We start from the raw sequence: 72,089 nt of genomic DNA on the forward strand, positions 1-72,089 counted from the left end.
GGAAGACTAAGCAATGAGTGAAAAGTTAGTAAGGGAAATAGAGAGCTTTAGGAAGTGGGCTGTCAGGTCACAACAGCCATTCACACAAGTTGCCCACTTTCATGTGATTAAAGGATGTACGTGACATTCCATCATGTTCTGGAGGCAGTCCTTAGTCTCAAGTGAGAACTTGCAAAGATGAAACACCATCAGACCTTCGACCTATGACCAACACGCAGAAATGTGATTTTATTCCCACCGGAGAAGTCACACTAGGTGCAGAGCTTTCCCTTTGCCTGTGGAAGAACTGGGCATGCCCTGTGCACATACTTGGTTCCCTAAGCAGCTGTCTTTGAAATTCACTGCCATCTGCTGGGCACCAGTGACCTCTGCCAAACCTCCTTCCTGAAAAGGAGGCTGCAACTGCACAAGTAGGACACAGTACTGCAGGATTCAGTAAATCAGATAAAGATACATTATAATAAGTTTATCTCCTACTCAATCCTTGCCATGTATTTTCCTTTCTGACATTTCAGGTAGTACATTTTTCTGATTTGAGAAATCAGGTATTATAATTTATTTGAAGATTTCTGCTGCCAGTTTTTTCTGAATTGATGCACTTGTATCTATTTCAGAAAGCATCACACCTAATAAAAATAATAAAAGTGCAGTCCTTCGAAATACAATATTTATAGTCACAAGAAAGCCTATAGTTGAAATCTGTTTCCGTAAAAAATAATTAATTTTTAAAATTTCAAAAATATCTGGAGAAAGACGAGAACTGAAACAAGTCCTAGCTTTGCAATATATGGGTTGCCTGGATAATAAGGGTTTATGTTTGCTATTAAAATCTCAAGCAACAGAATAATTTCACCAGAAACATAAAACAACAGATTGACTTCCAACACACACTCCAATGGCTCCAGAACTGACCTAACCAGCTCACTTGAATAGATAATTATTACCTTTGCAGTAATGCAAAATTTAGACAATTCCTGGCTTAAAGGCATAATCAAGTGAGATTCATAGACAACAGTGCTGTCATAAGAGAAGTTCCTTTATCATGAATTTTAAAAAATTAATCTTTGTTGCTGCCCTTTATTAGAAAACGTCTTGATATATCAAGTGTATGAAATTGTGTATAAACAGTGAAGTGTACCAGAAATATTTTATTTCCATCAGTAAAAGGAATATGTTTGTCTTACAGTAAGCAAAGGACAAAGTTTGTTCAAAAACTTTTATTTACTATAAAGACAAAAAACACCAAAATACGTACAAATTATACTATATAAAATTGGTTCAATGGGGTAAAAACTTTTAATTAAAATATCTTGATATATTTAAAATAACAAAGGATACAATGAAGCCAAATTTCTTAACCCAGAGATTTCTGTAAAATTTGCTTGCACAGTAAGGTGCTAATAGAAGTTAGCCCTTAAGCCCTGGAAGTCTTAGGAATCAGTCACATAGCAAATATAATTTCATTGTGAAAGTGAACTTTGGTAGAAGAAAACTCTATAGGACACCTGAGGTAGTAGAAACTGGAATAAACAGCAGTAGACGTTATTTACAACTTAAGTACCAAATAACATTAAGAACACAAAAATAATTACACAATACAATTTTCAGTCCAGCTTTGATCCAAAGAAAATAAGAATATTACATCACATCTCCATTTTAAAAACACCACAATTACCAGCAAGCCGAGAGAAATGCAAACTCAAACAAATGCATTTGGACTCCTAAGAGGCAGTTTGAGTTTGAAATGTGGTAGGCATGGTGATCTACATAGTAATACTGATTAGCTGAGGTTCATCAGTTTATACAGTTTACATTTCTGCCAGAAACAGTATTAATCTGAAAACTGATCTTCCAGTACATGAATTGGCAAGAGTGCATCCTTTAAAGCTTGCACATAGGAAAGACTTGGAAACAATCTTATTAGAATGAGAAATTCTAAAGTGGTCAAAAAAAAGTCAAGTACAAAACAGAGCTACCAAACTTCACATTTCGGTATTATCTTTTTAACTCTTCAAAGTCTGCCAATCTTCAAAAACAAAGGAATGTAAAATTTCCAAAAGAAACACATTCACAACTAATGACATGGTTTGTTTTTTTTTATTAGTATGTGCACTATCATTCATGTAAACTTATCTTTAAGATGTCTTGCTTCCAATTTGTATTACACACTTTTAAGGTACTATAGCTTATTTAGTTTGTCCTGAGTCTTTGAAAATAACCAATTCTATTTGAGTCCAACAATCCAACTGGCTTCTGAAGAGTTATAACATGAACAGTATTTTTTTTCAAAATGGATTAAACACAATCATTATTAGATTAAAAAAGATCCCCATTTTTAAAAAAGCAAAAGAAAAAGCTGCCATTTTCCTTCAGAATTACATGCATCAGAATCTAAAAACCTGCCTTTAAAATAATTTTTAAAAAACTGTTTAAAAAAAAACCCCACATCTCCTAAAAACCAACAAGTTTTGCACTACAGGTGAAGCTTTACTTCACATTTTACTTTATCTTGATCTTCAAGTCCAAGTTTGTTTCTTGTTAAAATAAATACCTTTCTTATGGTAATATTTTTAACATTTTCAAATTAAATTACCACTAATGGCTACAGTAAATAGATGATGTACGGCAGAAGGAAAACAGCAGGTAAAACTTGTTATCAGTAGAGAATGTAACCTCAGTTTCTTTACACAAAGAATGAGATTTGCTCATTTGGCACCTGCTCACACTGAAGTACATGCCAAAGTCTCCCATAAAAACTTTAATGGAAGCTGGGTTTGGGGGGCCCTTGACATGAAACTTCTCTACACAATTTGCCAGAAGAAACTGCTATATGAAAAAAAGGCTCAACAACTTCTAGCATGGTTCAGACTAAGTTGCTTTATACAGAACAATCTTGTTTATTAAATAACCTATACTATCAGAGCCTTCAACATATCCTTGTTGAAGGTGGCATTTTATCCCAGATTTCCAGCAAATCTGGTTTTAAAACTCTTGCGTCAGGAAAATATTCCATGACACAGCTTGCATCTTTTTTTTCTAAAGACTATTTTAAAATATCCCCTTTTCATGAAAGTTAAAAATACAAAGAAAAACTTTGATTTCAAAAGAAATTACATGGCCAGCAGTAAATGCACAGTGAACCATGAGTGCCTGCTCTTACTTTATAGGAAGGCAAATGCTTTTTTTAAAGTTTCCATCAATATTTGGATTTGTTACTCAGAGAGCATCAGGTAATTAAAAGGGACAGATACAGAATGTCCTTTTAACCAGTATTGAAAACTTACTAATTGCAGAGCATCTACATGTGAAATTGAACAGTGATTGCAATATTAAAATAGATCTTGAGCCCCTCAGCTTCTAATAGTGCTGAAAAAGTGCTCTAAATAAAATAAAAATCACTTACCTGCTAAATAATCATGCAGATTTAAGGAAAAATGCTTTTATGTTAACTAGAGCCAGATGTTTGAAAAGGCACAGTTTACAAATCTCTGCATGAATTGTCAAATGTTGCATACTGAGCTTAGGTAAAGATCTTGATTTGTCAATCACATACTTAGGTAGGGTCCTCCACTGGCCTTATGCTCTTGATGTATCTATCATTAAGGCCAGCAGAATAATATAATTTGCTGCACGTAACTGCACTGCAAGACAGTTACTGTATATTCAGTAGCATTTTCTTCAGTATTTTAGCCTTACAAATAAGTAGCTACCATGTAGTACGGAAGACTGGGTGTTTCAGCAGCTCCCTTGAAGGTGGTCTGTCCTGAGGTTGAAGTTCTAAACACCGAAGAGTCACATCTTTCAAGCCCGGAGACAGATGTGTAGGGATTGATGGAGCAGTAGTTGCACTAGCAATCTGAATAAGGGGAAATAACATTTTAGAAGTCAGTGATAATGCCCCCTCTCTTAGCCCAAAAACATTCTACAAACTGATAATTTCAGCTGATGAACTTTTTTCCATCCAGCATGTTTATGAACTTTTCTCCATTCAGCATGTTTCCTACAACAGTATGAAGATTACATTACTACTTTCAGTTTATTGTCCTTATGCCTATTGCTTTTTAATTTGACTCCCTCCTGATACTTTTCTCTAAAAGTTCTCCTCACAGCAAGATCTTGCAGTGATCATCTCAGAGCAGGCCACAGGAAAATCTCCAACAGCACACATATGGACATTCTTTAGTCTACTAGCTGCCTTCACTGTTAACTGGCACGAGACACCATGGAGGGAGATGAAGTGGGCGATGTTATGCTACAACAAGCTAAACTGGGTGTGTTTTCTTGCACTGCCTTTAGTATATTTCTGCTACTACCCCAAAGGCAAATATTTCTCAGAAAGACACATATCCCTCCCAACCAAATTAATTTCAATATTATCTAGCTGGATTAAAGCAGGATGACTGGGAACACTAGAGTGGCACCAGCAGATTCACAGCGATGCAGAACCAAGACAATTACATCTCTTAGCACAAGTGATTTTACTTGTACTTGTACAGTACTCAGAACATATCTGAGTACTGCTGTGCAATGTCTGTTTTCTGCAAACACTTCCTTTACTTGCAGCAGTATTTTCTTCATTCATGCCTACAGTTCAACTGGACCTTTAGAATTAAAAATAATTAACCAATTTCAGTATGAAACGTGAATGCCAAGATGAATGATCCAGCAAGCAAAGGAAGGGGCAAAAATCATATATAGCATGGCATATTGGAAAATATATTTCAGCAAAATCTGATTGTGGAACATTCTTTTATAAAATAATTTTCCCCACTGTGAAATATGAATACTTACACAAATGGTTTATGGAAAAAAGAGCTTCTGTATGTTACAGGATTGTAAGAAAAAGTTAACGTCCCAGTCTTCTGCCTAATTTAAGATCAACTCTATTCCTAATTTTTTTTTTTAGCCTGTTACACTATATTTTTATATCTTAGATCAGACATTTCTAAGCAACCTGGTAGAAGGTGCCCCAGAACATGGTGGGGAAGGTAGAACTAGATTATCTTTAAGATCCTTTCCAGCACAAACCATTCTATAATGATTTTGAATATCATGTATTAGTATATCTTTTTTGGTATCAGTTTGTTATTTTTTTTAATAAGCAAGTATGATTATATTGGTACTAGTATTGCTTCTGTGCTAACAGCTCCAACATAAAAAAAAAACCTATTGCAACAACCCCTGCTACACACTTTTCTAAAATTCACATAGTTGTATACAAGATTATTTGTCATCTTTTGTAGTATATTGGTAATAACAAAATTCCTTACCTTAAATATCAGAGCAAGATGATTGGAGTGTTTCTCTGCATTCCAAGGAGGTTTGGCACAAGCCATTTCTATGACAACACAACCAACACTCCACACATCACAGCTCCTTCCATATTGCTGACCTCTCAGAACCTGAACAGACAGACACCAAAAATCAGATTATATAATTCAAAGTCTCTTAGCTCTAAGTCATTTAGAAGTAAACCTCAACACAACATCAAACAAGTGTATTCTGATTAACACTTCAGGCTAAGAGAATGACCAGTGATGTAAATGCCGCAAGATTTACACAGGTCTAGAGATCTAGTAAATAAAATGCTTGACCAAGTGGCAAGCAAAGTACCTTGCAATGGCTAGTTTTTGAACAAATGGTCATTTGGGCATTAGTAACAACACTTGTGATAACAATATCTTGTAGCAAACTGCTTGAAACAATGACAGCAAGAAAGAAATGTCATCATCACCATATTGGAATCATTCCTAATCTTTAGAACAAAGGCATTTAAAACACATTTAAAGCATATACAGCAATTTTCTGTTATTTGGCTACATGAATTAGCTTAAAGAGTTTAAACAAACTTTTTGAAATAACTTTAAAAATTGGTTTCTTACCTCTGGTGCCATAAATGCAATAGTTCCCAACAATTGTCCCTGAAACTCCCCCGCACCAGTTCCTTTTGATGCCAACCTGGCTGCAGCTCCAAAATCAGCAATTCTTAATCTATGACCTGTGCTGTCAATTAGCAAATTGGCACCTGTCAACAGTACAATAAAAATACTACTAGTTGGCTTTCTATTAAAGGGAAAAAGGTGAACATTTTTGCTCCCTGCACCTCAAAATTATAAAACAGTTTGACATTCCCCACCTCAGTATCAAGGAAATCTAAAAATCAAGGATACGGTCTAATAACCTCCCTTTTCTGTTATGCCTGAATGATACTGCACACAGCTTGAGGCTGTTTGAGAGATTTAGAGAGGCAATCAAATTTTCAAAGTAGGGCAAACACACAGGATTCTGGAACAATGCCTGGAGATGGTATAATGGAAGAAAATGGTGACCCAAAGTCCTGGAGGCTTTCATTGCCTGTAGCTCCTCATGAAATTTGAAGTTATTTCATTATCAAGCAACTGATAATGAGTTGCTGAGTTGCTGTAAAGATGATTACAAACAATATAAAGTTTTATTGTTTCAAAAAGAATTAGTAAAGACACATTTGCCATCAGTATGTTCTACTTATATAAATATACCTCCAGTTCATGGATAGCTATAGTGACATTAAAGGGAAAAATTCAGTAAGACTGGTATTTCCCAGTTAAGTTCATACGTTACTCAGGGTACAACTGTATTTATGTTCAGTTAGGATGAAGGAAGAAAACTCATCACAGTATCTCCACACATTAGAAATCTGGCCTCTTTTATCTTGGTTTGTTCACAGATTTTACTATAATTTCAGCATAAACATTTACATTAATTTAAGTAGCAGTAGTTTTAAAACTGTATGGCAACTTTCTATCTTATTTTAACCAACTCAGACAATTTTTCTAAACTATTACTACAGGTAGCAAATACCCACAAGCTTGCCACAAACATTTTGATTAATTTCAGTTATAGAGTTTCTTATACATGAGCAGACAATCCCAGTAGAAATACCACTCCTGAGATGGTATCTGAGAGAACAAACAGATCTCAGGCTAAAACATATGCTGCTTTTTGAATACTCCTTCTAAAAGAATTTATCAGTTATTCTCACCTTTAACATCTCTATGGATTATCTGATTCTCATGGAGGTAAGAAAGGCCACGTAAAAGTTGTTCTGTGTAATTAATAATAACCGATTCTTTGAAGGCTCCATATTTACTCAACAAATGAGCAACTGAACCCCCTAAAAGACAAAACAATATATTCTATCAACACTTACACGTTCTGTTAGTAGAGTGCAACACTGCATCCTAAAACTGGAGCTTGATGTTAGTATTTGTAAGTTATATTTCTTCTTCCCCTTCCTTCCAAAATTAAAATAATTTCATAGGCAAAAAGTTATGTAGTTCATTCTTCAATTACTTTCTAAATTGAATTGTAGATATTAAAGACAAAAGTCTTCATGCTTCCTAATGATCTTATATTTCCTTAAAAACAACACTTTATCCACACTTCACATTAACATGTAAACAGCAGAACATTAACTATTTTTTGAGGCAATAGGTAAGTGCAACCTCCAGCAAGTATTCCCTCTAAATATTTTACTTTGCATTTGTTATCATCCAATACATAGAACTATGCAGACAAGCAAGGAAAAGCAGTATGTTCCTCTATTTTCAAGAACTGGTAACAGACTCAAGATTTTGGATTTCAAATTTTTCTCTCAAAGTATTGTAATATAGTCTGGGCTTCAATGAGGTAAATGCAATTCCTGACATTAACTACCTAAATAATAATATTTCAGAAAAAAATTACACTTCAAAAGGTTTAGTACTCTAAATTTTGAGAAAATATTTTTTGCACTACTTATTGTAATGACACATACTTGGGGCCTTTGCATTTTAGCACTCTGACCATAACTTAGGGTGCAATGCTTTCATTTACAGCAAATAAGGATGTATAAAACACCACTTGGTAACTGGACAGCAGCAAACATTCATAAAATTAATAAAACTACTTCTCAAAATAAAGACAGATTTTCTTGTCCCTGCTCTACACAATTATGAAAACACTTCAATTTTTTTTACTAGATTACCAGTTAAGAGATTTAAGGTTTGAATTAATTTTTCCAAAAGCACTACTTACTAATTATTATTTGAAACTTACTTTAAATGTTCTTAAATACCTCTACACAATGCCTGACACAATTTTTATGAAAAATCTCAGGATAAAATAAGTGTCAGGTATTCCATAACTTAACTTGACACTCCTTAAGTGTCAGGTGTTCCATATAACTTTCTAGCCAAGTTATTTTTAATAATAACCTATAGCTACACAGATACACTGGAAATGCAACAGTTTGAGAGAGAGTCACTTCAGCTGGAAAAAATCAAAATTTAAAACTTCTCACTTGGAGTCAGAAATGGAAAGAAAAGTCAGGGTTTTTAATTGTTTTAAGAGATTAGGTATGGAAAATTCCAACTCACAAGAGGATGCACCATTAAGCATGCTCTGTAAGTAGACCTTTACACTGACTGTGAACACAGCAATGAAAATATAAATTCACAACCTCAAGCAATGCAACACTAGCAATACCACTAGCAAATACCATTTCAAAACTCAAATGGTATTTTCACCAGTTGTTTACCTGCCATCCATTCAATAAACAGGTTATAGTTGCTCTTCTCGCATGTAGCACCCAACATTCGAATAATGTTAGGATGGTTCAGATGACTCATCATCCTTATTTCTTCCCTCAGTGCTTCAACCACCTCTTCTTGCTCAGATGATGTGTTCCTGACATATGTCACCTGTTTTGAAATATGGTATTCAGACTTACTAATTTAAGTACAAGTCCTGTAATCGCCTTTCAGTACAGCAGAAAGAATGGATGGTTTTCACCATCTGGAACTACTTTTTTACCGCCAACCCCACCAGCTGAGAATGTATCTCCATGTGAGACAGTCATAGAAAATTAAGAGCAATCTTCTAGGTTACAAACAAAATCTTCTCCAAGTACAGAGTGGGGAAACATCCCTCTTTTCAACTCTGTTTAAACTAGGAAAAACCCCTTGGTTTCCCAATATTGAGAAAAACGAAGACAGAAAAGGCCTGAAATGGGATCCTGAATGTCCCTTATAAAATTTTACCAGTTAAATAAATGTTTCATAACTACAGCTCTTACAGAAATTCAACTTGACACATCAGAAGTAATGTAATTGGAGCCAATCTCAGCTGTGATCCATACTAAATATGACATATTGGTGGTATGCTGCAGGGAATTTCCCCAGGCATCACCATCATCATCTTTGGGACCTCATGGACAGTCCCAGTTTTTTCACAAGCAAAAGAGTTTCAAAGGAGGAATAACTGGTGGCACATACGCTTTCCTTGAGCAACTTCAAAACATTTTCTCCACCTCATAGGTGTAACTTCATTGTAGAACTGATAAGAGTGTTGGGACTAAAATACCCTCTATTTTGTTACTACTAATTCAGCCCTAGGGCAGCTCTAGTGTGAACAATTTACTCACACCTGAAACCTTCAAAAATCTTGACTGAAGCATGTGCCTCTTCTCAGCCACAACTTCTGTATCTATTAATTTAAATAGTAAGAATACTTGCCTCCAAGCTACCTTTAGTTAGTTAGCAAAGTTGAATCAGAAGATACAAACACTAAACTATATTTCCTCCATTTAAAGTTATAGGGAAAATATTCTTGACAAGTGAGGAGAAATTATTTAAAATAGCAACCTTGCAAATAGGGCATTCATTTGGAATCAAGTTATCTGGGCTCCATTCTTAACTCAGCCACCATTTTATGAACTTGATAGAAGCGAAAATGCACTTGAAGAACTATGGAAGAAAATGGGCATAGAACAAAGGACTTTTTTTCACTCTAAGAAGACTAAAAAAGATTCTATGTATTAAGTTAATACATGCACATAAATGTTTTCTAAATTATGTTTCATGTCAGAACACATGACAGGGAGTAGAAGAAGCAGGAACACAAGAGGTCTGAAAGAGAAAACACAAGAAAGTGAGGTACTTTCCTGAAGTATTTACCTGTTTTACAGCCATTAACGTCCCTGTTCCCACATCTTGAGCTTGGTAACAGGAAGAGAAAGCTCCAAGACCAATCTGCTGACCTTTAAGCCATTCTGCATCTTCTCTGTAATGGTGTTTTGCTTTGGTATGTCCAGGCAGGGTTTCTGGTGTCTGCAAATTAAATTCAAAATCAATTCCAAGTTTACTAACATGCATCTAAAATACAGACATTCTAAGGTGTTAGAAAATGTCCAAGCTTACATGCCTCTCCTCTCCCTTACGCTTCCTTGAACTTCTAGTTATATAGGTCTCAGCTGAGATGAGAGCACCAGAGTATTCTGTAACCCACATACCCTACTACATGAAACAGCTTCCTCTGTGTTACTACATGAAGGTGAAAGGCAAGATTAGAGGACGCAAGTAGGAGCACAACTTTTTTTCTATTCCTTGACTCACATTTAGTTAAGGCTTTAGCTTGCACCTACAGTAAACAGAACCAAAATCAGATTGTTTTCTACTTAATTTATCCCTCCAATTTTATGTTTTACATGTTGTTACCTCAAAGGATCACAAACAAGCTTAAGGTAAGGCTTTAGCTTACACCTGCAGTAACTAGAACGAAAATTAGGTTGTTTTCTACTTAATTTATCCCTTGAATTTTATGCTTTATGTGTTGTTACCTCAAAGGATCACAAATAAGCTTAAGGTAAGGCTTTAGCTTACACCTACAGTAAATAGAACGAAAATCAGGTTGGTTTCTATTTAATTTATCCCTCAAATTTTATGCTTTACATGTTGTTGCCTCAAAGGATCACAAATACAATACCCCTTTATTATGATTTCTTGTGCTTTTTGTCTATTTGCAAATATATATGTACTTTTTTTCTGATTAATAAAGTATCTCTCATCTTCTCTCAAGACAGGATGACAAGATCTTCTCCCATTCTTTCTTTCAAAAATTAGTTTGGTTTTGTACAATTGCCTTCAAAGTAAATCAGCATTAGGACTCAGTACAGTTCTACTCTTGCTTTAAATTTTTGGTTTTATTTCCTGATTTCCCCAACTTTACACTTTCTTTTTTGTCACTTTAAATGTTGATACATTATATAGTGTTTCTTTTGCAAACACCTTCTCTAGATTTCTTAATAACATGGAAGGATTCTGTTAGTACCCTCAAATTTATATTCAATTTGCTATGAAAGGTATTGAGCACCTTCATGTTTTCTATTACTTTTGAAATATAACAGCACTGCTTTATCATTTCACTGACCCTCAGTTGAGACTTAACCTAAATTCTCATACATATACTTACATCCTGCTGAATGATTATGATATCTTCACCATTTTCAACCTGTAGTTGGGGAATTACTGGCAAGGCATCTTGGGATGCTGACATTGCCATAGCAATAGCTAAAGCTTCCTCCTCTTCAGCTTCCATCTTTTCCTTGCATTTTTGATTATGATTTACATCATCTTTGTAAGTATCATCATTTTCTGCCCGCTCAGGAGAAAGAACTGCAACTTCAGACTTGAATGTAACTGTGCCATCACTCGTTGGCATGGAGGCCTCAAGCAGGTCCTCAATACTGGAATTGAGCTCTGCATTAACATCCAGTCGGCACTTCTCGTCTACTGGTGTGAACACTGTCTCTTCACTTGGTATAACTGCACTGCTATTGCCATCACACTGTGAAATATCGTTCAGATCAAGTGTCATACTGCTTTTTAAGGTTTCTCCTTGCTTGTTCACATCACTCGGTGTGGGTCGTGATGGCTTTGGCCTATGTACATGACTGGATGGCAATGGCCTGGCTTGGGTGAAAACTGGAGAGAGTTTCTCAGATTCTTTACTTTCAGAACAGTTTCGCTGAAACTGGAGAGAAAGTTTCCGCTGTGTTTGAGGAGAAGGTGAGGGGATTTTGCAGGGAACAAATCCCTGAGGTCTGAGTTTAGAGACATCTGTTACAGTGCCAGCTGGTACAGATGGGTTTGATGGAGACAGAAGTGTTGGGAATAGTGACTGGGAATGACTGGATGAGGGAGAAGAGTTCACACACTGACTGTGGGGTTTTCCTTTTGTTTGAATGGCTGGTTTTGGTTGCTCAGTGGTTACTGATGAAACAGGAAGTCCCATAGCAAGGCCAGCTAGCATCTCAGAAATGTCATCTGGACTGGCACTCAGTTTTCTGTCACTTAAACCTTTCCCACTTTTCCCTGATAACTGGACAGTATTATTAGGAGTATTATTTTCTGTAGTTTCTGGAGAGTTATCTGGCACAGGTAGGTGTAAAAAGTCTTCATGTCGGCATTCCCCAGAGTGCATTTCTTCCATGCCCAGCTGAATGGCTTCTGCAATTTCCATTTCATCTGCTATTGCCATCAGACGTCGACGCATCCTTGCATAATGAGTTGAGCTTGTCACACTCAACATATCTAACAGCTTTACAAAAATATGGGGCACTCTTGCTACCATTCTTGCTGCACTCAAAAATATTCTCCTTGATAGTTTGCCAACCATTGAGTGGGAATTGTCAATTGACTGCAAGGCGAAAGTTAAGAGGGAGAGAAGCTTCTTATACCTAAAAAAAGAAAAGTGGTCTTTTATAAACTGACATACTCTAGTTAACTAGTATCAAAACAGCTGTTTCAAAACAATGTATTTAGTTGTCAGTTCTGAAGTAGGAAGGAGATTTATTGTTGCACTGGTGCTTCAAAAATGCTTCACAGGTCAGTTGTTTTTAAAAAGATAGCTACTTACTCTGTAAAGCAAGCACACTTTGCATGTATTTTTGCATATGTTATTTGTTTACAGGAATTAGAACAGCTTCTTTTACGAAATCACCACCAACAAATTCAACTACAAAGAGTAAGATTTGTATAGAGTACGAGAAAGTACCTGTCAACTACAGTATCAGCTTGCAAGATATCTCCACAGACAATATGCGGATAAAATTCACTAGGAAATTCCAACAGAAGTCTGTCTATTAGACAAAGTCGCCCCAGCAGTGCTTGCCAGTTGCTAGATTCAATTTCATTTCCAAGAATACAGTTTAAGACGTAATCAACACCTCCAATACCAATGGACCCTATTAAAAAGTTGGTAAAATGAAGATTAGGCATTATGTTCAGAGTCTACACAAAGATCAGAACTGCATCATACAGAATTACTCATTGTTTGCCCAAATTAGCCCCCTTCCAAACTGTTGACAGGAATACTGTTCTCTTTGCTATGCTTGTACTTGATAAATTCCAGTATTATTTGCTTAGATAATTTACTTGTATATGAAGTTATTACCAGATTTAAGTATTTCTCTCCCAACTGCCAACTCGCCCGCTTGACCTTTACACATCTCCAATAGAGTTGAGACTGAAAGTTGGCTTGTTCGACTGTAAGAAAGTAAAACCAAAAAAAGAACTCCTTTAGCACATGCTTTGAAGGAAAAACATCCTATTGGTGATACTTAAAAAATCATCACCTAGGAATTATGTGTAAAATGATTTCACACCACCTTATTCCAGTAAATTTCTATAACCCACTCTTTGTAAGCTTACCTTACAAAGGTAAGGTAAAGGTTGTGACATTTTTACAAAGATACTTCCAGAAATGTAATGTCTATCACTAATATACAAACAAAACCTCAAATTACCTTGTTCTCTTGCCAAATGTAGCCAAATGCATAAAAACAGGTCTATTTCACTTACTACTTTAGATATTCTCTTGCTAGACTGTTGCTGGGGGATCTCTAGCTGCAGTTTCAGAAAAAAATGCTGCTTAGAAACTAAACCTTGAGAGATAAAACTCAAGCAGGTGGATTTCTAGTTCATCTAGTTTACAGTACAGGAAAATAAATGGTTGGCCTGGAAGAACAAACAGGGAGGAAGACTCAAGCCAAGGGAGTTCACCCCAAATAGCTATCTCCTACCATTACAGTCTGAACTACAAATCAGAACTGTTATGTTACTGCTACTACTTCACGGCAAACGTGTTACAACTTTGGCTGAAGCAGGAAGAATACTGAGGAGTACTTGCTAATAGCTCTAAGTCATGAGAAATAGGCCAAAACAACCAAAATGGAGATGGAAGGGATGGGTTAATGACTACACCTAACATCTTCCTTTACTGTAACGAGGGGCAAAAAGCTCTTACGAAAACAAACTATACAATCACTTGCCTGCAAAGCCTACATATTTCAAGCCAGAAGTTTGCAAGTAGCAGTTAGGTTAGCAAAACAATGACATATATTTACAATCCACACATTTTATTTGAACACCAACTGGTTATACATGAATAGCAACAAATGAAGCTTTAAGGTGTTTCAGTAATAATCCAAAATTAAGTACATGAGACATCATACCTGTTAGCGTCTGCACATTTAACTAGTATTGTCTCTACAACTGGCTTGAGAAGTCGCTGTAGTTTAGTCCTCTCTGCCAAAGTGTGACAGGGAGTGTACACTAGCATGGCTCTTAAAGTTTTCTAAGAGAAAGGGAAAAAAATACATATGAAATCCAACTAGCTACACAATTTTTATTTTTTTAAAGAGACGTTAATAAGCATTAAAAAGTTGTAAATTCAGTTCTACATAAATTGTGTTCAAAATGTCAGCAAAATGTTCAAAGGATAAATAGCTTACTACATTACTACTGCTCAAACTGGTCAACTCCTCTTTGAGAGTGAAAAGACATACAAATACTGTCAATACTTAGCACTGTGGCAAGTGACACTGAAATCATGTCCTTTCACTTATGATGAGTATCTTGATCACCCCACTTCCAAAGCATACTTAAAAGTCACCAGTGGTGCTCAACAAGTACTAGGATTCCTGATTTCACCTATCTTCTCCCATTTCCTCCTCCTTCTAAAATGAAGTAATGTGAAATTAGTAGAATACGACAAGTAAACAGCTACTTACTAAAGCAGCAACATACACTTTGTAGACAGGGTCAGCACAGACCATGGACAGCACACTGCAGCAGGATTCTACCACCACATCTCCTGAGATGCTGGTCTGAGATGACCCACTAGCTGCTCCCAGAGCTCCAGCACTTGTGTTGTTTCCATTGCTGCTTCCAGAGTTTCCAGTGCTTTCACCATTAGCCAGTAATAGAGCACCACTAACATCATGGGAAAGACGTCTAAGTGCCATCTCTCGTATATTCCAGTTTCGAGAAAACAAGCAGCCAACTAGCTCCATCCCAAATACCTGCCAAGGAAGAAAGCAACATTACAGGAGTCAAAATGAATAATGCTGCAACTTAAGTACCTGATAAGAGCAATGAAAAAGAGGAAAGATATTTCTAGTTAAAAATCATCAAGGCTGAGTGCAAAAATATGTCCAAAGGTACAGTGTATTACAAAAGATTCTGTGATAGAAACAAAACTTCATCAATTAGATGCTACTTGGTTCTGTAAAAACTCTGTTAAGAGAATTTTAATTATTAAGTATGAAGTCAGTTTCAAGACATTAACAGTCCTGAAATCAAGGTCTGGCTATACCAGACAAAAATAATGGCAGAAATAAAGGAAATACAAGTTCTCATTTTTAAGTGTGTTGACCCCATGTTCAGCTGAACCCACCTTTACACTATAAATGCTATTAGGTCTTTCACAGAAGAGAATTACCTGAATCCATGGCTCAGCTGAATCTTTATATGTAGAAGGGATCTGCTGGACTCCATAATGAGTAAGGTTAAAATTGCTATCTTGAGTTCTTCTCTGTGATCCAACTGCTGACTGCTGCTGAGATTGTTGCTGAACCATACGGAGAACAGAAGAATCCACAGGGCTTGGCAATTCATGACTACAGATCAAGAACAACACAGATTACAAATTAAACATCTGAGGTAAATAATGCAGCATATCCAGAAATATCAATTAAAGATCCAGAAACAGATAGCTTATTGTATACCAACTGAATCCTCACCTATAGAAATCATGAGATCTCCATTTAGATCTACAGAGTGGACAGATGAGTGGCTCTCTGTTTCTTCTGCATTCTTCTGCCCCTGGAATACAGCAACAGGATCATATGCACTGAAGTTTTATAGTGTACAAAACCAGAAGATGGAATAACTACTTTAAGTTTCACTGAAGAACATTAGTTTCATAATTAATAATTGTGAACTGAGCCACTTTCAACAGCCTGAGCATTAAAATATGGGTGCTTAAACATTTTTTTCTGCATGAAGAAATGCTTCACTTTAGTACTACAATTAATATTTTAATTTATGAACTGAAATTCAGGTCCTTTTGTACCTCAAATGTACAAAAACTTTATTTTTTAATGCAAAAGTTTATATATTTTATTTGATGTATTAGAGAAACATACTTCATAATTCATTATATAACCCTAGCTAGCTTTACATGACTTTTATGCATTCTAAAGACAACTCACAGGGAGCTGAAAGTCCGTACCTAACTTTGTTCTAATCAGACATAGTGTTTTCACTCAGGTGAACTCTAAACCTGCAGGTAACTTCTCTATCAGAGCATCGAATTACAAACTCAGTTTGTGAATAACTGATGAAATAAGGTGTTTGAATAGTACCTGAATGACACCAAATTTTCAGAGTTACTAGTCATCATTTACAAGCAGATTTCTGGTTTTTTTTATTGAACATAAAACAAACAACTCAACACCATACTAAGCTATAATACTTTTGCAGGTTTAGAGTCACCAGAACCTGACAAAACAAAGATAACATACATATTGACATGCAGTGGTGGTGTAATTTGTTTCTGCAGCCATCTTCACACACAGTTAGACTCTCCTCATCCAGCATGCCTAACAAACAAATGGGGCACATCTGTTCTTCTTCATCCTTCATACTACAAAAAGAGACATTTGTGATTGTAGAAGAGGCATATCAGAATTCACAACAGGCTTTAACAGTGAAAAAAGATTAACTTCCAGTTTGGAACAGTCACTTCTGGATAACTTTAGGCTATTCATGAATCATTCTCCTAAAACTTGGTCTGAATAAGTAAGCAACCAGATTTTTAGAAGCACTGAGTACAGACAACACTTTGTTAAAATGAAAGGGAAAGTCACAGAACACATGACATCTTTTCAAACTAGGTCAGATACCAATTAGAGATTGAAAGGCCCAGCTTTGGGCACTTAACATTTTTTCCCTAAGGCTTCTTTAAACAAACCAACCTTCACTTTTTAATTTATCATTTGGGTTTGAAAGCCCAAGGAATTCTTATACTTTGAAAACTACCCACATTCTTTTTCATCACATTCCTTTCAAAGTATGGAGCCACAAGGCAGTTTTTCGCCCTTTACAAGAAACTGTAAATACTCTTTGATGAATATATTAAAACTCAAAAACGAAACAACTACTCAAGAATTTTCTGCCACTAACAGAAACTGATGGAACAGATTCACATAAACACTAACATACATGTCACACACAGATATTTAAAAAACCTATTTTCCCTTTTTTGCTGTTTCTGTTTTATTCTTATATGGATAACCATGTGCCAAAAAAATTCTTCTAAACTTAAAACAACATGCAGTGAAAAGCACAGATATTTAATCTACTGCAATACTGTTTAAATGTCCAAAACTCTAATTACTCATGGCAAAAAAATAAATTACAGTTGGTGTCCAGCTAAAACTTTGCAGGCATCCTGCATTTGTTCACCAGCAATATATTTTCAAAATAAAATTAACTTGCACATGCATTATTTTTATACACATGTATTCCTTTCTATTTCTCTGTAAATGCTTGCAAAGCTGTTTATTCCTTGAAAGCTCCACAAAGTAAGCTTACAATTAAAATAATTCTTCACATGTGTGTATATATATATATATTAATTTGAAACTTATTTTTGACAAATTAGCAGTAAGCAGAACATAATTGCTAGTCACAGGAACTATCAGAACAGAGTAAACTTCTAACTCAAATGAATCTGATACTCAGTGTTATCCAATTCCTATATCATACAAATTTAGACTTGGACAGAACAGTAGCTTCTTTCATTGAATCAGTATTGCAGGGTGAATCAGTACCACCAGGTGTACTGGCAAACAACTGAAAATCTTTCATCCTGTAAGAAGTGATAACTAATGCAGCAAAGTTCACAATCCTGTGGAAAAAAAATTCCTACACAAAGCATTGACATAAAAGGAACTGGCTTGTCAGATAAGTAGTTCCAGAGTAATTATGTATTTAACAACTTTGTTTATGCAACTTATTTACAGAGACACAGTTTGGAAAAAAAAGTAAAAGATGAAATGAGATTAAAGTCAGTCTGTATATCAGAATTATAAACCTGTCTGAATATATTCATCTTACTATATGCTCATTATCACAAAGTAACATATCAAGGTACTCCTTAAGTTAGATTCCACTTCACACAAAACAAAGCCTCAATTAGGCTTGCTGTCTTTGGTCTGACCTCTCTAAATTAAGTAGAGTTTACCCACTAAAGAATGCAAGCACAAATTATTTGTTAAAAAAAATTAATCAGTATCTTTTCAAAATCATGGAAAAGTATATACAAAAGAACTCATGTAGAAGTAGTCAAGGAAAAAAATATGAAAGAATAACACATCACTGGAAATTCATAGACAAGGCATCAATTCACAGGCAAGGCATAACTAATATGTTAATAGCTCTCTTAAAATAATTTAATCAACCATTTTTAATTAAGTAATTTTAAAAACATAGGCTTGCTTCTGTTTTTATATTTATGTATGCGTTTATATAGTGTGCATTTAACCTAAACATTTTTCAGTGTATTGTCAGAGGCACAAGATTTTCTCCAAAGCAGGACAGGAGACAAAGAAATCACATTTATTCTTTTGTTAACATTTGCACAAGTGCAAATTTAAAAAAAAGTTGCAAACAATAGGCTTCCAAAGTTGACGTATGCTTCAATCTGCACTCAAGATTTCAAAAGTTTGTTTCGCAAAATTATTTTCACAACTCTACTTAACATTTTCCAAACAGAAGTTACAAAACAAAAATGCTCACTTGGTACTACAGTGACTAATGTATGCTTGACTTGATTGCTTGCAAATGCAGAGACTTAACATGGCTTGAAATGAAAGCAGCTTTGAACAAAAATAATGTAGGTGATTCTGAAACTACAGAATAAAGCTTGTAATTCCTTTAAAAATACTAACCTGTTTTCTGAACTAGATGTAGAAGTACTAGATGATGACAATGTATGAGAATTTGACATGCGTGAGACAAACTTCTGGATGGTGTTACGAGATGGAGCTTTGATCCTCGAGCTACGCCTACTGTGATATTTCTGGAACAAACTCTCAACCTAACATCAGAAAAAGATAGCAACAGTCTTATTTATGCTATGAATATCTTGTAATTAAAAGTCATATTACCAAAATGTAAACTACTGCTAACAGGAAAAATCTATTCACCTTCACAATAATTCATTAGCAGTCACAGCAGCAATTTCAGAAGTCTTACTACTAAAAAGATCACAAGAAACATTTACACCAAAAACTTATCTGCTTATTGAAAATAAATAACAGCTTAAACTTCAAAATACCCACATTTTTTCTTCCCTTTACCAAATCAGTGAGACAGATCTATAAATCTTAATAGAAAATCCCATGAGTTGAATTACTCATCAAACTACAGCTCTCTACTATTTATACAATTATGTCTTATATTTGCAGGTAATTTTTTCCATTTACAGAACTCCTGAGACTGAATTAAAGATATAATCACAAACATATATTCTTGTTACTTTGAAATCTAACAGTTTTCAGATAGTGTCCTGAAGACATTATGGAGTGTATTCTAGATCATCATTACATCTATCAGAAATTGATTACCTCAAAGTTTTTCAGTGTCTTTCTCCAGAGCATTGGGTCTGAGGGTTCAAGCTGAAAGACCCTCAGCATAACAAACAGCAGATGAATACAAAACGTCCCACGGCCGCAGCTACAAGTCTGCAAAGAAAAGTATATCCTAAGGTTCTACTGACTTGATAATTTTAAGTCCACATTTAAATCTATCATAGAACATATCCACCCCTCAACAAAAATAAGTATTTCATATATAGGCATGAATGTTCTCTTGCATAACCTTACAAAAACAGAGAATTCCTAAAATATTATTAAGAAATGCATACATGAATGCATAAAATTATGACAGCAGTTTTCTATTTATTTTCTCCCCCTGCCCCCTTTTTTTTTTTATCAACTGTAGCTATTTTCATTCTTCATACTGGAAGTATTATGTCACAAGATGACATCAATCAAACTTAAATGACATGCTTCTGTTCACCCAGCCTGGATGTGTCCCAGTACTGCATCACATTAGTACCAAGAAAGCCTATGAAAAGGATCTCATTATGTGTATGAATGAAAGTATCACACTATTAAGGGAATTATGTGTTTGTAATTTATACACATTCCATGAATAGAGGAATTAACTGACCAAATTTTAGCCAAGAAAATCTAAGACATATAATTCAGAGCCACTTCTAGGAATGAGTCCTTTTTCCTTTTAAAAAAGAGAAACTGTAGACAAATGTAATTTGCAAATTACAAACCAATGTTGGTATTACATGAGTACAGATTACAACTTTTAAACATTAATTTATAGAACAATGATCATCAATTGAACTAATCTGGCTTTGAACAGTTTTCTGAGGTTAACTATGAATTGATAAAAGCTATAGACAAGACAAAGATGTTCCCTACCTGAGGCCCAATAAACACTCTGTATTTATTATCAGGGCTGTCGCCTCCAATTAAAAAGGAGTTGGGTCCTATCTGCTGCAGCAAGTACAGCCTGGCTCTCATCACTTTGTTGACACGGCGATTTGTCTCCTCAGGGCTGTACGGAGAGAAGCCATCTGGAGATGGGGCTCGTCGAGGTGGTGTTATCCGTCCGCTCTGAAACTACACAATGCCTCCGTCATGAGCAGCCAAAGGACAGAAAAATGTTTAAATAGGTATGGTTTGTTTACTTATTTACAGAGTAAGAGTCCCCAAAACCTGGAACTACTACAATCTCTTTGAGTATATGATTTAAATTACTTTTCTCTCATGCCCAGTAGCCAAGGGCAGAAGAAAACTGAAATTCTGCAGCTGAAACTTGTCTGACATCGGGACACAAAAGGAGTCTTTCATATTGCTTCTTATTTTCATGTTGTCATAGGTTGCCTTACCACATTACTACTGAATTATCAATTGTAATTCAATCTGAAGATAATAAGGGACTTATTACTCGATAAAGGAGATTATTCTATATAGCTGTAACATGAATCTATTTCCTAAATGAAAAAATGCTATGACTGCAGTTTAAAGAAGGGAATAAAACTTCAACAAAGATCAAAAGTTTAAGACATTTCCAAAGAAAATTTAAAAAAAGATACAACTTGCTCCCTTTTCCACCATGTAAGCAACTTTTAGATGAGGATGCTTTCGGGTTTTTTTGTTTCCCCGTGATCAAAAAGTAAATGGCTCAAACATTTTGGAAGATTGTCTTCATTTAAGTTCTTCACATCTCTAACATTATGAGATGCACTAATTGTTCCATCCCGTTTCAGATCTTCTGCTTTTATATGTATACATTGAATGTCACGTTAGGTGAAAGTAATCATGAATTCACTGTCCATCATACAAGTAAAATATAAACTGGATTTTTAATGCTTTTAATGTGAAACGTTAATGTAAAACAAAAACCCCAAGCAAGCAAAAATAGTTGTTTTCTCTTTTTTAACCTTTCAATTTCTCTTGTCAAGAGGAAAGGACCAGTGCTGCTGTCCTGTAACTTCTGATACTTATCTCTAGTTCAGAAGAATGGCAGTACATATTTTAACTGATACTGGAAAAACTTGCTTAGAACAGGAAAATAAAACCAATTAGATCTTATTTATCCTCTAATTGCACTGCGAATTGCACTCTGAATTTAACTGTTGATGAGCCTTTTTACAACAAGTTAGATTGTTAGATATTATTGCTCAAAATATACTCTTGGTCTTCTTTAATTAAGCCAGTTACTCTTGCTCAAAACATTCTATTCTAGATGTTCTCTAAAATGCAGTGACAATAACTGTAGACTTCTAACAAAGTACATACATAAGTCTTCCCTAATCTGTACATAAAGGTAAGTTCTAAAATAGAGGATCACTACAGCATACCAGTAAGACTTTTCTACAGGAATTTTCATCTCATCCACAGTCCCATCCTTCATGGAATATACCTGCCCAGAGAACTGACAGGCAGGAGACACTGACTACAGTTATTAAAAAAAAAAAAATAAGACAAGAAAAAAACCCCTCACCAACGAACCAAAAAAACCAAACCAAACAAAACAACAACAAAAAAGCCTCTCACCAACAAAAAAACTTCTTCTATCAGCACTTCTTCATGCTAATCAAGCTAAGAAAACATACATGTATTCATGATTGAGTACCTATATTTCTTTGTTTATTCCCTAGCAATAACAAATGAAAGCAGGACTGAAGGAAAAAGAAAACACACATGAGAAATACTATATGAGATACATATGTTACTCAAGTGATATCCTGTAATAACCTCTTTATATCAGCATCTTGCTCTACAGAGGGAGGACCAACTGCCCCTATAAGCAAAATTGTGGAATATAGCCAAACTGAAAATTACATCACAGCTTGCAACTTACAGGCACTGGAGATACCCTTTTTCTTCTAACACCTGGTGACTCAGATTTAACTGTCCTAGCAGATGATGAAGAGGAACTGCTAGGAGAAGGACTACGTCTTCCTTTTTGCGTAGGTGAAGAAGCAGTGCTATGTCCTTCAGCTTGAGGATCTAGACAGAGTTTGTTCATTTCTGATCCATCTACTTTTCCAGGGATAGGTTTCACCACCTTGCAGGAATTAAACCACATGTTAAAATTATTAATTGGTAATTTCACATTAAAGCAAAGCAAATTAATCAATAATTCCTTTGCTGTAATTAAGTTATTATATGGATATCCAAATACTTCTTAGGCCATACTACTAACATTTGAGAGGAATTAGCTTAATGATCTATATGCAACACAAAAGCAAGAACCTTTCTTCCTATCAGTTTGTGCAGCTTATATTAGTTATGGCAGCAACTGATTTCATTCTCAAAGTACTCCTGTAACTATCATTCATGATACCTCAAAAATCAGCTGTTTCCCCATTGGGATCATAGAAGCCAAAATAATTTTCTTCTCTACTGTTCTTATCAAGAGCTATAATACTGGATGGATCCATGCATTCCACATGGTACCAGCTTAAAAATACTAGGGCTACTATTTCTTTAACACAACACTTTTGCAAAACAAAGACTTCAAACATGGAGGTAATCCAGCAAAATTAGGTGTCCCATTCTTTGTAAAAACCACGCCCAGGTTTTTTGTCTGCCATACAAGCAAAACAGCTACACCACATCCAGTACCTGAGCTAACCACTATGCATGGTGGATAGTAGCGGGTGCTCAAGCAAAGGGAGCACATACACTGTTGTAGTGCTTTGTAACATCAACACTAAATTTTGACATTGAGAATTGGAATATTTCAAGACATTATTTCATCTTTCTGCCAGTCAGACCCACATAACGCATAAGAAGAGTAACATCCCTGGGAATCAAATTGAAAACAGTCACATTGGGAAGATTCAGTTTTAGTTCTTCATTTCTCAATGTTTCAGAGGCTTGACTCAACACTGGAAGGAAGATCCAAGCAACAACTCAGATAAACACAGCACATCACTCCTAGAAAGTTCCAGAAGTCTCTTTAAGACAAAAACTGAAAGGGCATTTCCATCCTGAGGATAGTAAGAGATATCTAGACTCAGTGCCCACTTAAAAAAGCGAACAGGATAAAAGAGAAATATAAAGAGCAGTGAAAATCCTTTTTCCTCTCCTATCAATTAACGCAGTGATATTAAAGCAGTAATGCCTCTCCTTGCCTGGAAGATCAAAATGCAAATTCATGTACCTATGGACAAACTACTTGTGCTTGAAAACAACAGAAGTGTCAATTAATAGTAATTGAGAATCTAGAACACCAAATCTTGTATTAACACACCCACAAACCTCAAGGGAAGTGGGCTGAGCAAGGAAATAATTTCAAGCTATTCAGTAACCCAAAAACATTTAAATTTTTAAAGTTAGAATTGTGTTATTTGAGCCTTTGAGGTAATGGGGTTTGGTGCACTTTAAGTATTTTCAACATTATTTCTCACAATATGAGAACCAACAGAACCTTCTTATTTCTGTTCCAGAAAAGCTGTCCCCAAACACTTGCCTACTGCATCAGATGATCTTAACTTTACATTAGTGGTACATGGGAGTCATATCAACCAACTATGTTCACAGGTAAGTAATAGGTATTAATTAACCAACATTATACTGAATAGAATTGGAGCCACTCCTAAAGTATTTCAGGTGTGATCTACCTACGTTTCTTAAAAGCCATTTATGCCAAAGCAGGATCCAAAAGGCTAACAGAACACTGCCATGCAAACTTCATGAGAGCTGAGAGCTGGCTGAAGGAGCAGCACAGTTTGCGTTTTCTCCGGGTTGTAGCAGGTTTTTACCCTCGGTCGCTGGAGGGCAGCAGCGCCGCGGCCGTGCGGTACGCTCCGAGAGCAGCGCCGCGATAACGCCTTGGCTTAAAAACAAACAGCAACAACCGCAGGACACTGCTCCCAGCCAGCCACGCAGCCCTGATAAACACCGCGCAGGAAACGGACACAAGCACCACAACTAAGAGCAGAGAAATTGTAAAGAAAAATAGGTTTCTAATAGAAAGAAATTTAAGTGATTTTTATTTGTAATAGCTCCTACAGATACTGTCCTTCCATCAGTGCCACTTACCACAGGGCCTCTTCTGCTTCTTCTTTCCAGCCATTCATGCTTCCAGGCTGGCATACATGTTGCCTTGAGTTTCTCCCTGATCATGCGCTCTTCTGGGCGGTCATCCATCTTCTGCAACCCCCTAAGGGTTTCTTTATTCTCCATGTCACGACTACAGCAAAGAAAAAAAGTCATAAACACAATTAATTTCAGTTGAAGTATAATGTCACAGCATTCTTAAACTTTGTGCCACCCTATTCTCCCTCTCCTTATAATGCAGCTGCTAAAACATTATTTCCACCAGACTACAAGAAGCCTTTTGAGAGTTACAACTAATCTCTTCTGCCATTTGAAGCAGAATACCTGTTTAGAGGGATATTTCTTTAAAATGTGTGCACTGCTTGTAGCACTGAACACCCAGTAAAAATGAAGATCTTGGCAAACACAAAACCAATACCAAAATTACCCTCTATGTAATGTCAAGCCATTCATCAAAGGCTTCACAAATGTCGCAATGGTTCATACATTTCTTTCTCCGTTTAAATTTAATTTACAAAATTAAGATAAATTAAAGATGAAAAATTCCCATAATCATAGGATGCACAAGCATGAATCTATGTACCTAGTGCCTCTTCATATATTAACTCTGCTCAAAAACAGAGAACTCATAAACTAACACACAGTAAGTATCAGAGAATACTAAAGTGGCCTGGGTTGGAAGAACTCTTAAAGATCATCTAGCTCTGACCCTCTCACTGTGGGCAGGGGCACCTCCCACTAGACCAGGCTGCCCCATCCAACTTGGCCTAAACTGTATTTAAACTAGATGCAGAAGTCACAAAACTAAGGCTAGTGGCCTTGTGAGTTCTTTCCAGGTGACTAAAGACTCAAGAGCTCTTAAAATCAGTAAGAGCAAAATACAATAAGAGCAAAAATTGACAGCAAGTTGATATCTGTAAAATGAAAATTTAATCCACCTGGGCTTGTACTTTTTCACCTACAGCAAAGTAGTTCCTTGTGATTGCTGGCAACAACAAAAAGGCAAGAAATACTGTCAGACACTGAAAAACAAATACAAACAGTCTGGAAGATTTCCTGATTCTGCTGAGCTATCTGCTAAATCACCAAGAAAACCACATTCTTAAGCAGCAGCACATGATCCCCACCCATCTTCTTGAAGCTAATGCTCTTTCAAAATAAGCAAGCTTGATTAAGCCATCAGAATGAGATTTTATTCTAAAAATAAAATCACAACTTAAAAAGAGAGAGTATATAATAATTTAGCTACAAGCACTGCTTTCTTCCATGCAGTCTCAGCTTCTAAAACATTTAGCCACGCATTCACAAGTGCATTTATGTATGATGACCTAAAAATATATCCCCTGCAATATTCATTGCAATACAATGATGGTAAAATTACAATTCCTATCTTCAGCAGCATTGTATTACTGAGGTAATTTATCACAAATAAGCATGCTTTAAAGAAAATGAGAAGTTTTTGCACGTCAGAAGGAGAGTACTGTTATTTTTTTTCTTCTCTTATTGTAGAGACAAAGGAAACAAAGGATTCTGAGGCAGGAAATAATACTTCCTGTTCAGTGCTGAAACGTAATAAGCAGATGGACACTGTAAAGAAAATATATTTTTTTTCAGGCTAACTTCTAAACCTACTGTTAATAACTGATTTTAGATACGCAGAACTGTGTGATTCTAGTGATTAAGGACTTAAAAATGTTTATAAGTAGAAAAAAATCCCCCTAAGAATTAATGTTTTTTCAGAGGTAAAGCATTCACACTTGCTTAATTTTAAAAGTAATGCAGGTGAATTCCATAACACTGCCTTTTAGATACAGACACAAAAGTAGAGATAATTAATGAAAAACAAAGATATTATAGCAGTAGGTAGAGTTCAAATGAAAAACATGCCTGAAAATTTCAAATGCAGAAGAAACTACTGTATAAAGAGTCAACTTTAAATTTTTTTCTCAGTCAAAAAAATCTGTTCAAGGACAAAAAATATTTTATAAGAACACAGCTCTTAAGTAATATAGGCACAAGTTAAAACATCATTATTTTTATATTAGTTACTTCATGGCATGAACCATCACAGTTGCATGAATACTTCATATACTAGACAGAAAACACCAGCAGTGAAAGAACGACACAGTATTTCATTTGTTCATATAACCATGATTAACTTCCCAACTGATACAAAAAAAGTCTTTTAGAGGCCCTTGGACTTGAATTCATGAACAATGTAATACAACAGTAGAGGCTTTACAATCTCTGCTTGTTCTCTAAAAAGCAGAAGCAGCTATCTTCCTCTCATGTGACAGCTAAACCGATCTACTCTTTTCTGCACAAAGAACTCTTGTGCTTTCTCTACACGCAGGTGGGAAAGACCAACTGTGTCTGAAAGCTTTTGCTTAGTAGATCAATTATCTCATGCAGAATTTAAGTTGTATGTATACCCATATGTATTTCTTTTTACTTATGGAGCACAACTTCTTAAGTGATCGAAACAACTTCATATTTTGTATCTTAAATCGTCTTGGCTAAAATATTCATTAGAATATTTGTGCCTGCTGGGTCTGTGGAAAAAATATTTTTCCTGTGACTGCAGTGAACTCCTACACACTGCAAGATACCCTCACCTTGTGACCCTGAACCTACATGGTTCAGGGTTTGGTTTTTTTGTTTGGTTTGCTTTTTACATCTTAAGCAAACTCTCTCATCTATTCCAGGCAAGCTAATGTTTTTCCTACACAGCAATGTCTAGATTGCCAGTATCAGATCACTGTACCTCAGCACAAAATAAAAACAAGAAATCCAGAGCATATTCCACCAAGGACTTCATCCTGCAGTGTACAAAGTATTTTGATCTTCACAGAGCAGCGCCTATTTGTGATAGCCACATACTTAAGTGATTCTCAGGTGGTGTTTAATTTGAATCACAATACAATGCTAATGAGCAAGCTAAAAACAAACTCAGAGAACATGCTTGAGCCATGCTTACATTTCTCAACAGCCCACCCCTGTGCTTCATTAGGAAGCAAGGTTTTTGCTCTTAAATGTTTCAGCTTCTCATGAGTCAAACAAAAAAAGATAAAAGGCACTTTTTTCCTGATAAATTTTAACTTTGTAACTTTGCCTCCTTCCCCCAACTCCAAGTATCTTCTGAATTCTTTGTATTGGTATTTTCAAACCAACGGACAACAGCTCCTGTATTAATAGTCAAGAAACTCCAAAGAAATGGGTCTAAACTGAGTTCTAGAGTACTGAGCAAGGCCAACAGTGTGATGAATACTGGAGTTTAATGCATAAGATCACTGATATACACTTTAATAATTCCATTATTAACTTTGGATTATTTGCTTCATGAACTACAAAACTCAATACAGTAAGATTAACACACTGCATGGAAACAATCACTGTAACATCTTACGGACCAGAGAAAGCAAAATGTCCTTCATTTCTGTGTCTTAATTTTGAAGATCTGCAAACAGCAACTGAGTACCTAGATCATTAACAACTTGTTTTCTGTGATCAATGACTCAGTATTTTATACTGAGGTATGCATTACACATGCTATTTAGTGAACTATGGTAAAGTACATTAGCAAACTTCTAAGAGCTTAGTGAATCCAGTACTAATTCTCTCCAAATATTTTTCTTACAAAAGTATGTAATGGCATATGAAAGCTCAACTGTAGCTCCAGTTCATTTGCCAATTGTACATTTCATTGTACTTCTCAACAATTAGATGTCTTGGCTTCTCTGCTATCTTGTATGGGTAAGAAAGCTTTATCCAATAGCCAGAATAGACACATTTTATTAGCAGCAGGAAGACAGAAAAAAAAGCAAGCTCTGAAAGAGGAGTCAATTCACCAAGAAAGGGAAAGGAAGTTCTATATGCTGTATCTTCAAGTATCCAGTCATAGCAAGGAGAAAAATTATTAGCTGTTGTGTTTGTTTTTTTAAACATTTGTCTCAAGCAAATTAGCAAAAGTAACTTGCATATGAGCAGTGGTCAAACCATGGGGAACCAGAAGAAACATTATGAACAGAAGTAGTCACAAAACAGCTATCTCAGAACAATCAGTGAGTTACTAACAGGTTTGATGGAGGAGCACTGGATGAGAAAGAACACATACAGCAGACATTTTATAATCTGTCCAATAAAAATGCTATCTATTATAAAAATCACAGATGGAAGTGACCTTAGATGAGATATAAAGATCTCATTTTGAGGATCTTAAGCAAGAAGTAAGAATATGGTCACCCAGCTAAATGCAATCCAAGCCTCAACAGGTCCCAAGAACACCAGGCTGTTAGCCAGGCTGCCAGGAGGCATGGTACATTGGAGCAGCGCTCAATGTGAAGAACAGGGACAAAAGAGTTAGCCATTCCCTGAACTGAGGAGGTCAGCTACTAGTACGTTAGGTAACTTCTTGCCACAGTTCCAGCACTGCTCACAGTTTCTCTTTTGCCATTAAGTACTTCTAATGAAATCAAGATTAGTAAATAAGAAACTGAACAAGATGGACAAGTCATGGTCTGACCTCCTGACCAGTCTCCTGTTCCTTCTCCTGATGATTTGCTACTGCTGATATCTATCATCTAACCACATGTGTCCATTCTAACAATAAAAAAGGTATGGCACATACTATGAAAAGCGTCACAGAGAACTTTCTCATGCTGGTAATAAATGGCAGCAACTGCCCCTTAACAATAGAATTGAATGTGCTACTTCCTAGAGGCAAAGGTACTTGGCTTCCTAAAATAGTTACAGACATTTTAGCTGGATGTTACAGAAGTGTGAAATTTAGTTGTATTATTCTGTTAAAAGTGCTTCCTCGAAGGCTGGTATGTTAAAAGGCGCAATTGTCAAAGAGAATATTTCACTGCTAACAGGACAATATTCACAATCAAAGCTCTAACTACACAGACTGAGCCATCCCCTTCAGTGGAACCTCACAGGCCCTGGTAAGGAAGGATATTCCTTCCTCTGAGCCTCAGTGATGAAGGCTCAAAACTCCAAAGATGGATGTCAAAACATACAGAGGTAGATTTCCTGCACAGGTTTTCTAGCTCCTGTGAAGTAAAATTCACCTATATAAAACATTTGTTTTATTTCTTGCTCTGAAACCACCTAGCTAATCCTTTGAGATACATTACTCAGTAGCCACAGAAAATGAGGCCTCCTACAAAACAAGAAAAAACAGCCTCTGTTTGCAACAGATACTTGCTACAAAGCTAATGAAATGGGCTTCTCTCCAGTGTATTTCTTAAAAAAGCTATCAGACATCTCACACCAGTATTACAGAAAAGTTCCTAGGGCTCTCTAATTCTTTCTCTCATTATTTAGTCAGCCAGTTGCAGTCCAGATTGATCAGGGTGTACACACAGGTGTTTTCAAAACAGCAGTAATGTTACATGATCTCTCGGACTCTACACTTCCATACTAAATGCTTTAGAGAGAGAAGCTGGTACTTCATCTCTAAAATGCTTAAAGTTTATGCCATTATCGAACAGAATTTCTAGGACTTCCAGGAGATATATAAATTATATTGATACAAGAGACCCAAAGGTAATAACAATTGTGTAGTTTAATTATTTCAATTATGAATTTTGCTTAATATACCCAAAATGAGATGATAATGGTTCATATACTTATATGACAAACTTCAGCACCCCAGCAGAGAGCAGAACCCAGTATGCCCAGTTCATGTTATGCCAGCTGAAGAGAATGTGCAAGTCCTGTCCCCACTGTGGTGCAACAAAGCACTAGGTCTTACTTCAAAAACAGCAGTAATGTCATTACAAAGACTGAAGAGGAGTGCTCACTGACAACTATATGACTAGTTCATCAGCACCAGGTTGTAGGATCTCACACATAGGTGTTAGGGATTCTTTCCCCCTGGTCAGCCCACCAGAGCTGTCCTCTAGCTATTGTAAGTGTAAGAACAAGTTTTTCTTGTTAGGTATCATGTAAGTCAACTCCCTTTTTAACAGAATCAAATTCTTCACTTCTAGAATGAAGTCTGATCTCTTAGACACCAAACAGATCTTTCGTTCCATATTCATCAAGGCTGTCCTAGCTCAAATTAGGAATACTGGCTGAAATGTGATTGGCTAACATATAGAAAGGATCAGATCAGAGCAGATACGGCCCTTGCTGATGCAGAAGTCAGAAGCCATTAACAGAAAGATGACAATTAAAGGTAGGGTAAAACCCAAAATACAAGTCCTTAAACAAAGTTCTCACTGGAAACGATTTTGATATGTCAATATGTCAGGTACATATCCTACTGCTTCAAGTGTCTGTCCTATTTTTTAAAGACAAAATTTCTTATTGTATATTAGGTGTATATTAGTCAGAGAAGAATAAAACATCTCCACACATGATGCATGGGATTAAGAGTTTCTTAGCCAATTTTACTCCCCTGTCACCAGTAGAGAGCATCACATATTTAATACAAAAAACTTATGCTTTGAATCAGCTTAAGATACTAGGGTTAAACAGATAAACCTGCACACCACATTCTCCACCTTCAATTAGAATGGTGGAAATAAGATACAAACAAGTAACTTGGACAGGAGAATTTAAAAGCTACAACCTACTAAATTATTTCTGTAATAGTTATAAATAAGAAAAAATTTAGAATGTCTTGGTGCTGTTTAAAATGGCAGAATCATCAGCAGATACCAAATGTTCAGAGATTACTGCTGGAAAGTTCTCTCAGCAAAATATGATCATAAAAATAAACAATGAAAGAAAGCAAATTAAAAAAACCCTGAAAGCTTGTATATATTATTTCTAGAAAACAAACATAACATCCTCCACAAATTTTAGGTCTTAATGACTGATTAGTTTAGTCTGGCCTCACAGAAGGGGACAAGGGATGCAGAAAGAAATTTAACAGGACTCCTGCTCTTTCCTGAAGAATGATGTGACTGACATGCTTTCATGATAATCATTATTTCGCACCAGGGTTATATTTGTTTCTTAGCATACACTGCTGACAATTACAACCAATTATCATTGTTATCAATTAGTTATACTGAAGTGGCAATCAGAAGTTATGAAGCAGGCCCCTAGTATTCTAAGCATCCCAAATTGTTTTTTTAGTTTATGTTGTTATTTGGTACTCATTTTTTAAAGTCTAAGCTTTATCTTTTTTCCTCATTTCACACTTCTTGTCTATATATTTATCAATCCAAGTCACACTGGGAATTTATATCATTAGTGTGATATCATGATATAAAAAGAGTAAGCTATACTAAACAGGCACTAAAGAGAGATATGTCTTGCTTATTGACAGTCAGACCCATTCAAAAAGGCCTTGAGTTCTGAAGATTCACGTATACACTGAATTTTGCTCAAAGGCCGAAGTGGGCTAAATGGTTCCACAGAGATTTCTGATTGTCACAAGAAGCTTTCCTACAATGCAGAAATAACAAAAAATTCCTTGCAAGCCTATTCTGAGTAACTGCTGGGTGAAAAAAATATAACCCTAGCAACCCTGAACCACTTATGGTAGATACATATTGAAGAGCGTTATCTTCTATCAGCAGAGAGCCACAGGGGAACTGGCTCTCACCATGAAGACCCAGATTTAGGTTCTGTAGATCCTTAATGCTCACAATGCAGTGGCTTTGCAGGTATAGGGTGCCCTGTGCTGAACAGGGTTGTCTCCTTTGGAGACAACAACCCTCCTTTTGGTGGTATCTGTCAGCTAACCTAACCACAGGCCAACCATACTGTAACTACATCCACTTTAACGATGGCAGCTACTACTGCAAATGTTTATTTTTTAAAACAACAAGCTACCATGACAAAAAAAAAAAGAGGAAAAGGCATTCAAAACTTCTGTGAGCATATGGCTAAAAATTATACAGCCTCAGAAACTCCTGTTTTGTCTTCTTTAAAATCCACAGAATAAAGAGAAAATAACTACAGGAATCTTACCAGATCAGGAAGAAAATGTTTAGTGAGACAATTTTTAAAAATTAAAAAAAAAATCAGTGCAGTTAGCAAGCAATAAAAATATTTTTCCATAATAATAAATCAGGGCTCTATAACAAAACAAGAAAGTCAATATAGGACAGCAGGTATACTCCTTAAAAATATATCATTGTTTCTTATCTTCAGTGGGTTCCTGAAATTTGATTTTAAAACTTTGCTGCTTTCCCATCTTACTTATAACAATGTACTTAATTTATAGCAATGCATACTCCTTATGAAATGTAAATCTTGATACTAACTAGAAATTACATACTGTCAGAGTAAAAATGTAATGAGCTCATTTCAGTATGATATGGGTCAGGGTAAAGGAAATGGTTATTTTTAGCATTTGCTTAAAAATTGACTTACAAATTACAGACTCGTTCACTTAGCAGTGTGAAAGCATAACACAAGAGAAGGATTACTCTATGAGAATTTCAGCTTGTCAGCAGTGACTTGAGGAAAGACACTGTTCCATGCAAATCACATTTGATCAGAAAGTCTTTGCATTCAAGTTTACAGATTAATCATTTAATCCCAGGCTCCTAGGCACAATACATTCAAGTGTGCACAAGTGACTGCTAATAACAGCATCATAAAACATGGGCATCCCCCCATAAAAAGAGAGAAATAACATTACATTGATCTAGAAAGATGCATCAGAATCTGATAATATAGACAGATACTGCACTTATGCAAAACACGCTATTTTATGAAAAGGAATAGTCTGATTTCATCAAGACATACCATACAAGAGGAATTAGAAGCAGTATGAAGCTTTATACAGTACTTGAGGGATGATGTAAGAGTAAGAGCTATTAGGTCAGCTGGTATCAGTTTTCCTATTTGTGAAACATTCTTAAAAAATGAAACCAGCAAAACTAATTCATTTTTATCTAGTGACAAATATGTGGTCCTTCTAAGACCAGGTTTATGAAGTATTTGACACGAAGTGCTAAGTCTTAAAGAGACCCTAGTGGTGAATAAAGATGCCTTAATTATGTTCAGATTTCAGTTAGCACACTGACTGCCACCAGACTATTCCCAATGTGAAGGTTTTGTGGGCTACCAAGAACTGTCATCCCCTCTGCTTATAAAAACCAGTGCTCAGAACATACAGCTCTACACACTGACTGTCTGCATCCCACTCTGACCACTATCCTGAGATCTCTAAAACTATGGCTTCATTCATTACAGAAAAAGTAATAAGTGGAGGGGGGCAGAAGGTAAATTGCGCTTCATGCAGAGTGTCATCAGATAGCATTCACTTACTGTGAATTCAAAATGTTGTGGAGGAAGCTGCAGGTGGCACCTTCACTTTTGCCTTTCAGCTGTCCACCAGAAAATGCTTTGGCTACTCATAATTTCTTGCATTTATTTTGGCAATTTTTGAGACTCAAGTACTTTTTAGTATTCCCATGCTTGCCAGCTTTAAGAAATATTATCTTTCCTCCAGGATTGTGTGGAGTGATTGTTTAGCAAAAATTCTTAAAGTACCATCACTTTACTGATTACACCCCAACTTTGCACACTGAAAGCCACTGCATGCATAAGATAGTACAAAAAGATTAAAATATATGACCTATTGGAAAAAATAAACCACACTGTGGAACATCCCCAAATCTACACAGATATTTTTTTATTCATCTCCCACTACTGCTTTATTCAAACATTCTGGTTTGTACTTACAGTGTAGTTGGAACTACAGGGTAGGTGTAGCTGGAATTACAACATAGTTACAGCTGGAACTACTATGTTACAATGTAGTTGGAACAAATTGGTCTCTAACGTCATACAGGACTTTGAGACCGCAAAAATATATTGAACATAAATAGTAACATTTTAAAACGAGTGACAAACACTAAGTAACACGAGTAACAATCATGTCACCTGTATGTACAGCTGGCAGAATGCCGAACAAGCTCCTACTGCTGTTAAAAACACTTTTGAAGAGGAATGCAGGAAGGCTCTCCAGAACTGGATAGTTAATATTTTACTGTCTTCTCTAATCAGCACCACAACTGAGTAAGAGCAATTACTGCTCATTACTACATTCTGAGATTTCCTCCCAAAGGTAACTTGGGAGCATGGGGTTTGGCTGGGAAGGAGTTACAATAATTGTAACTTCTTAAGCTTTCATACATTATTGATGAATCAGAGTAGCTAAATTTACATTTTCTTTTTATTTGTCCAGAAGAATCAGAGAAGGAGGAAAAAAAGTTGTGAAGAATGTGCAACATAGAAACAGGAATAAACACAGGCAATCATGGAACACAAGTCTCGTGGGTATACAGAGGAGTTCAAAAAACAATAAAAAGTTAAACAGTTGAACTGAAAAAAAATCTCTAAAATACTTATTTCAAAAATACTAAAAAGTAATAGCAGCACTCACTGCTTGCTTTATGACCATGGATAGATATTACATAAAAGTAACTTTACAAAGATTCTTCATTTATCCTAACCCACAAGCACATAAGAAGAAATAATCTTTGTCTTTGATGGAGAAGCCTCACATTGCTGAAACTACAAAAAAAGTATGATTACAAAAGAGCTCATTTACTTTCCCATTGAGAAAACTACTGGACTGTTTCTAAGACAAGCACCAAAGGTATTTTCAGTGGAAATAATGTATAATTATTTGGAGCACAGGAATATAGAGATATATGTATACTTCAGGCAGAGGAAACATGTTTTCAATTATAAATATCTTTCTCTCACCTATTTACCCTTAAAAAAAGAACTCAAGAAGCAGAACTAAAATGATGCACTTAAAATTCAAGTTTAGCTTTACCTGGGATTTGAGCTAAATATTTAATACTGGCAGTCATCATAAATGCAGTAATTAGTACTTCAAAAAGTGCATGATGACCAATCCTTCTTTATAACTACCTGCGCATTAAACTTCTTGCTTCATCAGAAATTGACTGTCAACATTCAAGACAAAAGGTTATGATTTTCTTTACATTATTGACCAGTTAAGATATCAGTTACATTTAATCACTTAAAACTAACAACTACTCAGATCATCTTTCAGGTAGCTGGCAGCAAGTCTGCGCCCATCCAAACTTTTCAACAATAAAGTTGAAGCACAAGTGCAAGAAAAGACTTCAAGCCATGAACCAGCAGCCAAGAAAAATTTGAACTGCCATGAAATTTATCAATAGTAAAGGACCCTGAAAGTTTATAGACAAGAAGCAGTTAGTAACCACTTGTGCAGTACCCTCAAGCACTACTTCAGCTGAGATAGCAGCACTCTGTGAAATCCATGGCTTTAAAATAATAAAAAAAAAAAACATTAACACACAAGTGTATTTTCACATTTTTAAAACTGCTCTCCCACATAGACCAAAAGACAAATATTGTGCTTGTTCTGCAGTAGTATACAGGCTTTTGTGGACTACTCATGTAAGCTCATCAATGCAACTCTCAAACATCTATCTCCTGTCCACAGTTGTGTTTGACCTCTACCCCATCTAAATTAATTGAACTGATGGAGCAGTTCTCTGAAATTTATATGCTATTATTAAGCTTCCATTTTGAATACTAAAATAATAAAACCAAAATCCTTTCATGAATAATCTGAATATATGAAGAATGTTGGGATGCTCCCACATAAGGTTCATAGTGTCTAAATATTCTGCACTATAATGACAACATTCCTTTGCTTCACTACTGCCTCCACACCCAAAGGAATTAAACTAATATTTTGATATAAAACGTGTGGTTAGGCTCTCATGAAACACTAAGGCGTACCTGAACTTTACAGCGACATGAAAGCAATGTAGTGATTCTGTGAAACCAGAAAGGCTGAATGTACTAAAGCTTATATAACATTAAGTCTACTAATAAAAATTAAAGTATGCATAAAAGCAAACTTTTTCCAATATGCCAAAATTAAAATAATTACGAACATTTTTGATTGGTTGAAACATCCCTTAACCTCACAGACAAACAAAAAGTTCTGGGATTTTCTCAAACTTCTCATGAAACATGTTTGAGAAACTTGTGTAAACAAACATCTGTCTGGAAGATGACATTTCACTATTACACATAAGAAGTAAGGTCATACTGAAATTAGAATTTCAAGTAAATTTGGGCTTGTTAAGAAAGCCTTCTAAAGTAATTTTACAGCATGGTTTTCAAATATCTTTATTTGCAGACTTTATTTCAAAACAGTACCTTTGTACAGAGAAACCCTGCCTTTCTTATTTTAGTTTTGTTAACTAAACAGTTAATCCTGGAGAAATATGCAGGTTTGTGGTTCAGAACTACCTGATCTACAATAGAAACTAATCAAGTCATATGTCAACTTCCAACTTTTTTCCTTTTTTTTTTAAAGATATCTTCCCTGACTGGGCAGATTTGGAGACTACTAGTATAATTGATGTGGCTGCATTCATATTTGGCCCTTCATACCTTTAGCTCAGAAGTCAACTCTCAAAAACATCTTCAACTGAAAGTATTTCATTATCCCAACCACGATTTTTCCACAGTTCTCAGCATGTCTCCCTAAAAAAACAATATGCCCAGTCTATCATCCATTTGAAATAAGCAATATGAAATAAGGAAAAGTTAAATTACAAATACTTTGGTTTTATTCCACCAACTGATTAACAACAATCATTATTAGGAACTCATAAGTATGATTCAGGCAGCAGTGGAAATGAAAACATTTCTGTAATTTACTTAAAATAGTTCAAAAGAAACTTCAGTCATGAATAGCACATGCTTTATTCAAATTTTCCCAGCATGCTTTTGATTTGTAAAAAAACATCAGAACTTTGATTTTCAGTTTCACATGCACTGTACTTGGAATGTTTTGGGGGCTTTGTGGTTTGTTTTTTATTTGGGAGGGTGGTGGTGGTTGTTAAAGAAGAAAATAACTTTCAGGACAAGATAAAGCTGTATGGGAAACGCACATGTGCTTTGTCAATCCCTGGTATAAATATCCCTCATTTATGAAAGGATCATGAAAAAAGTATTTAATATTCTGTTTTGTTGCCACCAACATATAAAGCATTTTTAAAATCAACATGTTAAGTAGAAAGCCTGCAACACAAATCTCTGTCTACAGGACAATATTTTCATAGTTCTTTTAAGTTGTAAAGCAAGATGAAAGAACTTTGTGTGCTGCTGCAAGCATATCATACATACTCCTCCCTACAAAGAAACTTCAACATGAGTACTACTTTAATGCACAGATATGTTTTACCCATTACCTGGATCTTCCTATGTACTCAGCCTTAATGCTGCCCCCTGCAAAGCTGGACTTCAGATAATTTCCTTAGAATTAATTCATAATTAACACTTTAATTACAAAAGGCCAGAAAATGTGGTCTTGTTTATGGACACATCTACCTGCTCTAGAGAGAGACAGCACAATTGCAGCCCTCATCTCCTAGAGCATCTCCTGGTTTTTAATATACCACCTAAGACTGTCACTGCAACCAGTGTGACACAATCCAGCACTGGATGGAACACACAAACCACAGATTGGAGGCCATGCCACTGCCAAGGGCCACTCTCAAACTTGGTCCAGGTGTTTGTGAGAAAATGTCATTACAGCAGTGATGCGAATCTAGACTCATGAGACTGCTGTGCTCCCCTTCTCAGGGCAGGGCACTCCTAGACTTGACACATAGAGTAAGATTTCAGACTGAAGCTACGATTGAAAGCTTTGTTTTCTATGCAGTTCACTTCAAAATAACTACTTTCTGAGGTCAATTTTTAAAATACATTTTCCTAAAATTAAATATAATATGAAATATTGAAAGGCTATTAAGAAAAATCTTGTGTAATTAATCTTTTAAATCTGTCATGCACAAAAAATGCAACATCTTCCCTAGTTAAGCTCATTTGAAAACACAAAATCAACTAAGTAGGAATGCTGCATATTGTCTCAAAAACTGAAGTACAGCTGATAATTTTCTTCTGATATTTCAACTTAATCATGTACTCATACAATAAAGGCGAAATTCGACACAAAACCTACCCTACAGGCCAGAACTTAACTAGATCACAAAACAGAAAAATCAGAAGTACTACATTTTTCTGCCAGATAAAGCAGCTTCCAGCAAGCTGCAACAAAGTTCTAAGACTTTCCTATTTACAAGCAGAATGTGATGGAGCTATTAAGGTATTTTTAGCATTATAATGAAGTCTTTAAAAAAAGCTGAAGTGAGTCTCTGAGGATGTTATCAAACTGAATGTCACACAGAACATGTGTAAATTGGAGGTTCTAAGAGGTTACTGAGAGTTTATTCCAGCTGACAACACAGAAAAAGAAAAAATTACAAGTTTTTTATTTCTTTACCAAGCAGCTTTCAAAAATTTGAGGAATGAAAAGCAAAAAAGTTAAAATGGTTTTTCAGAGTATTCATCTTAAAGCAAACCTACTTAAGGAACATACCCAAATTTCATTTCTTATGTCCCTCTCTGCCACTCTGGATCAATTAAAGAAAAACTAAGGTGCTGGGTGTACTTTGTCAGCTTGGTCATGGACCTCAACCTCAGAAATAAACATCTAAGATTTATAGATTAAAATGATTTAAAGCATTTAAAACATCATACCAAGTTTTTAAAAAATAATAATCAAATGGAGTACCTAAAATATTTATATGCAAGTAGAATTTTGAATTTGCTGCTAGAGTACTCTTAGATCAAGTACTAACATTAGAACTAGAGTGGTAACAAGCCTAGAAACATTTTAGGTCATACCCAGGCTCTGAAAAACAGCTATTTATGCCAATCCAAAGAAGGGGCCAGAAGTTATCCTAAGTTGGGTAGGTAAGCTGTTGAAACAGTCCCATATACCATCTCTGCAGACACAAGGTCAGTTTAAGGAGCTCCTATTCCCTACCCAAGTTATTAATTTCTATTTATCCCTGCTGATATTGATCTGACTTCAGAACCAAACCCCAAAATACCACCACACATTTTAAAATTTTAAGATAGAGACAAGAAAATGGAAAACTGTTGGTCTGGATTTGATCTCCAACCTAATTCATGTGGTGCTCCAACAATTTCCCAGGAAAACAAAACAGGATGACACTTCTGACAAGCAAGCTTCTTTTACAGTTCACGCATGCATTGTAAGACAGATTTATTCCAGTGCAGAAGATCCCCCACATGCAGAAATGAGATTTACCGTACTAAAGACTACAGTTCTGTAGGATGAAGAAAGTCTTATTACTAAAATAAAGCTGCCAGAGCAGAAACAACACTCCTCAAAAGCTGAAATTTGTTCTCAACCCAGCAAGACAGCACAAGTTACGACCTTACGCCAGGAGACTAAATGTATTACAAAACTTAACACTGAAAGCAAATCATACTACCATTTTTTCCTTTTTCTATTCAAGAAGTTACCCCCAAAAGTAACAACTTCCTTTCTTTCTTATTTCTTGTAGGAAGAAATGCTACATTTCCAGGACAGAAAGGAAACATGTCAGTATGACTAAGCATAAGAATAGAGCTTACAGAGAACTGCAGACCTTGTGCATTCACAAGGCTCCCAGCTGCACTGTCTGTCACTCCACAGGATCTCCCCACAGAAGCATCTTTGTAAGTCCAAGCTGCAAGTCCATCCAGCCCAGCATCCTCTGTCCAACTGCAACTATCTCTGCGTGCTGTGATAAAACCACACCACAAACTCTGAGCAGCTCCTCCCCCTAGATTCTTCCCCACTTTCACCAACAAATACATGGCTTCAGCAATGAATGAGAGGAGGATACCTCCACATGAATTTGTCTGATTTATTTTTTTTCTGCTTTATCTTTCATCTGTTGGTTTATATGTAGACTGTAGTCTGTAGACTCTAGAAACTGAAGGCATGCCATGTGAAATGACCCAAGAGGTTTAGAAGATGCTGAGCTGAGCTCAGAGAAAGTAAAAATTGCATTCACTCACCACATCGCAAAACTAAAAAAAACTTTATGCTGAAAATAACTGCAGTACAGAAAATCGTTAAGATACACGCTAGAGGTAAATGCCCATTGTTTATTTGAATATATATGCCACCTCTGTGTACAAATGTAGGTCAGGGAACAAACCCCCACTGTTATAACCCAGAAAGACTGCAGGCTGGGGAATACAGTAACTTGAGGAAATTACCATAAAGACACACATATGCCTTGAGCTTCCAAAACCCTCATGCAAGTATTAAAAGAGTTGCAAGCATCAAAACTGCTCCTGCAGGCAAGTCAAAAGAGAGGAGAGTGCTCAGGTATCCTCCTGAGGTATTGAGAAAATGCACTCATCCACAGGTACAGGCTTTGCTTTCCTTATTTTTGCTTTGACTAAGTTTATCTTGAAAAGGTCTTTGACTTCTCTAGGCAGAAGATATTCCATGTCTTTGACTTCTTGCCACACTATCTTGCCACACTTGCATTATTACACAAGAAACATGCAAGATATTCCATTGTTTCAATGTTCAGAAAATGTTAAACCAGAAATGCAATTATATGCTACTGAATTTAAGAATTATCCAATGAATTATTCAATGAGTAAGTCCCACTCAAATTAAACTGCCAGAGAGAAAAACCCAAGTGACCTACTTGACCTTTTGCAGACGGAAAAAGGAGAAACTGTAGAACTACAGTTTATGTTAAAACTCTAAAGAAGGCGGTCTGTGCCATCAGACATTCAACACACACATCTGTCAGTGTTATCATGTATATACAACTCAGACGAGGAGAAGAAAGGCAAGCTCCACTTTATGAAGGTTTTCCCTTAGGCAACTATACTAGCAAAAAAATCTTAAAAATAAGGTCCATTTGCACCATGGTATGTTAATTTTTTTTTTCTAAATTATACAAGAAAAAAATCAGAAAATTATGATAAATACTAAAAACCATAAAAACAACAACAGAAACCCAAAACAAAACAAAAACAAACAAAGCCACCACTGCCACCAAAAAAACAAAACAAAACCCAAATGAAAACCCCACCAAAAAACCCAAACAAATGTCCAGTTAGCTTCCTCCCACACAGTAAAGTTAAAACAGAAACATTTTGTGTCCTGGAATATGTTCCTTGGAATCTTAGTAGCTTTTCCTGCTGTAGGCATTGAAGTCTCTGACAAAGAGTAAGAAGTCTGTAATTTCCTGCTTCACAAAACTATCAAAACAACTGTCACTTTTTCAGCATTTAACAAGCAGACAGGAACAGATTACTGTACTCAGATGGTGCTAGTGTTTTATTATCTCACTGGAAATGGAACCTCAGCTATGAAGGGAAGCTGGCAGCAGAATTTAAGATAAACAAAACCAAAAAAACCACCTCAGATTTCTTAGGGAATCTACAATAAAAAGGCAGTCTCTTCTCAAAGCCTAGCAAGAACACAACCAGACACTGATCAAGATAGATGCATTCTCATAATCTCTAAAACATATTAGAGTGGTATTTGTCATAACAGAGACAGCATTAAGACAAAGAAAATTACTAATTAAAGTTCAAGAAAGCTTCATAAGGGCTCCTTCTCTGGCAAAGCAAGAGAACAAAAAAGCGTTTTGCTGAAGTCAGCTGCATGCTTTCGGTTTCTCTTATCTGGCTAAGAAAAAGCCCTTCTCTCTTCTTGCATTGCAGCTTGCAAAAAATTCTATGAAAAACAGTTATTGACAGGCAGATATCTGAAAAAAAGAAGTTAATTTCAAGCACTGTTAAATTATCCAAACAGGTTTTACAAAGCAATTTGATTATTACATTAAAAAAACTAAAATGGCCAGACGAAGTAAAACTACAGCAGCTTGTTTCAAAAACTAGAAGAGGGAAATGTATTTGTGTGACTTCGTGTTACAAGACTTTTGTACTAGATGGTTCCAAAAAGTATAGTATGCCAGCTGACTTGCAGTACATCATAATTAAATAAACTTGAAAGGTATGATCAGCACAGAACTGCATTTTACAATCCAATGTCACAGTTCAGCTTCTCCTTCGATGGCTTGTTTAAGTAATAAACAATTTACTATAACAGAGCTGTTAAGAACACAACAGGAAGTGTTCTGCTGGACATGAGGACTTTGTTTTCTTGCACTGCAGAACACACTCACTAGGACTGTTCTCTGTGTTACCTCTTGACTTTGCATCAAGTTGAAAGCAAACCCACCATCTACTAAATATTCAGCTGCATGAGGTAAGGTACAAATACTGCAAGGTACTTGTTACCTGTAATTCATCTCAGAAAACTTGTATACCAGTAATTTTAAAGATTTATCTAGGAGAAAAAACACTCTTTAAATCTGCCTTTTTCTTAGGGAAAGTTGTTTTCCAGTTCACAAAACGCAAATATTGATCCTATACAGTTATTATCTTTACAGCAAAAGAAGACTTGCATCATTCACATGTAATACATCTAGTTGAAAGTAGTATAGCAAAGAAAACACGGTCTAATTTAGGAGATGTTACTATGTAACTAGCAGCTGGATGTTCGATTTACAACTTCTTTCTGGTTTCCTGGTGCATTAGAAAGTAAGCCACTATCTATATCTGATGGATATCTTTCATCCATAGCACAACATATCATACCCTCTTCTCAGTCCAGGTCCCAGTAAGCAAAGAGAGGGGTTTGCATTTATGTAACAGCATTAATTTAAAATCTAAGAAGAAAAAAGATCATGACATCCAGCCCATGAATGGAAGTGCTGTCAAAAAAATTATGATCAATGTGGGAAGAAACTTATCTGAACTTTTTAACATCATTTTATTCAAACAACATATCAATAATTTTTGTCCCTTATGAAAGGCAGCAAAATACACATGTATGAGAAAAATAAGCAAAAATGTCTATATCTAATATTAAACACAAATGCACAAGTGCCACTAGTGTCTGGGGGGTGAGGCAGTGGGGGTGGAGAAGAAAATGTTATTTTTGTCTGAATTTTTTTCTCATTCCATATATTCACCAATTATTTATTACAATTTTAAGTAAAATCTGATATTCTAATGTATACCCCCTCATTGCTTCATTTGATCATTAAAGGCACAATTTCTAGTGTGAAACATTGTTAAGTTGTCATAAGAACAAGATCTATTAGAGCTATTCTGGTGTTAATGTTGGGATTTAATTGTACTTCCCAGGACCTCCTTGGTATTAAACACTATTAAAGAGCATTCGATAAATTTAATTAAGTTTTAAACTGAAACATAGGTGTAATTAGGAAAGAATATGCACTTAATTTTAAATCTTATGTTCAAAAGTTATCTATACAATTTTGCACCTACAAGAACAACTTAATTTAAACGAGCATAGCATGAGTGTCTGAGTTTTCAGGTAAGAAGCCAGAATCATAAGCCCACCTCCCAAAATCTAGTACAGAACCTAACTACAGAAATATTTTGTCCCTCCTTTTCTCCCAACTGTTTAGTGCAGTGAAGAAAAAAAAAAAAGAAAACCACCTGAAAAACCCACAAAGGCAAACAGAAGAAGAGGCCATAAATGATAATGCTGAAGAGGTCCAGAATTTCAGTAAATCCAAGCCCTGATTCTTTTACTTTCCACATCCTGCTGGCAGACACAAATCTTTACCAACACAGACTACAAGTTTCAAGGCTGTCTGAGAAACCATCTTGTCTTACAAAAGGTCCAGCAGATTGATGGTTGCAAGTGTTGTCATTTCACTTCAGAACTGACCTAAAAGTTCCAAGCCTAGTAACTTCACAGCACTTAATTCACTGAGATACTCTTTCTGCATTTTAGTTTTAACAGGAATTTCTGAAACTAATGCATATCAGAGAGTTTTTACTTCAATTTGTTACCTATTTCTCATGAAATCTCCTATAGATTTAACCACCACAATGCTCTAAAATTAGAAAGGCAGTAAGTAAATTCTGTGCTTTCAAGGGTGTTTTAATCTGGTTTCCAGAGCGCTTCATTTTATTTCAGGGTTCTAAGGGAAGGTTAAACTAACACTGACTGAATTTTCTATTTCTGTTTAAAAACCATCTCATAAATTCTTCATGCAACAACAAATCCTGGTCCATTAAAAAAAAAGAAAAAGCAAAACACCAAAACCTATTGGCTCAAATTGGTGGATGAAAGCCAGTTCTCATCATAGACTTTTAACCAAAAGCACCTCAAGCAAGATATGTATTTTGAGAAAAGGAAATTTTCTGCATTATTCTTGGAAGATTCTTAACTACTTCCAACTTCAAAGTAATTATGTAAATAACATTTAATAATGTGTACTCATTCCTTAACAAGTCAGAATAAACCACATCACTTAAGAGAAACCGGCTGATAAATCCACTCTCCTGGTGCTTTGTTCCCACTGTCAGCTTTGAAAAAAAAGGCACTACATTTCTGAAAAAGGTGTAAGACTACTAGTGACTATTTTCCTGTATTGTTCCCTTCTCCTCCTCCACATTAAAATAGCTTTCCAATTCATATCAAAGCATCCAAGGAGCAGTTTCATTTTATAAAAAATGTCAAGGTCCCAAAGCTGTTTCCAAATTTAGGCTTCACATTTAAGTAACTAAATCTGTATTTCAGCTGTATTCAAAACCAACCTTTACTTTCAGCATAAGCAATTCTATTTAAAGATAGCAGAGTAAAGAAAAAAGAACAGAAGAGGCATTTCTTTCCAGAGAACACATAAAAATCACATACCAACATGAGAAATTCAGAACTATTAAAAAATTTAAAATTATTTTAAAAATATTGAGTAACTGAAATGAAGTTTCTTTTCTGTATGAACATTTAGACAAAAGTGTATCAATCTAGAAAAAAGCAATACAAGACAATAACATGTTTTAAAACTCCAGTATTAAAAAATAAAAAACAACAAAACAAACCAAAACCAAATCACTGAATAAGGGATATGACAGTTATTTTGGAAAGAAGCTCACAGTAAAAATGAGACTACAATGAATGAGAATCCAACTGCATATAAAAATTAAAAAAAAAACACACAAAAAAGTCCCCCCCAAAACAACAAACAAACATACAAACAAAAAAACAGGAGGAATTTGCTAGTTTGAAGTTTTGGTATGGTTTCTGAGCCTTTTACAAGTACCAACAAGTACTTAAAGCACAGCTCATTTAATCCAATTTTTATTTGATGAAGCCAAACTCATCCAGAACTGATTTCTGTAATTTTTTATATCCACAATTATGTTAAAATATCTTCAGAAACTAAAAATCTAAATTGCACATTTCAAAGGAGTATTTATCCTTGTGCTTTATTATTTAATTCCTTCTGAAGCAAATTCCTCACTCTTTGTATTAAGTCATTTGACCAATCTACAGATTTTGAAGTGACTTCATGCATTTGCCAGCAGCCATAACTGACTTTATTCAAAATTAAGTGAAAGGAAAATGGAGAGTTAATTATATTCAAGAAAATTAAGTCTTATTTGGAAAGATGAGATTGTCCCATCTGCCTTAATAAAGTTTTCCTTCAAGTTTCATGGGTGGTTTTTGCACAATCATAGGTGAAATCTCAGTTTTGTGTTGTCCATATTTCCATAATCTGTTGGAGGATTTAATATCAGAACCCATACAAAAAAATCAGTATAGCTTAAGCCACAATGTTGTTTTTTAAAGCAACATATTTAAACATAGGAAACACAAGGACTTGAAGAGATAGTAATGGAAATCATGAAAATATAGGAAATAAAAGCCCAAGATTTCACTGAACCAACTTAAGAAAAGGTAAATTATGCCACTTGTTGTAGAGGAAGTACCTTTCACTCAAAGGAAATCAGTAACAACAACTAAACCTGAATTCCCTGAGGTGCTACCACAAAACTCATCAGCACTGATTCAGCACATGAAATGGTAAAGCAGCAACAAATTAAAACAGATTACCAAAAAGTCTGAGCATTGTGGCAGCTTTATGAGTTAAGAGTTCCACTTGTGATTACTCCACTACTGTGACTTCTCTAAAAGGACTTTCAGCTTCAATTGAAACAATCTGACACAGTAATAAGTCTATCCCAGAATTTGTCTGATTATTCCAATTTCATAATCACATTTCATTTTATTTACTTTTCTACACCATGTAAGGTTTTTTCCTTTAAAATAAAAAAATGTGGGGGAAAGATGTCTATACCTCTTAAAAGTAGAACGTGCTCCACTTTAATGGCATATTCACATATTCAGAGTTTAAAAGGACTCACGTAAAATCAACACATGATCAGACATCTTAAAAAGGTTAACCACCACCACTGAAACACATTTGCAATATGCTCATTTTACAGCCAAAAGAATATTATTCTGAAAGACCTTTAAAAGACAAATGCCTAAGAGAACAAAAAAGCATTTTCTATAACATGCAGATAACTTACTAAATTTTAATTTAAAATATTCAAAGATCAGGCAAATATTTGTGATCACTAATGATGTCACACTAATTTTATTTCTTACCATGAAAACTTGTATGTCAGCAGCAGCGTCTTAAATATGGGACAGTAACTGCCTTTCCCAGTCTCACTTCTTTAAGGAGGTGTGCAACTGCTTTTCAAATCATTATGAAACCACAATAATATATAAAAGTCTAGAAATAAAAACTAGTTTTCAGGACACACTGGTGTAACTATAGCTGGGGAAAGTCTGCATGTGAAACAAGTTGTGACCTTGTGACTTACTAATGGACTGTTTATGGAAATACTTTTCTCAACAAGTTAATCTTTTACTAGGTACTGCAGTGACCTGACTGTGAACTAGAAGCTGAAGACTCATGTCACCCATTAAATTAATTGCTACATTAAAATGTCAGGCAACCTGGGACAAGCAAAGGGTGACAGAGCCCCAAGCCCATGCAGACATCAGAAAGAAAACATGCCTTTGAAATGTTTTGAACAAGGCTGACTGCAGCCCAGAACCAGTGAAGAACACACTGTCACGTAATCCTGTCCTGGAAAACCAAAACGCATTTGCATAGTCAGCTTCAGGAACACTCAGATGTGTAACACAAACTGTATCGCTCTGAACAGTCTCCACAGGGAAGGTCACCACTTTCAGAAGACAGACTTCCCATACTCACTTAGTATGTCTGGGTTAAGCATTAGCTAGCCAGTCATGCACTTACACAAAATTATAAACAAGCTGCTGTATGAATATGGAAGAGCAGAGTTCTCAATTCTTACTCCTTGGCTGCCCACTCACAACAACTAAAAGACCAATGCAGTTACATAGAAAGGGTTAAGAATTTTAAATCCTGCCATTATAGATTATTTTAGCAAGTGCAACTAAGTATACAGTAGCCCAACAAACCCTTATCAAAAGTCACCATGGTAAGAACTAACCACTTCCCTTGTGAGAGCCAGCTTCATCCCCTCCCAGTTATAAAAACATGCCATTTATTTGAACATGGAAAGGGAGTAACAGTGCTAGACCCATATTGTCTCATTTCCTATTTCCTTTTAAGTATCAAAATGCAGGTCTTTTCACAATGAGATTCAGAAATGCAATGAAGCATACATTGGGCCTTCAGGAGATAAAGCGAAAAGTTCTAAAATGAACTTAATGGGAGAAAAAGAACAAGAGCATTTTTTCCTCCCCCAAAGTGGTTATAAAGAAACACGAGGAAAGATTGGACAGACTAACAGTAAAAAGAATGCCGAAACCATGCCTGATAATAACTACACCAAAAAACTGACTGCATAATTATTCATGGTTTCAAGCAAAATTCAGTAGTTTAAAAATGTTAACAGCACAAAATCCATATGCCTGTTCTGTACCTCCACCATGTCAGAAATTTAATTGCCACTGTGTCTGATGCACAAATATTTGGAGATCTGGAGGCAATGGTGTCTTCTCAACCAGAGATTAACCGACAATATGAAAAAAAGAGCCTTCCTAAGGCATCAGCTCTCATAACAAAAGCTGTGTTCTCCCCAGAGAGGGGAGACACAACACAGCTGGTCCTAAGTAGTATAACCAGTTGAGCTCTTGTGCACAGATGATATGTCACATTTCTGAAAACGCTGCTGTAGTAAAAATCAGTCCTGCATCTGGTTTTGGCTTTGTTCAATCCAGTTTGCCTGCTTACTAGTTGTGCAAATCAGAGCTTTAGCACTTTTGGCTCTATGATCAGAAAAACTTAATACAGCTTTTGTACCGATGTCAACCAGAGAAGGTAAATTTCTTCAGTAGTCTTTCCCCTCACAAACATTAATGGAACAGACCTGAATTATTTCCCAATAAGCTGGATGAAACAAACTGAGTATTTTTTCAAAATCTTACAGCTCTGTAAGTATAACTACTCATAGCTACAGGTCCTAGGTACATTAAAGAAACAGCCACCGTCTTACTTTTGACCACTTGCACCATTGTATCCTTTCAGTCCAGGTTTTAATCACGACAAACCCATGAGTTTTAGATATTTAACAAATCAGTATGCACCAAAAACTATCAGCATAGCCTTGGCAAAAGCAACTTAAGTGTGCCAATTAAAACACACACTTCTATGCAGATGTTCTGTTACAGCCAGGAGGTCTTGCAGTTTTGTAGCACATACTACGTAACCAGATGCTGCATCCTTCTTTTTCCTCCCAAAGTTCTATAGAGGTACCGAGTGCCTAAAGCATCAGAGGCATTCCAGCTCGCTAACTTTACAAGTCCTAGAAAAAGTTTTATGTAGCTGTGTGCCACAAGGTGCAGAGAACTTAGCCACTGTGAGTACAACAGATATGGCAGATTCATCCTGCTGCCAGCTGCTACACAGAGCTGATAAGGAGAGAAAGCTCACCCAGAACCCTGACACAGTCACGTCCAAGGTGGGCATAATGGTAAATTCAGGCGCTGATTTTCCTCTGAAGAGGAATTTATGTTTTGAACAAAGCCCACACTAGTTAGTCACGTACTTAGCGATAAACTGCTTTATTTCAGGCTAAGGTACCAAGATTACAAATAATGTAGATAGATACACATGAAGTGAACAGTTGCACACAAAGAAAACCAATAAAGCCTTATAAGGCTCCACCACTGTTTAAGGTTTTTCCTAGAGGCTCATTCACAAGATTAAAATCTGAGTTTTTGTCTAAGTCCTAGCTATTTAGGTCTCAACTACTTATGCACATGAAAGTACATTAAATACAGTTGAAATACTAATGCATACTACAGCTAAGCTGCTTCCTGGGAAGAAATACTTTCAAAAAATTATTTGTCAAATAAGAAAAAGTGAAAGACCTATTTTGATGAAGCTCCTATGGAACTCTGTCTACATGATAGAAACTGGCAGATTTCCTACTAGTTCCCCTTGCTAGTTCCTCAACAGTCTACCCGGTAGGCTGAAAGGAAGCCAAAAATCTAAAAGTTCTGGCTGTGCTCTCCCCTGCAGTCTTGATTCCCAGGGTCTACAAGTGGCTTGCCCTGGCACTGAATCTCTATTCTCATTTGCAGTCAATTTTAAAATAATGGAATGCAGTTCATATGTAGCTGATTTCAAAGTGTCAAAGCAATTCTCCTTCTCCACTTGGCTTTGCTGGGCATCATGGCTAGCAGCAGCAGAACTGTAAAATGCTGCCACAAACATGCAACTCAGAGCAGGTCAGAACAAGCTAACAGTAGAGCATACTAATTTACTGCTGAGACACCAGGGAGAATTAAATACTTCAGCACATTTACCGGGACAAGATGGTTTACTGTTGTACCTGAACGTGCTGGAACTTAACTACACACTTAAAAGACAAATCTTACAATACAGTAGCACTGCTCTGCTTACCATACCTACACTTAACTTTTCATGAAAGAGCTAATCTATACTTCAGAGTTTTCAATATAAATAAGAATTTCAAGATCAAGTGTACCTGTACTTCAAGTGAGTTTAGAAAGACAAACAGTAAGCAGTTTCATTACTTTACTACCATAGCTTACCACAGTTCATAGTTTCAATAGTTTACCATCACACTCAGCTTAGTTAAAGACATTATTTTTCTGAGAACTGCCACTTTTCACAAAGGTTGTGACATTATTAGTAAACTGTATCCTAAAGAGCAATAGCCAAGGAAACTTACCGCCACTGTTTTATTCGGAACAGAGTAAACATTTGAATGAAATGTCATCAAGACCTTTTTCAAGGACATGTCAACAGGCAATGTTCAGATCAAACCTTTCCAACAATTTTTTTTTTCCTTCGGAAAGGGAAGTCCATCTTCCACTGTAGAAAAGAGACAGGATTTGCAGGACAGTCTAGGAGTCTGCAAATCCTAACTTCTCTCCTTTTGTGGAATAAAAAAAGCCCTCAGACTAAGAAATTCTTTTTGGCTAAAATAATGAGCATTTCTCAGGTACAGGGAACACTTGACTTTTTTTATTTTATACTCTGGTACTTTCTAAGCCCTTTTCCTATATTTTCCATTCATAAGAGAGTCAACTTCAACCCACTGGGCTTTGAAGAATCTATATAAGAAAAAAGCATTCTTTTTCAGGATTGAATCCTTTGCTACCAGCAATATAGCAGAAATGACTGATAACGGTAACCACACTGAACAGAAGATGATGGCATGAAGCATAAGCCAAATGCAATGAGCAGGCACAAATCTCCCAGGTCAAACACTTTGCCAACCCACATCTCTCCTCACTCAGCTCCACGAGCGTATCAGTATATTCTGGTTTACCATGCTGAACACATCCTTACATGAAAACACCTTACAACTTTGAAAAGATGGAAGATACATTAGTTTAATCACAAATATTTGTTATTTTATTATGTGCCCTCTCACTACAAAAAAGGGCACTCAGTCTGCACGGTAATCTTCACAGCAAGAGAAACAAAGCAGATTCAACTTTTCCACATTGGTTTGGCATAAGGCATTTCTAAAATGACAACACTGAAGGCCACCAACACTGCTCTCTGCCAGAACTCTGCACGGCTTCAGGTGTCTCATTTTATACTTTCTTGTCCACAAGGCTGGAGGGGAGTGAAGCAGGAAGCTTCTTCTCCCTCTTCTTGTACTACTGCCTTAAAGCAAATGCAGAACAATCTGCACGTCCTTAATATCTCTCTTCCATGTACCCCTGCTCTTCCTCCCAAGAGCTTCTGGGAAGGGTAAGAAACACGCAGTTGCAACTCAGAGCAAATTCTTCTCCAGGGAACAACCTCTAACTTTTAGTTAATTTTAGGAAGATGTTTGAGGAAGTGTGTAAACAAGGCTGTGTGGAGCAGAACATACCAGGCCACGAGTCCTAGCCCTAACCTTGGAGGTTCAAAGAGAAAGCAAGTGATCCTGGTTACTGTGACCCTGCCAGAAACCAGGACCCACCCCCCACAGGCAGATACTGAAAAGCTTGGCTGCATTTAGTGGGCATTTTAGAAATAGTTTCCACACCATGGAAAACCCAATAAAAACCCCAAAGCCCTCGCACTTTCTACAGGCTGGGACATTCGATTTGCCTGCAGAGATCAGGAGACCTATTGTAATAAGCTGTTCGTTACAAATCAATGCAGAATTTACAGTTAAAAACCCTAAAAATCGATGTTAATTCTATCTTTACAGGAGAAGCCATTTTGTGGATTAATATAGAGGCATTACTGAATTATCTTTTTTAAAATAAACTTGTGTATATTAGTACAGTTTTAAGAATAATTCCACCCAGCTCCACACAATTAAAAACTAACTCTTCACTCTTCCTTTTCAAGTATAAACTGTGAAAGAACTTAACCCAACTACAGAAGCCACTCCCTATGTTTTATTTATATGAATAATCTAACAAAATAATAGGCAAAACAGGTCCTTAATATGAAAGTTAAGCCATCCCAAGTTTTTAAGAATACATTAACATGGTCTTGGCAAGCTTCCATGCTAATCAAAACTGCAATAATTTCTTACATAAAGCAAAGAAATCTGTAATCCTGTAGCCTAGAGTTCTGTAGAGGCATTTCCTTTAGTGAAATAACAAACATCTCAGATCTTTACTTATGGAAAGATTTAAGACACTAATTATAGATGCAATGCTAAAGTTAAAACCTGCAATCAGACAAAAAAGATTGAAAAGACTATTAATATCAGACCCTGCAACTCCACCGTCTAAACCCATGAAAGAAAAAACCAAAAAAGAAACAAAAAAAAAGATAAACAGAAAAACTGTCACTGACTACACAAGAATTTTCAAACTATATATTCAGCAACCAGAAATTAAAAGTGCAGTCATAATTCAAAGCAATAACAATATTGTCTTAGCCATGGTGGTAAACAAACACTAGCCTGCTAGTGTCTTAATCTGACAAGCTCAATAAATTGCACATGAGCTGCAAGCTGCACCACATCTTTGACAGATACTTACATTTCTGTATACATCTCCAAATGCAGAGCACTTACATATTATCTGAAGGCAAAATATCATCCATTGACCTTAGAAGCCTCCATTTTAATGAATACTAAGAATTACTAAAATTATATTGTGCAGACATTTTATTTGCAGTAGAATGGGAGGTAATATAAACAGTTTGTATTAAAAAAAACCCCTTAACTGTTTCTCAATTTGTTATGACAAATTAGGGTTAGGGGTTTTTTTTCCCCTTCAGCATTTTAAATATTTAGACCAAGCTCTTTCAGCATGCAAAAGGAACAGTCCTGGAGATAGAAACATAATGGTTATACATTCAAAAATCATAAAGCTGTAAGATGGTATTTCACAGAAATAACTACTGAAATGAAACACATATATGGACACCTTTGAGGGTGAACTGCCAGCTCCCAAAAGTACCTGATCATCACTGCTGACAGCTGAGTAAGAACTCATTTCAGTTTGCTCAAAAGCAAGATGACTGGAGGCTCAAGAAGAGGATGGGGAAACGCTCAGAAAACAAGATGTCAGATGTGGCCAGATGTCAGTGAGGTCAAGCAGATGCAACTCACTTCCCAGCACTCTATTTCCACCTTCCACAGTGACCCTAGGCAAGGAGCCGCAGTACCAAGAGCAGGATGGGAAATACTAGGAAAGAACTGAAGTTGTCCAGCATAATAATCACATTAGCAGTCATTTAACTACTAATTCGAATACCAGGACAAGAGAGATGAGAGCAGAGATTATTATGCTATATTTCCATGAATGATTTGAATAGTTTACACTTCACGGACACAATGAAATATATGGAGACACTGTGAAACAAAGATAGACTGTCTTGAATTACAGTTTAATCTTACAAATAGGAATATTCCATGACATTTTAAGTTTAAAGAAAAAACTCCACTTTCTGCAAACATCTTAAAATATTTAATCATCACATGCTGAACGCTATTAAAAAAATAACTGGACATTAACAAGCCAAAAAGGAGAGGGACTGATGCCTCTATCAACTTTTATTATGACAATTTGAAAACTATTTCATCCATTTCCAGACAGAACGTAAATAACTTCCAATTTCAAGTTGCTCTTAGGTAGCAAGTAAATAGAGCTGCTGTGTTTTCAGGACATTTTACAGCCAATAGTCAACAAAAATGTTGATCTTCTAAAAGCACATCAACAAACAAACAACCACAACAATATAAAGCAAACAACCCCCAAAACTCAACAAAAGCAAAAAACCCAAATCCTACAATCCAAGAAATAGACAAAAAAAACCCCCAACTGAAAACCCACAACCCCTCCCCCCAACAGCAACAAACCAAAACCCCCTCAAAACTCCAAACATAGAGGAAAAAAAATAGTCAAGACACTTCAGCACCAACCAGAACACTCCAGTTCTACTTGTGCAGTGTGAGACTGGAAAGCGGAAGCAACCCTGCAGGCAATACACTCAGCCTTAGGGTAAAGATAAAAAGGGAGGGTAGCAACAGAAAGCAGCTCTCCACTTCACCACGTTCTCCTAGTCATACAGAGACAAGTAATGAAGCCCTTTAAAAGGCTTTCTGTCCACTCTGCCTTAAGAAAAAGAATGAACGGTAATTCTAGAGCTTTAAGTGAGCACAGAGCAGATAAAAAGTAAATTAAGATGACCCTCAGGTCTCTGCAGAGAATCCTCTGAGAACACTCGGATTAGCCTCAGAAACTCAGAACTCAAACCAGATCCATCCTCTTATCAGCACTTCTGCTGAAAACTAGCTTTACAAGTTTGTTTAGAAAACAGCTACATGGCAACGTATAATTTGTATTTTAAACAAGCTTAAGCCAAGTTTCACCAATACTGGAAGCCAGTGAAAGGCAACAGAAGCATTCCCATAGTCATTACACTCCCAGATGCTTGTTTCTACTCCCGCCTCATGCCTCCCTGCAGCAGCATAAATCTCTGCACAGCTGCATCATTACTTTTGAAAGTGCTAGTATATTAAAAGGTCTTGTGAAGTTCAAATCCATCATACAGAAGGAAAAACTGGTCTTCAAATCTTGTGCTCTACATGTTCAGCCTTTGGGTAAGATACGACTGCACACGTCTACACACAGGTATTGCACTGAGCAGACTTAGACTCCACTGAGTGACAGTAGAGACTGAACCTTTAGTATCACTAAATCCAATGAGACAGAAAGCTCCAGATTAGTTAGTTACAATCTATTTACTTTGCACAGGAACAAAGAAACTGCCATACCACATCAGACCATTTAAGCAGAACCCTACCACTTGCAATAACTAAGAGTGATAAAAATCAGACATGGTAGAGGGTGACCCTCTTCCAAAAGTACTCCCAAGCCACAGAGCACAGAGGAGGTAGAAAGGCAATCTTCTCTTACCACAGTATCCGCTCAAACTGGAAGCAGAAAATCTGGTAGCTTATTTACACAGATGGTAATAAACATCAAGCATTAGAGACTTGGATAAAACACATAATTATATTTTACCTTATCTGGGAATAGCCAAGATCAACAATAAGATATATCTTTTTTTTACCTTAGCTACATTCTGACAGGAACAGAGAAAGTTTGCATTTCAGTGACAAAAAAATCCTTGGCCACGCTGTGTAGTCACTGTAGATGCTCTCCTGTTCCCACTACAACTCCCAGTGCTCTGCTAGAAGCATTCATGTCCCCCTTTGAAAGTCATTAAAGGTGCTACAAATTGATAAGCAGGGCTGAAACTGATGAGCTTTTACTAGCACACTTGTACATACAGACAAAACTTCAGTTTTACAGTGTGACTTTGGTGTCTCTAGCACGTGTAAAACGTAAACATCTACAAGGGGAGCCTTGCAGCTGAACTATCTAGCAAACGCCTTTTCAAACACCTAGTTTTCATGGAAGTCACAAGGTATGTAGTTACAGCACACAGATAAACTGCACCATTTATGTCCTTTCATTTATAAAAACATGACTGCAGCAGTATAAACTAATGCTGTACTTGAGGAAGTAATAACGCATCTACACCAATTTCAGATACAAACATCACTTTAAGGTCTGGATGTTTTAAAAGCATATTGTTAAGCTCACAGAAAATCAAGTGCACTTTACCTCCATGGATTTCCCTCATGTGACAAGAAATCACACTACAGTTATCAATGAACTCACTATTTGGCTCTTGTTATGAACAAAAACAATATACTGACAGTAAACAATATATATGGGATACAAGATCTGAAGTGCTTTATCATGTTGAAGTTGCAATTCCTAGGAAACAGCTCCTTTCTTCTCTTACAGTGATATAAGATAGCTTACACCCTTCACTGCTTTTAGTGAAAATATTCACTCTACTGCCTGACATGCAGAATGCTTGAGAGCTTGAAGGGAAAAGGTAATATTTACATCTATAATTCAACAGCAGTCAGTTTCCCTTCTCAGGTTCATTTTGAGGCTCAAGAAGTTCTTCCAGCATAAACAGAAACAGAGAATCTATTTAAAAGGAAGTAACTGTAATACCAAAGAGACTGATAGGGGGACTTTGGAGCAAGCATAATATCTTCTAACTAATAGTAGATCCTTACAGGAAAGTACAACTAAGTGCATTCAAAGCCTCCCCAATAAAACATTCTTTAAATTATGCCTTTAAGTTTGCCTCTTAATAAATATCTGGGCAATAGCTGCCCAGGCAAATTGAATGTGTATTATTGTTACTCACATATAAATTAGGCTCTCTCCTCCAGCTGAAACAAGTCAATATTAAAATGAGGACAGATAGATGTTTTAAATTTTTTAAGCAGCTTGATAAAGTACTTCTTGGTCTAATATCTGTTTATTGGTAATATAGTACACAGAATTATTGAGATATTCTACCCATAAATGAGCATTTATGGGTATTTCTGAAAGACAATCATTGTTAAAATTGTCATGTATTTTTAACTGCCCTTATAATAAACTCAAAGCAGACTCACTGAAACACTGAAGAGAAAAGCTTTTGGCATTCAGTATTTTCTAAGATTTGTTAACATTCCTAGCCAAATAGCACAAAGTGCTCACAAGTATTTTAACTTGTATACACACACAATACACTGATTTGGCCAAATGCAGGTACCTAAAAGCAAAATTGTCCGTGTGAAAAGGAAAAAAATTCCACAGCTGCTTTGTCATTGCTGCTGTGGGACCAACTAGCAAGGATGGATGCAGCGTTTCACCACTGATGCGATATATGTTGACCTTCTGGCACTTCCAACGTCGAGCCTGACTCCCACTTGCTATCACCACGAGACTCAGCCTCTTCAAACATATTCTGATATTCTTTTTTTTCTTGAAAGCCATGAAACATGATACAACTGTATTACAATATGCAGTACATTACAATATCATGACTTAATAAACACAAAGATGGTGCTAAGAGTTTATAAAAAGACAAGGCACTCACTAAAATGTGTACATCACTACCGTTCCCCAAAACATTTATAATTTCCTGCTAATCCTTCTGTAAGTACACAGCCACTTCTTATCTGCACAACCACACCATAACAAGTATTTTACACTGCCCTAGGAACAGGCCAAAATCCATCTGAATTGCTGAGAATACATATAAACAGGACATTGGTCTAGAAAACTGTTCTTATTACAGTACTCCTGTGGTAATTCAACCTTTAAAAAATACTCCTGAGGTTTGACTGACATAAGACACAACTAAAAAGAACACACAAGCCATATGTCCAAACAGGAATTATATTTTTATGAGGTTTAAATGATGAGCCAAACTATAAGGCATCATTAAAATAAGCCCCTGGATGTTAATACTAAGTTCTTAAACTACAGTCAACACCAGATAAAACCTTACAAGAGATCCAGGTGATATTGTCATTTTCACATCAAAATTACCTGGTCATAGTGCAGTGCCTACACACACGTACACCAGTAAGACCCAGCGAGTACATGTTAAAACTGTACTGTGCTCTAAAGTACTTAAACTGCTTCACCGCGGGCATAAGTTCACTTTCAAACTGAATACTCGCACACACGTTAAACGGGCAAAATAGTGGCAGATCACAAGAAAGTGGACTTATCAATTAATACATATAGAAGGCAAACATAGGCTGCAAAGACCAGGGCGCTGGATACAACCACTGAAATTTATCACCTAGACTAAGTCACGACAAAATTACTTTCTCCTAGAAAAACAGCGAGGATATTTATGCTTCAAAGTCTTTCCTCTTCTTACTAAAAGAAATCAGTTCTGCATTATCGCTAAGCTGCAAACTAGACTCTGACTTCGGAGAAGTCGGGAGGAGGGGGGGAGAAGAAAATAAAAACATAATAAAGTCGATTACTCAGTTTTGCAGCAAAGTGCTCGGGCAGCGCCCGGGGAGCCCGCAGAGCAGGCGCTCAGCCGCCGCCCGCAGCCCGGCCCCGGCCGCGGCCCCGCGGGCAGCTCCGCGCCCGTTCGCCCCGAGCCCCAATGGCTGCTGACACATCCGGCCCCGGCCCCGCCACCGCCCCGAGCTCACACTTCAAAGCCTTTCGGGACTCCGGCCGAAGTCAAGCACAAATGCACCCCGCAGCCAGACGGGCCGCCCCCCGCGGCTCAGCTCGGCTCCCGCGCAGCTCCGCACCGCTGACAGCTGCGGCCGGCGGGGCAGCCCGGCCCGGCCCGGCCGTGCCCCTCCCTCAGCCCCGGACCAGGTGCCCCGCGGGAAGGCGGGCGAGCTCTGCTCGCCGCGCCCCAGCGGTGCGCTCCGCGGCTGCTCCCGCCGCCCCCGCATCCGCTGCCGGCCCGCGGCCAGGGGGAACGGGGCGGCGGAGCCCGCCCGGAGCCCCGTCCGCGGGAACAGCCCCGACGCCGCCGCTGTCACGCAGCGCCCGCCGGGACCGACCCTTGCCCGCCCCTCCAGCCGTAGGCGCCTCTCACCTCGCGGCGGGGGACGGCTCCATCCTCCGCTCCGCGGCGGGGTCCGTCCCCGCCGGGCTCCCCGCCGGCAGCGGCTCCAGGAGCTCGGCGCAGCGGCTGGGGGAGGCAGCCGGGCTGGCGGGGCTGGAGCGCGGCGGCCCGGGCAGGTAGTGGAGCAGCAGCGTCTCGGGGGGCTCCGGCGAGGAGGAGGAGGAAGAGGAGGAGGCGGCCGGGGCGGCGGCGAGGAAGAGGGGCGCCTCCGGCAGCCGGTCCAGCTCCACGCTCCGCACTTTGCGCAGCTGCTTCCGTCTCCAGTCAGAGCGCTGTTCTCGGCTGCCGCCGCCCGCCTCCCGCAAGAGCCCCCCGCCGCTCCCGGCGACGCTCCCCGCCACCGCGCCGCCTTTCAGGCTCCTGCAGGCGGCGGCGGCTGCCGCCTCCGCGCCGCCGCCTGAGGATAATCCCGATGACGAGGCGCGATCCCCCGCCGCCGCCGCCATTTTCTCTGTCGGGTCACATCGGGCTCCCGAGCACCGGGGGCCGCCGGCGGACAGCGCGCTGCGCAAACGGCGCCGCCTGCGCAAACGGCGTAGGGCGGGGGCGGACGGCGGGCGCGGATTGGCGGCGGCGGGCGCCGGGGGCGGGGCCGCGCCCGTAGGTGCCGCGGGGCCGCGCCCCCCCGCCCCCGCGCAGGTGTTGGGGCGGGGCGGGAGCCGGGCGGGAGCCGCGCCTGCCGCCGCCGCCGCTGCTGCTCCGCGGGGCCGGGGCCGGGGCTGCGGCTGCGGCTGCGGGGCCGGGGCCGGGGCCGGGGCCGGGGCCGGGGCCGGGGCCGGGGCCGGGGCCGGAGCCGGGGCCGGAGCCGGGGCCGGAGCCGGAGCCGGAGCCGGAGCCGGACAGGGTCCGTCCGTGCGGCCGAGCCGAGCCCGGGAGCCGGTGAGGCGCCAAGCGCGGCCCCGCCCCCACGCGGCCCTCCTCACGTGTGGGAGAGCGGCAGGAGCTCCGCTGGCCGCGGGGCGGTACGGCCGGGCGGGCGGGCCGGGCTCCCCCGTGCGGGGCGCGGAGAAGCCTTTCCCGGATCTCGGAGCGCTCCCGCTCATAGCCCCGTAATGTGAGCCTCTCCTGTCCTCAGCATTGCCCCCGCAGCCGGCGAGCGGCCGGGAGGAGCGGAGCGCCCGCGGTGCCTCGCTGCGTGCGGCCGAGGAATCGCCTCTCCAGTGTGCCCCAGCTCACCTGGTCGTCCCTCTCTGGAGTCAGTAGGAAATTAAATGCACATCCTCGCTCGTAGCCTCCGCGCGTCCTTCGCCGGGTTGCCTTCAGTGGGCCGGCGCCGCTCCCCCCATCCTCATGTCCTCCTTCTCCGTGTCTGCAAACGACGGAGAAGCGTTAATGTCCCGGAGCACGCCCGCCTCCATGTGTGCGCAGGAATGCACATGCAGATGGGCTATACCCTGCCAGGCACACCTACCGCTGCGGCTGTTTCCTGAGAGACTACGAGAGAGAAGAAAGGCAGGAGACATCACATGACCGAACCTTGGGAGGTTCAAGTAAATTTTCTACTTGTCGGGATTTTCGCTCGACCGCATTGGGGTGGTTTTGCTTTTTGATCTGAGATGAGAAAAAGAATACTGAATATTGCTATGCATACAAGGTTGTTTTCAGGATGGTGTGGTTTTTAGATAAAGTAGAAGTCACACAGTTCAAAGCATTTAAGCTGAATATTTCAGACTTATTTCTCAGAATTTGGTGTAACATCCAAGTGTAACATTAACTAAGTGTCTCAACAATGATTATTAGTATGGTCAATTTGCTGGGAGCAGTGATTTCATCTGAAGCACCAGTTGAGTGAGAATTACATTCCAACTTAAGCAGATTCTCTCTTGCCTTTCATATATGATCAGAGGCTGACCTAAACATAGGGTCTTTGCTGGAGGATGTGATGAGGAGATAGGAAGAGGTTTTTCCCTCTAGACAAAGCCCTGAGGACACTCTGTGCTCTATATACTTGCATATAGAATAATATCAGTAGGTAAGGCCTTGAGGTCACACTGAGTGAATTATTTAGGCGGTCTGCCAAGATGCCGCACTACCACTGTCCTTGTGCAAGTTTTTCAGTGAAGGATGCTGTGAGAAGGTCAGTTGAATTCATTGTCATCTTGAAAGTATGGTTTCCTTGGGATAAGCAGATCATCTAATATTCTCTTGCAATGTACAAGTCAGAGATATAAATTAATTCTGAGTTTCATAAAGGTAGCATTTGACACTTAAAGCCTCTTCTGTAAATTAGAGGGAGTTTTCTGGAAGATTCCTAGACCAAGACACATTGACAAAGTGAGAGTGTTACTCATGGTAATAATATAACAAAGTATCCACTTTATAGACGCAGCATGAAATTAGTTCCATGCAAATCCGTGCACTATTATATATTTTCAAATATTCCTCTCTGCCATAAAATCACATTTACAGAAAAAAGAAAATAACCACACAAACCCCTATGCTTTTAAATACATTTAAACAGAAGATGACTTTAAGCATTTTATAAATGCTCATCAAATGGAAGAGGAATACCCCTTTGAATAGTGACTGGTTGGAATAGAAAACAGAGAAGAAGAAGCATATCTTCAATAAAAGTAAATCTAGGAGGTAAGGGTGTATACAATGCGTGTGGCAGTTCTAGGGGACAGCTCTCTCAGGGTGTAAAGACTCCAACAGGGGAGAAGGAAGCAGGAAATTCAAGGAAAATGTCACAGCGGCAGTAGGGTACTGAGGAACGTGCATGTACACTGAGGTGAAATGTTTTCTGGAAAGCAGCTAAGAACAGGGCAAAATATAAAATACAGGGACAGTGGGAGGCACCACTGTAAGAAATAGCTAAAAGGAGACAGGTGCTGTCACCACTTCTGTTAAGGCATTATTTTGCCTTTTGAGTAAGGCCAGTGCTGTCAAGGTTTTGCATTACTCTTGGATAAGATGCAAAGTGGAAAACCCTTACTATTCTGTCGTTTCAAAATGCATGGCATGTCTTATAATGGTTGTTCATCGTTTCGTTACTGGCTGAATTTCCATTCTAATAAAGTACATTATGCCTATAATCCTTATATTCACCTTATTTTTTTCAATTGTGTGTTTCTCCACAGTGCCTTGGCCAGAGAAGGAAGCACAGTGGATAATAAAACCCACCTTCCATTCCTCTTTCTGGAACACTATGTAGTGTACTGCTGGCATGCAACACAGATTTATGCACAATATAAAGGCTCTACCACTTTGAAATCAGAAATTGAACGTGCTGGTTGACATCTGTGTTTTTACATTTGCTCTTGAAATTTTTTTGCACTTAAATAAACAAGTTGACCTGATTGAAAAAAAAAGTACAAAACTTACTGGAGAGCACTGAAAGATACTCAGTTACCTCTTGCACAGATGATTTCCCAGTCTATCTAAAACACAGCTCTAGAAGGTAACCTGAGAATTTTAGCAGTTTTTAGTCACAAGTAACGGCACCCAGGGTTTGTTATGAAACAGAGGCCTTTGGCCTCAAATTAGCATCGTGCAATATTTGGAACATCTACCGTTGTACACAAAGAAACTTCTGTTTGGGAACACACTAAGATTTTGCAAGCCAAGGAGTTTCCTTGTTGCACAAAACTTGTAACAGTGTAATGAATAATCAACAATTTTCAACATGCTAGAGATAGGAATCTGCTGTGCCCCTGAATACATAACCTAGGCATCATCATGCGCAAACAGAATAAATATGAGAGATAACACAGTCCGTAGTTTCTGGTCTTGACTAAACATGCAAAAAGTGTTTTAATACTGTATACAAACTGGATTCTCCATGTCTTCTTAGTCTGTGTAGAAAGACTTATCCCCACCTTGATCTTCTATTCATTCTTTCCGTTGTGAGAAAGAGAAAACAAACCTGCTCCTAAGCCAAAATCCTTTCCTGTTTACTCCTCTGTATTGTAATGGAAAAGTCAAGCAACTAAATGCGAACCAATCTGAGAACCTTTTCATGCTACTTTCCTAGGTCCTACTGAAAATCTGCTGGCATTACTGTTTTCTGTAGAAATGCTATGCCATCTTGCTGATGCACCATTCTTACTTTATAGCATAACAGGTATACCTTTCAGAAGAAATTTCCTTCAGAAAATCAGGATCCCGTACCACTTCTCAGGAGAGAGAATGTCAGGTAAAACTGGAATCTGTTACAGAAAATTATAGAGGTTTTGCTCACACGCTGGGAATGTCTAGTCTACTGCTATTTATAAATTTCTTTCCTTAATATTTTACTTATGCTTTTCATTAATATTTTAATGGAAAACACATTTAAAGATTTTTTCCCCTCACATTTCAGTCCACATGGTACTGAACTTTTGTTAAAAATGTTTTTGGAATTTGTGAAACTGAGGGTGATGTTTTGACCTAGGTTTCAGGAGTAGTATAGTATAAGGAAAGAGCTGTACTTAAATCCCCTTGTTCTGCCAAAGCATGTAATAACAGTTCCCCGATTCCTTTTAAGAAATAATGGTGATGATACTACTTACAACACTCCTGCATTGTCTAGTCACATTCCTTACACTTAACAATTTTTTTTGGTGTAGCATCTACTCATGAACTGGTGAACCTTTTGGTCTATGTACCATATGGTCCAAAGCAAAAAGATGATCTCTTTCCAAAGAGTTTGCAATTTAGGTATGAAAGACAGGCAAAAAAAACAGGCAACAGAGCAATCAGCAAGTTAGAGTGTAGTCCTTGTACAGTATATCTGCTGCCTTGATTTTCTTTATCACTTGTTTGTACATTTTGCACTAACTACTGAAATCAGTTCAATTTTTGACCTCAGATATTCTTTAGAATATTCATAGCTTGATATCTAACTTGGATATTCTTCTTGGCTGTACTACAGAGGACTTTTCTGGCCTTGAATAAGTCATGATCCTTTCATGGTTCAATTTTTCCCAGCTGTAACTGTGTAAGAAATATATTTACCTACCTAAGGCATGACAAAAGGCTGAGGGATATAATATTGAGTTTCGAGATGAATCCTTGCTCAAAAGAAATGTATTAATGAACTGAGCAAAACCTGTTGAGCCTCTTCTCATACATCACTTATGAAGACCTACCAAAATTATTGCAGCCATAAGCTCTTTTTCATATATTCTTCCAGACTAGTAAATTGACAGCATAGTTCTCACCTGAACCAACAATTCCATCAATTGCAAGCACCACTATCTGTTAACTCTCTGGGGGAAAGCAGCTCTACCATTTCAGACTCAGAAAAACACTGAGAGCTCAATTTTCCTTCACCCTGCTGCTAGCACTGTTAAATCTCTTTCAGCCTAGGTGTTTGTTATTCCTACTGTCCTATGAGTCAAAGACACAAATAGAAGCACAGCTTTTAATAAATTGTGGCAGCTTTGTTCCTGGAAGTTAGATTTCCAAATTACCGAGAAACAGATGCAAGAATTTCACTTTTATTTTTGTCTCAACAGGATGGAAGAAGGACCACTTCCTCACTCCTGCTGAAGAGGACCCTACAGTTATTCTTTTCCTCTGCCTGCTGCTCATTGCCCTTCCTCTTCCAGCAGCAGAATCACACAGTGCCAGCTGCAGTTACTAGAGGACAGTGACTTGAAAACAGCATAAACATTCAACCACCAGCAACCATTAAAAGCCTTGTTGGTATATCTCAGCATGGCTGTGGACTGTAAAATAACAGTCTTGTGTGGTTGATATATCCAGCACATACCACACAATCCTTTTGAGCATCCTGCAAAAGAAGAGCAGACAAGAGTGACACAATTTTACAGAGACCTCTGGATAACTGCCTCCCTGAATAATTGCCAGATGGACAAGGAACTGGCAGGAGCACTCTCCACAGAGAGCCCTGCTTGCTTTCTCCAGAGCCAGTGCATAACTGAATAATCATTTCTGGGTGCAGTAATGGCATCCAGCCTGACACATTCTCTCCCTCCTTTTCATTTCTGTTCATTCCACCCTGGCCCACCAGTCGTAATGTCTGTATGCTGCCATTCATGATGGCCAGCAGTGATGGCAGTGCTGTTCCTCTTCCTAAATCCAGCAGATGGACCTGCCAAGGACCTCACAGCTGTTGGAGGAAATAAAAGTCAGCAGCAACATCCATGCTTAGCTCATCATATGACCCCTTTATGCCAAGTCTGCCTATTTTCTGGCACCATGGTAGAAGTGAACGAAACAGCTATTAGCTGTAACAATGTCAGGGAATCTACAGATCTTAAAAATAGTTCTGGGATTCTTTATATCCAAACAGTCAGATCTCTACCATCACCACCACCCGCAGCCTTTTCTTTAGAAAAGACTGCATGGCTTTTTGCTAAGGCTTTTAAATCTCCGTTATTCCCTCCAGCAATGTAGCTGGCACAACACTGCCTTATTGCTTGTGTGCCAGTCATAGTCCCTGAGAACAGTGTTTCCAAAGCCATTTAATCCTGGTGTCCAAAGCTATAATCTAAACTAAACATCTTTAAAAACCATATGATCTGGACATCAGTAGTAGGTATTTGCCTATCTAATGACAAAGTGTTTTGAACATGGTGTTCCTTCAATGTCTTCTGTGCATAAATAAGTAGGAGTCCAGGAGTCATAAAAAAGTTTCCCATGTGATTTCTGGAAAGAGAATACTGCACTGGAGATTTCTGAGGAAAGTAACATTTCAGTTCTAATATTTGATTGGTATTAAAATCAATCGTCATGAATTTTCTAATTCATGAAAAGCTGGCTCCAAAAGAAATATAAAGAAAAAATATATATTTTTGCAAAACAAATGTCTGACCTTTCTTGAGTTCTACATTACTGATATGATATTTTAAAAAAATATTCTATCTATTCCTCAATGTAAGCATATCTGTGGAATTTGATTGCCCTTCCTGAGGTTTGTCATTTATAGATCTCTAGCTTCCTTTGCTACACCCAATTAATCTGTAATTTTTATGATGTCTAGATACTAATCCTATCAAGATATCATTAATAGAAAAATCCTTTATTTTCTGCATGCTTATCATCCTTTTGTTGGTAGGTACTGAAATCACAGAAAATTGATGTTGCATTAGTTGGTGGTCTTTGACATTTGTAAAGTGATTTTTCATGTAATATAACTACATGCAAATACATATAAATATATGTGTTACATATATATGTTGCTTCTTTAGTGGATTTGGATTAGATTTTGTGTTTTTGCAATTTTCATTTTGATCATTTCATCTCGCTGATGTAACCTAAAAATATTATCAGTGTACAAAGCTGAGCTGACTTCAAATGCTCTACGTGTTTGCACTATGAAAGGCTTTGAGAAGCAAGGAATGACCTTGACAGAACATTTTGTGTGGATTTGGGAGGGGACATTACTCTAATGCTTGCCAAGGTAGGATACACAATTTATTTTGACTGATTGCCTATCTTCCTTGTTCTTTGTGGTTCAAGCCAAAAGTTTTCAAATTTTGAATAAAGGTTTGAAAGTCTCCAGAGCATAACTGACGATTTACAGTTGAAGGTATTATTCATGCAAGCCACTTCCAGTTAGTTGTGTAACAGCCTTAATCCAGTTTTCTGTGCATGACACTAACAGTGCAAGTCAAATCAGTTAAAAAACAAATGTCACCATTTTCTCTTGAACTTCATTAACAAAGGAACAAATGAGATGCTGCATTTAGTTTCATTCCCCTACACACAAGATTTGGAAAGTGATTTTGCTTAAAATATTCACCGATTTCATTATATTAATTTCTTTAGGTGGTTTCTAACATCTTAATTAAAAGCTGCATGAACAGTCTCCCCTTTAATTTCTATCCAAGTTAAGAATGTGTATTAACACTTTTCCATATCAGTCATGGAAGTCTTGAGATTATAACTGCTTGTTTTCTCTGTTTAACCAGAACAAAGGATCCTTCACAGGGTGGTAACATACCTTTCAGTCTATAGTAAGAACTACTGCAGCCACTTTCTAATAACTTCTTTCAGCCTCTAGTGAAACATGTATATATGAAGAATGGAGAGATAAAATAAAATGTAGACTGTTGATTCTAAATAAAGAAAATTATACTCCTTTTTTTTTGACTTCCTAAACCCAGAACTTTCTGAATTTTTCTCAAATTTCTTTGTGTATTCTAACTCCCCATGTTTACTATGAATTGTGACAACGCATATTCCTTCTTTTTCACAAAGAACTCAGATTTATTTGGATTTGCCTCAGTAGAAACACTTGCACATTATTTCAGCAACAAAATAGCATTTTAAATATGAGGAAAGCCTAGCTTTGATACCCATTAATCTGCAGGTGTAAACTCATTAAACCTAGAGGAAAGGTACCTTTCTCTTTGTATATGAAAGCACCCTTCTAGTTCAGGTCAATACTTTGTTCGCTTATCCTGCCAACTAGATTTTAGAAGAGGAGATTGCCTTTTGCTGCATCTTTAAGCAGCACATAGCTATCTTTTTTTCCCCCTGACTAGATTCCCTTTCTTTTCAAAATTTCTAAAAATCCCCCCAGATTCTTAAGACTCAGATTGGCATTGTGGGAATCTTCAGTTTCAACACAATGGTGTGATATGCTATATAGTTCTGTAGAACATTATACATGTCCACCAGAAGCTGCTCTTTCAGATTTTGAAGGATTTGGGGTAGTATATACACTACTCCATGAGTGTCCAGGTATCAAAGAACAACAGAGCTCATCTTTTTATCATATTAAGTAGTCCAGTGTTTGAAGACAGCTGAAGAGCATCTGAAAAATATCATCAGAGAAAGTTATGAAAGAAGAATATGGCCAATTGGAAAAGCCTGCAGAAAGCTAAAAAAATCCTAGTTTTCAAATGCAGAATTTCCCCTAATAGAAATCATGTTAAGCAACTTCTTTAAATATAAAATAAACCAGTACTATTTCTCTAACTCCTGTGAATATGTATGTTAATCAGTCAAGGAATACAAAATTCTTTATAATCTTTTCTTCTTAGTATTGTCTTTGGTGCTTATTTTTCATTCTAAAATATCACTAATGACAGCATATTAAAGAGGTATGTATGATAAACTTCTGTCTTCTCCATTCTTCCCTCTTTTTTAAAGTATTGAAAGTAGATAAGTTAAATTCAAATGCATTTTGATGATGTCAAGAAAGGCAAAGCCATAACTACAAAAGAAAATGTTTCTATTTCCCCTGCTTTCAACAAAGGATGAGATAAACTGTTACTTTTTGGAATAACAGTGATTCATATCTGAAACTTAGACTAGCTTTGTAAAGATGTCAAACAATTTGTTTAAAACCACAACCATAGTATATTTGGTGCAGATACATGTTACAGAACCATGTGAAGGTGTTTGTTTTGATACATGGAAAGGCATTCCAACCATCTTATTTTAGTAATTGTACCACACCAAAGACAACAAAAGCTGTCCTGAGATTGAAGTGTATGATGCTTTCAAAGCATGCTCGTTGTGAATATTCAGAAGGTCAGAGGTCTGAATTCCACTGATGTCTCACATTCTAGTCTTGTTGCAGAAGATGGGAAAGTATGAATGAAAATGTTGCTAGTAAGCCTAAGCTTACCATACGATTTTGTGAGTACTTTGGCATTCATTGGTCTAGAAAAGGATATACAGAGGCTCAAGAATTAGAGAGGCAAAATCTGTCTACTTCACTACTTGCAATCTCAGCTAAGTTTTTGCAGAGCACCGGTCATGGCCCTGATGGTTAAACTCCAGGGATGGGGGAAGGATTCTGCTGCTGTTCCTGCTCCTTGCACTCCTGGTCCCTAGGCCCAGTGAAGGCAACATCTGTGTCCTCTCTTTCCCAAAGCCCAGCTTTAATGATTCTGATAATTATGTTATCCCTAGGAGAAATTCAGTTTCAGAAGAACCTCTAAAGAAATGAAAAGTACTTCTGATAAATCAAAATTCTGTGTGTTATTGTCTCTGAAAGGTGTGTGATATGTTAATAGCAATATGAAGATCTCCTTCAACACAGTATTTGTTGTTAGGTGAACTGTTTAGGTGGCTCTACACTTTTAACAGTGCAATTCTGTGACTATCCACGCTGTATTTGTGTAACAACAACTCCTGAAGCATGGACAAATGAAATCACTCAGAAAAGTGCTATCAAGCAGAAAAATCATGGTCTAAGATGGAAATGATATCAGATGAGACCATCTGCTCTGGACGCTAGGCACTGGCCCATTTCCTTATGAAATGATAGAAGGGCTTCCATGTCATATCTTAGCCTTTCTCTTTTCCCCAGCAAGTAATGTTTTAGAGAGAGAGATCTTGTGTTCAGTATTTCTTGGTGTAAATGTCATTAACTACATTTAATATGCTGTTTCTCTTAGATTCAAACATCAAAGTGCTCTTTCAGGGATGCTTATAAACTCATGTAAGGCAGAATGTTTAATTCTCTTCACTGCAAACACAGGTACTTACCCCACAAATTAATAGAAAGTAATCTAGGATTGAACTAATTCATCTGGGTCATTACATTCCAAGGTACTTATTCTGTCTTCCAGTTACAGCAAAAAAACCCACATGAATATTTTTAAGCTCTAATAATTTTTTAGGTAATATGAGTCAGACACGGGGGGTTGTGGTGGCATTATAGCGAATAACACAGCTCCTCTGCACTTAAAGAACATTCACAAAAGCTACAACTCCTATCACAAGACACCTTGGGCAATGAATCCTGTTCAATTTTAACTCATTCTGGGTAGTAGAAACTATGACAAGGGGCTAGGAAGTCTGCAGAATAAAGTGGCTGTACTGGTCACACCCTCCTCTTTGCCTGCACTGGGCTCAGCAAAAAGCAAACTGAGCTGGCCAAGAATAAGTTGATTCAGCATGCTTTGCTGAAAAGGCTCTTAAGCTGTTCCAGACAAAACTATGAGGAAGGATGACAGTGACAACACGATCTATCCTTCAGGCTAAGTCTCCCCCTCTACCCACTGCCAGGTTTTGAACTGCTGCCAAAATGAATCATCTTTACTTTAAAATACACTAGGAAGTTCATGTCTGGCACAGGTTGTTCCTTAGTTCTTTTTAATTGTCTTCCATGCCTGCACAATCTACTGAAACTTTCAAATATAGTTTATATTGCACACCCAGTAATGTGTGGTTTAGCTTCAGGTAAAAAGGCTGGACTTTGTTTGCTGTTATTTGCACGTTCATTTGTACAGTGTGATCAGAAGCTAAAACAGGAAGAGGTGAAAGCTAATGAGAACTGATTGAGACTGAAGTGCTTGCTTCAGAAAATTTTCCCCTACACTGCTTGACCTACAAAGGCATTCCCTTTCCCCTGCACTTATTGCTTCAGGCTTTTTCTTTGGTCTTGTTTGTACCACAGAAGCTGCAATGATTTAACTGAATCAGTTTCTTAAGGAACATATTTCAATCAGAGTAATCTGCTTGTATGAAGATTTGAAGCCCTCTTGAGTAATTTCCAGAGATAAGACCTTTTATTTAGCATCAGCAAACCTTTCAATTAGTTTTTTTCATCAATAGATCTCAAAGCACTTTGTAAAGTAGGTTACTGCCATTTGCTCTGTTTTGCAGATCAAGAACATATGAAATTATTTGCTTACTGTGTGCAAGTAGAAAGCTGGGAATAAAAAACTCTGTCTGCCTAATTCAGTATTTCAGCCAAAAAACCACATGGAGTTTTCAAGTTTTTCTGACATGAATGTGCTTTGAGGATCCAATTTCTGCTAACGCTTTAATGATATACCAGTGATTTCGTGGTAATCACATTAAACTTAAAAAAAACCCCTGAAATAATAGGTGTACTTACTGGGTGTACTGTAAAGTGGTGGGGTATTGTTTTATTTTTAAAATACAATAACAGCTCCTCTTTTAGGGTTTGCCATGTGAAAAATATTGGAAGCACCTCTAAAATATCTAGAGCCTCTCTTCCTCCATCAAAGTCAGGCCACGGATAATTCATTCCAAAGTTATATTCAGATACAAGTAAACCATCTAAGAGTCAAAATACAGTGCTATGGCAGGATATCAATCAGCTAACGTGTGAAGGTACGACTGCTTTAACAAGGAGCAAGAAGGAATAAACAAGTTTGTACTGAAACACCACCTCAATTTCCATCTATCTTCAGAATGTGCAGATAAGCGGAGCTTGTCAGTAAGGCTGTCCTAACACTGGGCTATCAGGTGCTGGTCTGCTGCTGGATATTTTTCTATCAAATGTTCTTCTTCTACCACTAAACCTTAGGGAGGTAGTCATGCCTTCATCTTTGGAGGTTTCCAAGGCTGAGTTAAACAGCCCCACAACTGACCTGATCTAGTGCTGACAAAAGGCTTGCCTTTAGCAGGAGGTTGAACTGCATATTTTCAGGAGAGTCCTTCCAAGCAGCTCTTCAATAGTCCTGATGTGAATGCAACAGATCTTGCATTTAAATTGGCCATAGTAGCTGAAAAAAAAAAAAAACCACCCACCATCATGAGAATGGGTAAGGTCTTGCAGAATTACTGAGTTGGGAAAGTTCTTCATTTCAGAAAAATGGAAACTCTTGATTTTCTATGGTATGGTCTCTGCTAGGGTAGAAGAGGGATTAATTGGATTTTTATATTAGAGAAGTCTTGTTTGCAGAAGCATTTTATTAATTGGTCGCTGTCATTAACCCAGATGAATAAGAAACTGAGTTCCTGTTACAAATGATACTTAGCCCTTTTTTAAATCTTGGTATTCTTCCTTCCCTTTGCAATAAAAGAGAGAAAATTGCAGATCAACATGGTCATTGTAATCTGTAACCTTCTTCTTTGTCTAACTTTTTTGGCCTGGACTTCTAAAGGCTACTAACTTGCAAGAAGGATGTGATCATGGGAAAGGCACCACCGTTTCATTTTGTATTCGATTCCTAGCTAGAACTAAGAAGACAGATACATATTTTGTTTGGGGAAAAAGGCAAACCAAGAGAAGTACAAACATCCATGTTATATGCTGTGTAGGGAATAGTCAATATGAAACTATAATTTTCATATATTAAATAGTTTAATTAGCATTACTAATAATTAGAACAAGGCAGAAAAAGTTAAGGGAACAATTAGTACATAAAAATGTAATCACATCTCAAAACAGTGTTTGGCATATAGTTTTTGTTCTAACCACAGTGGTAAACTTTGGGTAGAAGTATTATACTTCTAAAACAATGACATGCTTATGTTTAAGGCCTTTCTTTGGGGATATATAAAAT

The 72,089-nt window shown here is 37.4% G+C and overlaps 1 protein-coding gene across 2 annotated transcripts; it reads right to left on the reverse strand.

Annotated features, from left to right (window-relative positions):
- Positions 1-429: 429 nt before the first annotated feature.
- MAP3K1 (mitogen-activated protein kinase kinase kinase 1) lies at positions 430-60,350 on the reverse strand. Of its 2 annotated transcripts, none has more exons than XM_030969419.1 (20): positions 58,894-59,406; positions 24,782-24,932; positions 22,593-22,799; positions 20,645-20,845; positions 19,772-19,888; positions 19,094-19,242; positions 16,664-16,785; positions 15,881-15,962; positions 15,580-15,757; positions 14,870-15,160; positions 14,312-14,433; positions 13,252-13,343; positions 12,853-13,042; positions 11,269-12,535; positions 9,975-10,127; positions 8,558-8,720; positions 7,022-7,153; positions 5,883-6,025; positions 5,271-5,402; positions 430-3,856 (listed from the first exon to the last, which is right to left on the reverse strand). In XM_030969419.1, the coding sequence occupies exons 1-20, from the start codon at positions 59,367-59,369 to the stop codon at positions 3,707-3,709; spliced, it is 4,518 nt and encodes a 1,505-aa protein (XP_030825279.1). In that variant the 5' UTR covers positions 59,370-59,406; the 3' UTR covers positions 430-3,706. The 2 variants fall into 2 exon arrangements, with proteins under 2 accessions (XP_030825279.1, XP_030825281.1); XM_030969421.1 differs by lacking the exon at positions 58,894-59,406 and adding an exon at positions 60,100-60,350 and having other exon boundaries at positions 431-3,856.
- Between the last annotated feature and the right edge of the window lie 11,739 nt (positions 60,351-72,089).

This window comes from Camarhynchus parvulus, chromosome Z (genome assembly GCF_901933205.1).
Source record: "Camarhynchus parvulus chromosome Z, STF_HiC, whole genome shotgun sequence".
Lineage (NCBI taxonomy): Eukaryota > Metazoa > Chordata > Aves > Passeriformes > Thraupidae > Camarhynchus > Camarhynchus parvulus.

Bases quoted from the DNA above. Each gene is read 5' to 3' on its own strand.
- MAP3K1 (XM_030969419.1), bottom strand. From the start codon at position 59,369: ATGGCGGCGGCGGCGGGGGATCGCGCCTCGTCATCGGGATTATCCTCA. The intron at 10,128-11,268 runs GTAAGTATATGT...TTTAATTTGCAG, and splicing joins TCATAATCATTCAGCAGGAT to ACACCAGAAACCCTGCCTGG. The intron at 5,403-5,882 runs GTAAGAAACCAA...CTGTCTGTTCAG, and splicing joins TTGCATTTATGGCACCAGAG to GTTCTGAGAGGTCAGCAATA.